This window comes from Mustela putorius, unplaced genomic scaffold (assembly GCF_011764305.1).
Source record: "Mustela putorius furo isolate JIRA1106 unplaced genomic scaffold, ASM1176430v1.1 tig00003898_pilon_pilon_pilon, whole genome shotgun sequence".
Taxonomy (NCBI): domain Eukaryota; kingdom Metazoa; phylum Chordata; class Mammalia; order Carnivora; family Mustelidae; genus Mustela; species Mustela putorius.
The window spans coordinates 25,617,244-25,689,332 of record NW_025422047.1 but is presented as its reverse complement, the minus strand read 5'-3'; positions in this window follow the sequence as shown (position 1 = coordinate 25,689,332).

Below are 72,089 nucleotides of genomic sequence, written 5' to 3'. Positions count from 1 at the left end.
TCTTCCCTGTACCCCCGCCCACCATGTCACCTAACTCTTCAACCACTACTCCCCTCCATTTCTGAAATTTTGCCGTTTTAAAATATTATACAAATAGAATCATACAGCATATAATCCCTTAGGATAACCACTTTTTAACTCACCTTAATACCCTGGAGATTCTTCACAGTTGCTGCATGAATCAGTAATTGTTGATTTTTATTGCTAAGTAATATTCCATGGCATATATGTAATAGTTTAATCATTCATATTTTGTTACTAAATTCACATGTTAAATGGTATCTAGTATTTGGCTATTCCAGTATTTGGCTATCCAGATTTTGGCTATTAGGAATTATATCATGAATAAAACTGCTATTATGAATAACAGAAATGCTACATTGGTTTATGAGTTTTGGGTAAACAAAATGCAAGTTTTGTTTCTCTGGGGAAAATGCCTAAGAGTATGATTGCTGGCTTTTATGGTGATTGCATATTTACACTTAGAAAGAAACTCTGTAACTGTTTTCCAGTGTCATCATACCATTTTGTATTTCCGCCATCAGTACAAGAATAGAATTTTCCTGAATCTGAGTATTTTCATTTTTTGACTTTTTTATGATAGGTATATAATGATATTTCCTTGTGTTTTTTATTTGCATATTCCTAATGTTGAACATATCTTCTTATTCTTATTTTCCATCAGTATATATTTCTCAGTAAGCTATATCTTCACAATTTTTGCCCATTTTATTACCATGTTCAATTTTTCCTGTTAAATTTTAAAGGTTTTAATATACTTTAGTTACTTGTCCTTTGCTGGATATATGGCATTCAAATATTTTCTACAATTCTGTAGCTTGTGTTCTAATTCTCTTCACATGGGATTTTATAGAGCAAAATTTTTAATTTTGATGAGATCCAATTTATCAATTTTTCCTTTAGTGATCATACTTTTTGTGTCATCTAAGGGCTCTGACTAGCTCTAGATCTTAAAGATTTCCCTTTATATTTTGTCTAAAAGTTTTGCAGTTTTTCATTTAGAACCATGATTACTTTGAAGTAGTTTTTTTAATAAATAAGAAGTTTAGATGAAAATTCATATTTTTGCTTATGGATTTCTAACTTTTCCATTGCCACATGTTGAAAAGCTATCTTTCTTCCATTGAATTGTTTTTACATCTTTATCAAAAATTGGTTGGGCATATTGATATGACCTAGATCAATGTTATTTTATCTAATTGATCAATGTGTCTAGATATCTACAAAAATTACACTATTTTGATTAATTTGTCTATATAGTAAGCCTTAATATCAAGTAGAATGATTTTTCCTTTATCTTCTTTGTCAATATTATTTTAGCTAGTCCTGGGACTGTAAGGTCTATGGCCTATATCTTTCCATATAAATTCTAGGATTAACTTGTTAATGCCTACAAAAAAACTTTGCTGGAATTTTGACAGTAATTTCATTAAACTTATAAATCAACTTGAGAGTAAATGACATTTTTCGTCTGTTGGGTCTTCTAATCAATGACAATGAAATATTTTTCTTTATTTTGGTCTTTGATTTCTTTCATCAACATTTTATAATTTTCAAGTTAAAGGTCCTATACATATATTTTATTAAGTGTATAGCTAAGTATTTAATTTTCTTCAGAGTGATTATAAAGAGTATTATAATTTTTAATTTCAGTTCCTACATATTCATTGTTAATATACAGAACTGAAATTGATTTTTGTGTTGACCCTATGACATTAGTAAACTCACTTACTAGGTATAGGAGGTTTTTTTCTTTTTTTAAAATTTTGGTAAATTCCTTGGGATTTTCTTACATTGACAATTATGTCATCTTTAAATAGATCAGTTTCATTTCTTCCTTTCTAATCTGTATCCATTTTCTTTTCTGGTCTTACTACACTCACTCAGAACTTTTGTTTCAGTCATTAGTATGATGTTAATGACAGGCTTATGTAGATGGTCTTTATCAAATTGAGATAATTCCCCTCTATTCCTAACTTTTTGAAAATGGGTATTGACTTTTGCCAATTTTTTAAAAAGATTTTATTTTTTTATTTATTTGAGAGAGAGAAAGAGAGAGAAAAAGAGAGAGCATGAGCAGGGGGAGGGGCAAAGCGAGAGGAAAGAATTGCAAGCAGGTTGCGTGGAGCATGGACCCCATCTTGGGGCTTGATCTCTTGACCCTGAGATCATGACCTGAGCTGAAATCAAGAGTCAAACCCTCAATGGACTGATCCACCCAGGCGCCCCTGTCAATTTCTTTTTTCTTTCTTTCTTTTTTTTTGAGTTTGTTCAGAGTGTGTGACTTTTCCTTATCATAAATCTCACCTGGTCATGATGAAATATAACTTTAATGCATGGCTTTAATACAAATATTTTCAAAAGAATTTTAGATGGCTCTGAAGGAATTTCAAAGGGCCACCAGACCTCTTATTTCATAGCAGCTTTGTGAAAAGTTCATAAAATTGATAGTACAGTTATTTTTCACTTATAGAAAAAAATCATCTTCCCTTGCTCCTTATGCAACATTTGCTTGAGAAGTAACATGATCATTGAATGTGCTCATTTTTTATTCATCTGCAAGGGATTTGGATAGTTCTGACTTTTTACAGTCAGAGTCCTTTGAAATTTCCTAATTTTAGGATGACAGGTGTTTTGTTTTGTTTTGTTTTTCATACATAGGCAGCTTTTTAGGTTATACATAAAATTTAACAAATTGGCTCTGTTGATAAGAAAAGCAGAGGCATATGTTCCAGTGCTAGGTCTGTTGAGGCTCGCTTCTTTTTAAGATGAGTCTCTGTATAAAATTAAAATTTTTCTAAGCTGTCATAAAGACAGCTAGCTCCAAGAAAAATTTTAACATAAATAAATCAATCCATTGGAAAATAAGTGCTATATAAATACAATACATCAGGTGCTTATCTTAAAAATTTAACAGAATGTTGCCATCACATTAAAGAGTTAAAGATCCAGCGGTGCTGGTGGCTCATTCAGTTTCAGCTGATGTCATGATCTCATAGTCCTGAGATCAAGCCCTGCATGGGGCTCATACTTAGTGCAGAGTCAGCTTGAGATTCCTTCCCCTTCATTCTCCCTCCCTTTCTACTCCTCCTCTTACTCATGCTCCTCCCTCTCTCTCTCAAATAAATAAACCTTAAAAAATTAAAGTTCCATATTTATCTTAAATTATAATTAGTATGAAACTTTTCAAAATGCTAAGTAGTCAGAGATATTTAATACAGGCTAACCATAAGAAAATTTACACTTTGTTGGCCAAAACATAGTTAAGTACTGGCAATTTCATATAGTTCAAACATAGTGTTTTTTTTTCACTGTGAGTGGCCTGACAATTTTCTAAATTAATTTTTAAAGAAAGTGGAAATGTAGCACATACATGTATATATTTTTTTATTTTCTTAAATTTCTTTGAAGTAATTCTATCAGTATTTTATAATCTTTATTACATCACTTACAAGATTTCTCACATTTTAAAGTCATGGACTTTACTGTTTCTATCTTTAATAAGAAAAGGTTTACAATATAGGAAAATGTATAGAGACCAAGACAATGAAATATATATTATCAACATCCAACTTAAAAAAATTTTGTTTTTGTTTCACTTATTATTTTGAAGAAACAGAGTGTTGCAGATACAGGTAATACCCAAATGATTTCTCCACTCATCACTTTTAATATGAACTGGGAGATCGAATTGTGTTTTGGTAGGGATATTTACAACAATTCTAAAATGCTTGATATTGATTTTACTTGTGCTTTTTACACCTACTAAAATAGAGCTTTTGATATATATCCTCTCTTTATTTTTCTTGTTGAAGAAGAAATACAAATATTTAAAAAATAAGCACATTCTTTCTTGAAAAGAGTACATAGAAAGTTATTTTTCTTTTAATCAAAAACAAGCTAGAATAATTTATGGATTTTTTTTGATAGCTTTGTAAATGAGTTGACAGAAGGTACACACTTAGACAAAATATATTTAGAATTTAGTTGAGCCTTAGATACAAGATAATGACATTTTAGCCATAGAATGAACTCAGATTGCTTAGATATGAGCAAAGGTTTAAGAACAGAAAACCAGCATTAGAATTACAAGGTAAAGGTAATAATTGCACCTTCCACCTAGAACACTTAACTTCATCAAAACACTTTCACTTGCATTATCTCCTTTGATTTTCAATAGTATATTCTTAAAAATAAAAATGCCATTGTATGTAACTCATTTACAATTCTTAAACTTGACACTGTACAAGCAAAACAAATTTACCTATGCATTTAATTATATCCTAATGATTCATGAAAACAATAGGCCTAATTCCGTCCATTTCTTCCTATTTCTCCAGTTCTTCCTTTAATTATGTAGGCAGTTTCCTCTGCCTGCTTCATATTTAACCTATTTTACATGCTCTTACATGCTACTGTTCTGGTCTATAATCTACAGAATTGTGTGTGTGTGTGTGTGTGTGCATGGTCTTTTCTTTAACTCCTTTATTTCTATTGCTTCCTTTTCTGCTTTTTTTTTTTTTTTTTTTTTTTTTTTTTTACTTTGGGTAAGAAATCTTGAGAATCTATAGTTAGTTCTCTACTTTTTCTTCTCCATGAATTTCCCTAGGTGTTTCCCTATTCCTTTAACAAAAGCTGTTTTTCATAGGCATGGCATGCAATTATATTTTCCGAAGCAGGCCCACACTCTAACTTAGGTTATTTTCAGCTAATGTCAGTTTGTCCATTGTTCCAGTCTCTGAATACAAATGTTATTTTCCATGGAAGTCCATTTTATGGTTCTTCCCTTTCCCTTAGTCTGCTCTTCTCCTATGACCACTTACTTCTTTTTTACTGAGCCAGTGGTAGAAGCCCATATTTTCCATTTTCAGTTTAATATCTGGGCCTTGGAGGTTGATTTGGTTCTAAGTGTCTCCTATTCTTGGACAGTCTGCATGCATGTGTCCTTGCTTGTCCTAAACCTGCTGATGGAATGGCATTATTCTCTCAGTATTTGGAACACTGTAACTATATAGGACTTTCTGTGGAGTTCTTAAACCACATTTTTAGAAGTTTTCAGCTGTTCCTTACTTCAATCAAAACTCTTCTCTACCTCTAAATCAAATAGTTTGGTAGACACTTAAACCTACCGTCTCATTTCCAGACAAGTTACTATTTCACAATATCTTTTTCACCATGTCACAGTGTACCCTGCTTTTGCAGCTTATTTCAGATTTTATTCATGAAATGTCTTAGCTTGGTGGACTTATCAAAAATATTCTTAGCAGTTCTACTTTTTTTTTTTTTTTGCCTTCTTGACACACTTTCAAATGTAAATCCGAATGGTCTCTGATAATGTGGAACTGTTAGCTAAATTCCTTGCTCCTGGGAGTTTGAACTAGGTTAAATAGGTTAAATATATCCCTTGAGCTCATCCATTATGTCTCTAACACATACTGCCTTTCTCTGTAAATGTTATAATCCTTTGTATATATAATCCCCACCATATTCTTTCATACTCACACTATAATTTTTCTCTTTAAAAGAGCTTAATTTATCTTTATATCCCACTTTCATTTTTTTTTCACTCTGCCAAGGTCAGCGGTGATTTCCTAATAATCCAATACAATGAGTTATAGTCAGTCCTGTCTTACTTGACCTCTGAGTCTTTTTGATTGCTCCCTTCTAAATAATTGCCATCCATTTTAAACTCACTTTAAGTTCACTTCTCTGATCATTATTTCCTATACGTTTTTGTTAGATGATTTTTCTCAGCAGGCCCCTGAAGTACTAATATTGGTTATGACTTTCCCTCTCACTTGATAATTGTTGGACTAACCTTAATGGTTATAGCTATTACCTATAGACTGACCCTTTCAAAAGCTTGATCTCAGCCTGTTCCAGATCCAGCCACACAATTCTCTTCTGAATACATTATAATATATATTATGATTATATTGTGTATATTCAGAAGAGAGTATAGATAGATAGATACACACACACATACACACACGTACATTTTCAAGTTCCAAAACTTCAACACACTTGGAAATGACCTCATCTCTCTCTCTTTTTTACTCTTTTTATTTTCTCTTGGTGAGTTCCAGTTTATTATATTTTTATTCCAAGTCAGATACTTTTTTTTCTGCCTATCCTTCACATTTATTTATAATAAATTATATTCAGCAGTTTCTGCTTATTATACACCAAAAATATCTCTTTAAAATGATTCTTCCTCTACAACTTCATGATTAGTTAGTTCAGATGTTTATATGCTCTCTCATGGACTATTGAGATATTCTCTTTACTGATTTCCCTGATGTCTATATGTTCCCCTAATCCATTCTTCAGTTCCCTTCTTATAGCAATTTGCTAGTTCCTCATTGCCATTCTACAAGTTCCCTGGATAATTCTTATGTAGCTAGTTGTAGCAAGGTCTACTTATATTTCTGTTTGATTGTAAAACCTTGCTACTCAAAATGAATCTGGTTCCAACAGCACTGACGACATATGGGAACTTGTTATAAAATAGAATCTTATGACTTGTTCCAGATCACCTAAGTCATATTCTGCATTTTAATAAGATCTGCAGTTGAAACACAAGCACATTAAAGTTTGAGAAGCACTGTGTAACAGTTCTGTCCTGAACTGTGGCAATCTGAGTGTGTCCTAAGTCCGGGGATATCTTATCTGTTCTGTGGAGTCCAGGGAAGACTCAATTCAATTTGTCCCATACTTCCTTCTCTTACTTCACACACATTGCTGACTCATCACATGACTCCTGAAGATTGTTTTTCCTAAATTATTGGTCTCAAATGAATTGTTTTCTTTTTGTAAACTGAAAGAAAAAAAATCTTGTAGCTTTTAAAATATATTTGATTTTTTTGCTTGTTTTTAAATTTCCTAGATTTAAAAAGGGCTCAGTTTTACCTTGAGCACGCACTCAAGATACAATGAATTTTCTTAATATTTATATTCAACAGATTGCAATAATCTTGGATAGTAAAACTTTGCCTATAAGTTCCAGTCTTGAGCTTTCCTAGTAAACCTTAGCTTGAAACTTTTGTGCATATGATACCATAATGGTCACTGAATTTGATTCTTCTGTTGCAAAAGTTACATCTTGATTCTATAAGGGGATTTTTGAACTCATGTATAGATCAGTGAGTGTATACACTAGAGCAGAAATTCTCAAAGTGTGACTCTAGGACCAATAGCATTAGTATCACCCGTGGGCTTATAAAAATAGAACTCATCTTACCCACCAAAGACATACTGATGTGAAATAGTTTGGTGGGAACTCATGATCTGTGTTTTTACAATTCCCTTTGGTGATTCTGGTGCATAGTTAAGTTCGGAAGTCACTAGTTTTTCTAAAGCAATTACTTTGATTTCATTGCCTTGTCAATGATTGATTTAGATATGGGCACAAAATATAGTATGAATCAATGAAATGTGAGAGGAATAAGCCAATGGAACATTTGGGAAAGATATAAAATAATGAGCAAGAAGGAATATTTCATGATCGGCTTATTAATATGTTGTAAATGATTCCTGGTCTACATATTTATCCATCTGGCCACCATTAGACAGAATAGCACTGATACTGAGGTTGGTTGAACTAAAAGATCATAAATACAAGGTTCTTGATTATGTCATTGAGTCAGTGAATAAACAAGCCCTGGAATTATGCCTGCTTTGCATTTCTCATTATATGAAATAATACTCTTATTATATAAGCCAATTAAGATGGGTTTTCTGTTATCTACACCTAAAAATATTTAAACTTATAAAACAAAAGTTTCTTTTATAGTCAATAATAATAGATGTTATTTAAAAATCAGTGATGCATAAAATTTTTTTATGATTTTTCCTGCCCACACAGATAATACTTGAGTCAGCAGTACATAGCAGTCTGCAGGTTTCAACAGAGTAAACACAATCAATTTAAAAAGTATATCAGAAGCTAAAAATAAAAACACTTAACATAAAAATAGATAAGATTAGCCACCTCTGAAATGCTTCTGAAACATAAAAAACTATAAAGTAATTCATATTTGTGATTGGATTGAAATTGCTTCTTCAGTCTTATGAGAGATTTGAAATAGGTCTATGCGGCGAAAAGGTGACAACTGAAGTGCAATTAATAAAAAATTAATCTATAATGAAAACATGTTAATTATATAGAAATGTTCTAATAATAGAAGATTTTGTTGAGTAATAACAAATGTTGGAAGTGGATCATAAGATCTTTTAAGTATTATTCAACTGCTGTATCTGGTCAATACTACCATAAAAATTCTTCCAGCTTTACCGCATGGGATCAAATCGTAGGTAAAACTGTTAAACTACTTTTATTCTCACTTCACGCATGCATAACTGTTTTATAATTCTAAGTTTGTTTTTTTAAATATCTTAATTTTGAGATGATAGTGTTACCGAAAACAAATTGATTCATTTTGGTAACTGGAAAAATACATTTCATATTCTTAGGTAAAAAATGTAAATATTTAGGTGTATGAATCAATGTTTTAGGAGGTGTGGTTAATGTGATTTACTTACCTGTTCAAAATCACCTCATGGTCATAAAACTTCTGTGATATAAAACTGAGAATCCAACTTGGGTTGTGTAGTACCCCGACTACCACAAATACTTAATGAAACATCTTTTTCTTTCTCTTTTGATAATTATCTTAACTGCCGGAATGTTATAATTCTTCCTTAATTTCATTTCTAATGGAGGTTCTGAAAACTTCATAAGAGCAGTTTAATAGTTATAAACAGAAACAGGAAATAATTTTCTTTTGTAAGTAGGGACATAATACCTCTTCAATGGCTATGGTGAATTAAAGCACATTGATACTTTATAGCTTCTCTTCCTGCTACTTCATATACCAAAGAATCAATTATATGAACAAAATTTTTCTTGTACTTACTAGACACTTTTTCTGATTAGCAGGGATAAAAAATGAAAAGTAGTAAGATGATGAATGGTATCATGCTTTTCAGGTCGTATGAATAGCAATATAGCGTATAGACAATCTGGTTCATTATTATTCTCCAGAAATATTTATATGTATGATACTGCTGTTAAGATGAGAAATGTATGTTGTAGAGTTTTCCTTTACAATTTCAGTAAACTAAAACTTCAGTAAACCCATGTTCAAAGAGGCTCAATGATACTTTTACCTTCTTGCATTCTTATGGACAATTCTGAGAATTGTATGTAAAATGTCAACTGCCATTTTTAGTGGCTTTCTTTGCCCAGAGTGGAAAGATAGTATAGAACACTTATTATAGTTTCTGCTATAAGAAGGGGAAAAAATCTGATCTTCATGTGGGGAGAATGGATCTCATTATTATTTCTCTCACAAAATGAATCGCAGTGCACTCTAAAAAATTTAAAATCTTAATGCCCATTACAACACGTCTTGATAGACTTTGACTATATTGTGGGGGAGGAGGAGCTCTTTTTCTTTTATTGACCTTTTTCTTGAAGTGATTTGGTTAAGCAGGAAAAAAGAATGAGGGAGTTTTGACACCTCATCCTCTATTCTATTAACCAAACTACATAATCCTCTCCTTTGCTCAGTTTGATTTTCCTTTATTGAATTTTGCTTTCTGCGATGTTCTCATTTCCCTTATTAGATTAAATCAGATTGTTCTTACCCATCCAACATTATCCCTTTGGGAGAGCAAAATTCTGTCTCCTGAGAGAAAAATGTAAAGAAAATCTACTTAGAGAAGATTACTCAGCTACTGTTATTATCCATTTCCAATTTCCTTTTTACTTTAGAGAGTAAGTTTGACTCATTCCCTCATGGCAAACTTTCCCCCCTTCTATGTAATAAGAACGAGGACAGGTCATCTATAATAGATGACTCCTAGGGTGAAGTGCAGAACCTCAGGATTGATAAGACATGTTATATATGATAGGTCAGAGAAACTCATAGCTTATTGCTTGTGCTTGCAGCTACTGCCTTTGGAATCCATGAAACTGTCCCGCTGAACCAAGAATTATTTGGGAAATTGTATTAGAGCGTTTAACTGACACACAGGTGATGCTCTTTGGGTGATTATGATGGAGCTGCTGAAGATCTGTGACAACAAGAATGTGAGAACAGAGCTTTATCTATATTGCTTTGCATCCTATTCCACTTCTGCACAGATTGAAGAGAAAGCTAATGGTACACAGCCTTAGTGGAAATTAGGTTTCTGTTCTTTACAAACTGCTGTTTAAACTTCAATGTGGATATTTTTATGGAAGTTTTTTTTTCCTAGGTTTTCAAAATGGCTGAGAAACAGTTTACTTTTTCATTGTAGTACCAAACATTTTTTTTTTTTTTTTAATGTCTGTTCTGGTCCAAAGTATAATAAGTACATGCAAAACCCAATGAACGTGGAGTGAGCGAGCGAGCGAGCGAGAGTGTGTGTGTGTGTGTGTGTGTTTGCGTGCGCATGTGCTGTGTGTTTTCTAACCCAGCATCTTAAATTCTCTTGAGGTCACCCTGTCAGCATCAGTTCTGTGGCCTGGATTTAGTTGAATCAATCCTAATTGCAATTCTGCACAGGTCTGGTCCTCTGTGGAGATTGCAGATGAATGACAGTGCGGTGGCAGAAAAGATAAATATGCTGGCAAATAAGATCCTGGCTCTCCACAGAGGATGGAATAAATTACTTTACCAGTAGAGTGGAGGTAATATGTTGAAGAGAGCAAGTGAAATCGAAACCACTTTAATACAAGGTTTTTTAAAGTTTAAAATAAAACATTTTAAGCTTACGTAAAATACTGATCGTGATTTGTTTCTATTTAGAACGCATTCCATTGCCCTCTATCATGAAAAATAATGGCATACGTTAATTTTGTTTATGCAGATGACAGCCTGGACAATTTTAATTCATGTAACATCCTCTGGTAGCTGAAGGCCTGGTGTAACTGTGGTGTAGCATATTGATTAGTAATTTGATAAATACACAAAATGGCACATTGAGCTTTAGGTGCTTCATGCAAAATGTATTTAAATGACCTTGACTAATTAGAGTGCATAGCTGGGAGGCAGTACCGTATGAACATGAGCCAGTTTGTTGGTCTGGAGATTTATGTGGGTTTATGAATAGGGAGAGACCTGCACACTAACACTAAGACTTCTTTCAAGGAAGTAGACACAATACATCACCAGGAGAAAAATCTTATTTTTCACTCTGATAATTATTACCCTCATCCCACAAAATTAATATGATGATCTTACATCTAAAATGTGTTTCACAAATTTTTAACTGGCTAATGTATAAACATAATCTTTACTAGGTTTAAATAACCAGGCAAAGATTTCAAAACAGTCTTAAAAATTATTTTGTTATACTTAAAGATGAATATTAATTCTTCCAATTATTACCTTTTTTCATTTTATACCTGCATGAAGTATGAAGTTCCAAAATAGCATGTTGTTCTTATATACCACACAACTACAGTTTACCATCACACATTATGTTAGGTGTCCTGGAATTATATCTTGAATTAAACTTTCTTTTTAGGCATCATGGATGAAGTATAGGTTTTTACTCTATTCTTTTTTTTCTATTTTTTTTTTTTTACTTTTTTATTTTAATTCCAGTTAACATACAGTGTAATATTAGTTTCAGGCATATATTATACTGATTCAACACTTCCATGCATCACTATGCATCATACATCACAACTAGTGCACCCCGTAAGCCCCATCACCTATTTAAGCCCCTCCTCTTTGGCAACCATCAGTTTGTTCTCTATAATTAAGGATCTGTTTCTCGATTTCTCTTTCTGTCTCTTTTTTCCCTTTGATTCTTTATTTTGTTAAATTACACATATCAGTGAAATCATATGGTATTTGTGTTTCTCTGATTGGCTTATTTTGCTTACCATTATATTGTCAAGCTCCATCTATGTTGTTAAAAATGGCAAGATCTCATTCTTTTTTATGGCTGAGTAATATTCGTGTGTGTGTGTGTGTGTGTGTGTTTATATATGTATCTGTTGATGGACATGGGTTGCTTTCATAATTTGACTATATTTCTATAATTCTGCAATAAACCTGGATTGTTTGAAAATCCTTTCAAATGACCATTTTAACATTATTTTTCAAAAGTTTTGATTTAAATTCCAGTTAGTTAATATACAGTTAATATTAGTTTCAGGTGTACAATATAGTGACTGAATACTTCCATATAATACCCAGTTCTCATGATGAGTGTACTCCTTAATTCCTATTACCTGATTAACCCATCCCCCGATCCACCTTTCCTCTGGTAACCATCAGTTTGTTACCTTTAGTTTTGATTTTGCCAGGAGGCCGCATAAATACAAATGTATAGCTATAGCCTTTTGAATATGTTTCTTTATCCTTGGGGTGCCTGGTGTGATGATCTGTTTCTTTTCCCTTTCCATGCACCTGCAGTATTCTTCCCTCTTGAGGACATTCCTGCTCTGACTACATCTCTGCCCTTCCCATCTTCTTTGGTGTGGCCTCTTATATACATATACCTCTGGAGAGTCTGTTGTGATCATTTTCTGGGTTATTTACACTGAGGTGGGTGTTACCAGGCTGTATCCAAGGGATGAGGTGAGCTTAGGATCTTCCTACTCCACCATCTTCCACAGAAGTCTAGTACAGCCTTTCTTTTAAAGTCTGTTTTGTCTGGTAGGACTATAGTTACAACAGCTCTCTTTTAATTTTCATAGACTTTTTCTAAGCTTTCACTTTCCGTCTGTGCAGCCCTTACTTTTGAAGTCAGTCTCTTGTAGGTAGCATATAGATGTGTCTTACCTTTTATCCATTCAGCCACTCTATGTCTCTTAACTGGGGACTTTAGTCCATTTACATTTAATTATTAATAGGTATGTACTCATTGCCATTTTGTTGATTTTTTTCTCACTATTTTTGTAGTTTTTCTCTGTTTCTTTTCTATTCTTTTTCTTCCCTTGTGATTTGATGAATTTCTTTAGTGTTATGTTGAGATTTCTCTTTCATTTTCTTTTGTGTATTTATAAGTTTTTGTTTTGTGGTTACTGTGAGGTTCACATATATCATCCTATGTATATAAATGTATTTTAAATTGATTAACAACTTAAATATGAATACATTCCAAAACTGTATTTTTACTCCCTCCACCCTACATTTCATGTTTTTGATGTCACATTTATCTTAAGTATCCCTTAGCTAATTACTGTGGCTTTTTTTAAAAAAAAGTTTGTTCATTTATTTTGAAAGGTCGGGGGAGGGGCAGAGGGAGAAGGACAGAGAGAATCTCAAGCAGACTCCCTACTGCGTGTGGAGCATGATGCAGGGCTTGATCCCACAACCCTGAGACCACGACCTGAGCTGAAATCAAAAGTCTGACATTCAAACAACTGAGACACCCAGGGCCCTCTATTTGTCTAATGTGTCTGCCTTCTTACTCTTTGAACTGATCCTCAGCTGGAGGCCTTTAATCTAGCCTAAATCTCTCCTGTCCCAATATAAGCAGAAAATCTTTGCAGAATTGATGATTAAACAAAATCACCTATTTAGGAATTTTAGTTATCTCATTGAATACAGTGTTTATTAAATCTGTGAAGATTTAATAAATCAGTGAAGATTTAATAAATCAGTAACTTTAATAGACTGGTCTATCAGATGAAACAGCCTTAACAGCCTTAATGCAGATTTTTAACCTCACTTTGTGTCTTTGGAGTGAGGACCTCTGAGGACAAAGCCCAAGATTCTCTATTGTTAAGGAGCACCTTAAGTGAGTCTGATGTATTTTAAAATTTGAGATCCATTCAGCCACTCTATGTCTCTTAACTTATTATCTGAGAGATTTTAGTTTAGAAGATAGTATATAGAACAGATTATCTCTATTGATTCTTTCTAGTGCCATCATTCTTGAGAGTTCAAGACACAGTATTATTGAAAACAATAAACTGAAGAGTGTGGCTAACTTGTTTTCTTCCAAAGAAGTTGAAGAAAGTAAGATAGTATAAAATTATGTAATTTACTCCTACAAAAATAAATAACTTATTCTGACAGAAAATCATAAGGATCCAGTTCCTTTTAAGAAAAATAGTAGTTCCTATCAAATGTTGTGTATCGTTTTAGTTTACCCTTTATAAGCTGCTATCACAGAGAACTAGACATGAAAAGATGTGTGCTAAATAAAAAATCTAGAACACAACTTGCCCATATTGAAATTACCAAGAGAAATCTATTCACATATTTTCTCTTATCCTTACTTATAAAGTACATGAATTTGGTGGTAGTTATACTTCCAGCAGTAATTAAATTCTTAAGTAAGAATTTAAAGTAGCTAATCCATTCCACATTTACTCCTTTATTTGCTCTTAAATATTTGTGACTACATAAAAACGAACAGAAAGGGAAGAGGCATAATACTTTTAGAAATGTTATCTTTGTTCCCTGATCCTTTATTCTCTCTTACAGGGACCTTACTCATTTGGATTCTTTAGCTATCACCTATATGCAGATACTCGAGTCTCATTCTCTCCTGAGAGATGATGCCACATGCCCATAGAGCATTTCTATTTGCTTATCTTTTTATTTCAAAATCAATGTGTTTAAAACAAGACTCATGTCCTTCTCTCCCAAACTGATACCCACTCTTAACTACAAAGCATACAGCCTCTAAATTTTGTTTTTTTTCCTTCTATATGATCAAATCCCTCCTATCACTAATATGATTATTCAGTTACTACTTCTTGATGATTATTTTTCTTAGTTTCTCTAATATTTGTATTTTAATTCCTCTATTCCTGACCCTGTTTCAATCTTAGTCATCTCTTACTTATACTACATACTATTATACCTCCTGTATTAGGATTATCTTTTAGCATAGAGACCTTGATAAGAATTTTTTAAATAGTCTGAATATCTGCAAATAAGAAATATGTATGTGTACATATCTCACATATATATATATATATATATATATATATATATATATGTATCTGTGTGTATGCTTATATACGGGTCAGCCTTATTTCCTCTCTTTCCTTCTTCTCCTATAGACTCACAACTTACTCTCCAACATGTAACTGTTAGCACCCATCTGTATTACCATCTCTCATTTCAACAACAGTGATACTCTCTTGATTTTTCATGCTTCCATCTTGCACTTATAATCCATGCAATACACATAATGATTGTATCCTGCATCAAACTCACTATAAATAGTGTTTTAAAATAAAACATTTTTTGTTTTTATCTATAATTTACTACATGATTTCCTTTTTCTATATTTCATTTCACCCCTGTCAAGTCTCTCTCCCTTGACCATGGTTTTTTGTTTGTTTGTTTGTTGTTGTTGTTGTTGTTTTTAAGTCAGCAGATTCATTCTTCTGTAAGTGACTGGAAGGCCTTCTCCAGAGATATTTCTATGATTTGATAACTTTTTGTTATTCCATTCTTTCTTCAACTGATGCTTCATTAAGATGTTTTTTAATGACTGATTTTTTTTTTCTAATGCGGTCAGCCCTGCACTTAGAATCATTCCGTATTCCATTTTCTAGTGTTGTGTGTTTGTAGCACTTATCATTGATGAAAATGTATCGTCATGATTCATGGTCATGATCATCATCTGTCACTATAAACTTAAATGTTTAAACTCCAAGAAACAGGGACATTAGTGCCTAGAACAAGATTTGACCTGTATTAGGTGTGTGAAAGTAGGGCTTTCATTGAGCATATAAAAAAAAAAAAAAGAAGAGTGGATATTGTAAAGCCTCATTGGAAGTGTAAGATCTCCTTCTATAAAGAGTATTCTGGATTCTTTTTTTTTTTAATTACATTTTTTTTTTCCCCCCGAAGATTTTATTTATTTATTTGACAGACAAAGATCACGGGTAGGCAGAGAGGCAAGCAGAGAGAGAGGAGGAAGCAGGCTTCCCACCGAGCAGAGAGCCCCATGCGGGGCTCGATCCCAGGACCCTGGGATCATGACCTGAGCTAAAGGCAGAGGCTTTAAGCCACTGGGCCACCCAGGCGCCCCTAATTACATTTTTTTTTAAAGATTTCATTTATTTATTTGACAGAGAGAGAGGTCACAAGTAGGCAGACAGAGATAGAGAGGGGAAGCAGGCTCCCTGCCGAGCAGAGCCTCGATCCCAGGGCCTCGAAATCATGGACCTGAGCTAAAGGCAGAGGCTTAACCCACTGAGCCACCCAGGCGCCCCCTAATTACATTTTTTAAATGAACTTATAATATGTTATTTGCTGCAGGGATACAGGTCTGTGAATCATCAATCCTACACAATTCATAGCACTCACCATCACACATACCCTTCTCAATGTCCATAATCCAGCTACCCTAAGCCTTCCGACAGCCCACCAGTAACCCTCAGTTTGTTTCCTGAGATTAAAAGTCTCTTATGGTTTGTCTCTCTCCCTAGGCCATGTTTTTCCATTTTTTTCCCTCCCTACCCTCCATGAGCCCTCACCCTGCCTCTCAAATTCCTTATATCAGAGAGGTCATATGATAATTGTCTTTCTCTGATTGACTTATTTCACTTAGCACAATACCCTCTAGTTCCATCCATGTTGTTGCAAATGGCAAGATTTTTTGATGGCTGCATAGTGTTCCACTGTAATATATATATATACCACACCTTATTTATCCATTCATCTGTTGTTGGACATCTAGATTCTTTCCATAGTTTGGCTATTGTGGACATTGCTTCTCTAAACATTGGGGTGCATGTGCCCTTTTGGATCACTACATTTATATCTTTAGAGTAAATACCCAGTAGTAAAACTGCTAGGTCATAGGGTAACCCTATTTTCAACTTTTTGAAGAACTTCCATACTGTTTTCCAGAGTGGCTGCATCAGCTTGCATTCCCCCCAACAGTGTGGGAGGCTTCCCCTTTCTCTGCATCCTCGCCAACATCTGTTTCCTGACTTGTTAATTTTAGCCATTCTGACTGGTGTAAGGTGGTATCTTACTGTGGTTTTGATTTGTAATTTCCTGATGCTGAGTAATGAGCACTTTTTCATGTGTCTGTGGGCCATTTGGATGTTTTCTTTGCAGAAATGTCTGTTCATGTCTTCTGCCCATTTCTTGATTGGATTATTTGTTCTTTGGGTGTTGAAGTTGATAAGTTCTTTACAGATTTTGCAGTATTCCTGGATTCTTAATCCAAGGTTTGATTTTATAAAAGGAGTTAGCACAGTTTCTTTTGTTTTCTAAATCTGGAATAGTTAGAACTCTCTTTATATGAAGTGAATTTCTTGGTTCATGTTCATATGAAAACATTTCCAATTAAGAAATTTTTTTTTCTAAGTACCCTATTAAAAAAGTCTTTCTCAGGAATAGTCAGTTCAGGAAACATAGGTAAATATTAAATGTTAACGATTTAACATTCAGATGTAGAGGTGTGTTTTATCTATTAGTAGTAATGCACATTTAATTAGCAGTACCATGGGTGAGGCATTCTTCTAATAACTTTACATATTATAACTCTTTTATCTCCAGCTACTTTGAAGAAATTGCCATTACTCTTCCATTTTATAGAAGAGGAATTGATGTGCAGGATTCACTAACTTGCCCTAGGATACAACTGGTAAGTGTAGATAGCTCCAGAAACCATATGCCTAACCCTTGTGCACATTGCCTTCCTATTAAACCACAATAGGATAAAATAAAAAGAAATCAAGGTTGGATAATGAGAAAGAATAATGAAACCAAGAGCTAGAATTTGTGGCAGTAAATAGCAGAGTAATGATACACAAAAATGTGGGAAACTTTTCCAGAATACATATAAAATGGAGATAAAATAATGAGTCGAGTGAAAATAGTAGACAATGGAGAACAAATCATGAAAATACAATCATTAATATTAGCTATTATATAATAAGCAGAGTGAGCACATAGAACAGGAATTATAATTAAAATAATATGAATAGAAAAAAACAGTTAAACATATTTCAAATCTCAAAAAGACCAGATGGATTTTAGACACAGTTCAATGTGTTACAACATAATTAAAGAAAAAGAGTACATACAGAGACTTTAAAAAAAATTTTGCATTAAAAAAATGTAATTTACTTGAAGGAAAATAAAGAAAGGAAGAATTTTTAAAACAATAAATGGCAAAGATAAAATACCATTTTTGTAGCTTTCAGTAAAGATGATTGTAGTCCAAACATTATTTTCATGTAACTCAGTTAACTGCCAGATGTTACATTTGAAAAAAAAAAACTCAAAAGACATTTATGTTGTGATTACTAATTGGCAAATAAAAATAACTCAAGAATAAAGATAGCAAAGATGTAATAAGTCTGATGATATGCATTGAAATCAATTAAACATATAAGTACTTGATTAAAATCATTAAGCTCTAATTAAAAATAGGGTGTTGATAAGTATAAGTAATACCTATAACCATGGATAAAATATTTAATATGAACAAATTTAAAATTACAAAAATATTTTGTTCAGATATGTTCAAGTGTCTTCCATTTTTGGCTTGGAAATATTATGATTTAGTAATCTGACCTAATACTTCTTTAGTTCTTATGAACTTTATAATAAAAACTGTCTTGCTTTATACTAGTCTGTAATTATAATTTTTACCATGTTTGTGTATAAAAGATAAATTTTTGTTCAGAGATGTACAAATATATGTTTTCATGGTACAAATAACAAGATATCATAGTAATATGGACAGTAATGATTTTTTTTTTTAATGTTACAAAAATCCTGGAGAGAGTGGTACTAGTCAGTCTTAGTCTAGGGCTTCAATGTCTTCAGGACTTGGAACAAATTATATGGTGTTTAATAGGATAGGCCTTCTTATATTCAGAACTCAGCCCAAATTCTAGCTGGACATATGGTCTCTTTAAACTTCATCTTCCTCATTTATGTAATTATAATAATAATGATATTCTCTTAAGTTTTTTGTAAATATTAATGATAAAATGGCACATAATACACAAGCAACATATACTATTGCTATTATTTTTAATATTATTGTTAGTAGTAGTAGTAGATATAGTACTGAACTAAAGATTACTAATTAGTAAGTAATATAATAATGACCAAACAAGAAAACAAATATTTTAAATAATTGATTCAAATTCTAGAACTCTTAAAAGTTATAACTTAGTTTCAAATATGTATTACTAGATATTTATAAATTGTATTTTGGGATGCCTGGGGAGCTCAGTTAGTTAAGCATCTGTCTGTTGATTTTGGCTCAGGTTATGATCTCAGGGTCATGAGATTGAGGCCCGAGTCAAGCTCCACACTCAGGGGTGTATGCTTGAGATTCTTTCCCCTTCCCTTTCCCTCTGCCTCTCCCTCTGCTCACTCTCTTTCTCTAAAATAAATAAATCTTTAAAAAAAAAACTGTATATTGTTGGTATGAAAAAATGAAAATCAGAGTGAACTTTATTGTCTAACCCTGTAATTAAATTATAAATGGAGAGAGAAACATTTTTATTAATTATCAGATAAGGTTAATTAAATGAAAGTTAATGAAGTTTTCCTGTCAATTTCATTAAGGATGCTTAAATGGTGGAGAATAATAAATCACACTAATGTAGCAAAGTCTAAACCAATGAAGTATAGTACCTGAATTGGCTGATTGGGGTGATAGCTGTCATCCATATTCTTTCTGTTAATGCTACTTGATAGAAGTTTCTCATATCACTATTTCAGGTTCTCCAGAGCTTCAACTCCCTAGTAAATAAAAATTAGTCCCTTGAGGCAGAGTCTTCTTTTTGCTTTTACAATAACAATGCTCTCTTAGTAATAGGATTCTGATTTTATTCTGGTTAGCAATGTGCCCAGTTAAAGGGCAAGATTCCAGCTGCTCTTGTACTTCAAGACAGTAAAATATGAGTAGAAATTATTTGGTGGTACCTAATGAAAGCTTATTAAAAGTGGTACTACACAGTAAGCTCGTGTCTTTTTTTGACATCCTCCTCATCTGATCCATGCTCATAATTCAGACAGGACTTCCGGAATTCAGCAATCATCTAAGACTATGATGCTGCATTGAGCAGAAACTTCCTGGGCTAAGAATGGTAGAGCACAAAGACAGCAGAAGGCCATGTCCCTGATGTCACATGGAGCTACTATACTGAGAATTACCTACTTCTTATGTTAGAAAAAAGAGAATTAAACATTTATCTTGTTCAAAACTTTGCTATTAAAGAAAAACAAAAAACCAAAACTTTGCTATTTCCTATCTTTAGTCCTAGAATTTATTGTACTCATTTAAAAGACCTAAGTGTAGAACTGAAAGACAAGATGGCAGATGTTCTATCTCTTTAGGAATGTATCATGTGTTTATATAATAACACTTTATACCCACCATCTCTTTCTTATTCTGTTCACTGGCAGTTTCTTTCTCTTCTAAAATTTTTGAATTCTGATCTATCTCTGTAGTTAAAATACATTTTTCATGATGTTGTTAGAATGTAATAAGATAATTATATATGGAAATACTCATAACTATTAAGTTTACTTGAACACTTTAAAATTGTAAGAACTGGGGATGGTGGTGGTCAAGATAAATGTGGAGAAGATAAAGTGTTTCTAGCCAAACTCTGTTTTATTCCAGTTTCACCCTAAAACAATATTTACCCATCGATCCATGATTAAAATTTGAAATAAAAGTTTAAAAGAATATGAAGTAAAGAATGAGGGGGGGAGGGAAGAAATATATTCAGATGTCTTCCACAAGATATTTAGTATGATTGATTCATTTACACATACAAGTATCACCTGCTTTCTGAAAGTTCATGTTATGCCACTTCTCTTTTATGAAAGACCTATATTAGTATGGTAACAACTTTTTTCTATATGGGTGAAATATTCTTTGGATTTCTTTTGATTAGAAAAAACAGGTACTGGGGAGGAGTCAAGATGGCAGAGAAGTAGCAGACTGAGATGACATCAGGTAGCAAGAGTTCAGCTAGATAGTTGATCAAACTATTCTGAATACCTACAAATCCAACAGGAGAGAAGAGAAGAAGAGCAGCAATTCTAAAAACAGAAAATCGAACACTTTCTGAAAGGTAGGACATGCAGAGAAGTGAATCTGAAGTGACAGGAAGATAGACTGTGAAGGGAGGGGCCAGCTCCTGGCAAGCAGTGGAGCAATGGAACAAAAATCACAACTTTTAAAAGTCTGCTCCACTGAAGGACATTGCTCCAGAGGCTAAGCACTGGGGACAGTGTGGTCTCAGGTCCCAGTGGTCACAGAAGGATCAGGTGTGTCTAAGTATCACAGAGCTCACAGGTATTAGAGCAGGGAAGCTGGCTACAGAGACAGAGCTGAGGAGTGAGCGCTCAACTCGGGGTTCCCTTAAACTGTGATCTGTGGCACAGTCAGACCACTGCTCTTTGAATAGGGACCTCACAAGTGGCAGATCTGGGGAGACCCCCCCTGGAAGATCGGCTGGGATCTCTGGGTTTGGAGACTCCAGGCAGGGCTGTGTGCCAGAGACAGAAACACTTGGTCACAGGCCAGGTGCACTCAGAACACAGCTGGAGGCCAAGGAGACAGGAGTGATTGAGTGCTTTTCTCCGAGGGCACACTGAGGAGTGGGGCCTGAGCTCTCGGCTCCTCTGGGCCAGAGATTGGGAGGTTGCCATTTTCATTCCCATCCTGCAGAGCTCTACAGAAAGGGTTCAGGAAACAAATGCTCCTGAGAGTGAACGTGAGCAGATTACTTAGCCAGGCCCTGGGCAAAGGCGGTGCAATTCCGCCTTGGGCAAAGGCACTTGAAAATCACTACAACAGGCCCCTCCCCCAGAAGATCAGCAAGAAATCCAGCCAAGACCAAGCTCACTTTTCAAGGAGAACAGCAGAATTCCAGAGAAGGAGAAAGCAAAGCATAGAATTCATGGCTTTCTCCCCATGATTCTTTAGTCTTGCAAAGTGAATTTTTTCAATTTATTTTTTATTTATTTTCAGCATAACAGTATTCATTATTTTTGCACCACACCCAGTGCTCCATGCAATCCATGCCCTCTATAATACCCACCACCTGGTACCCCAACCTCTCACCCCCCCTCTGCCACTTCAAACCCCTCAGATTGTTTTTCAGAGTCCATAGTCTCTCATGGTTCACCTCCCCTTCCAATTTCCCCCAACTCCCTTCTCCTGCCTAACTCCCCATGTCCTCCACGCTATTTGTTATGCTCCACAAATAAGTGAAACCATATGATAATTGACTCTCTCTGCTTGACTTATTTCACTCAGCATAATCTCTTCCAGTCCCGTCCATGTTGCTACAAAAGTTGGGTATTCATCCTTTCTGATGGAGGCATAATACTCCATAGTGTATATGGACCACATCTTCCTTATCCATTCATCCATTGAAGGGCATCTTGGTTCTTTCCACAGTTTGGCGACCATGGCCATTGCTGCTATAAACATTGGGGTACAGATGGCCCTTCTTTTCACTACATCTGTATCTTTGGGGTAAATACCCAGGAGTGCAAGGGCAGGGTCATAGGGAAGTTCTATTTTTAATTTCTTGAGGAATCTCCACACTGTTCTCCAAAGAGGCTGCACCAAGTTGCATTCCCACCAACAGTGGAAGAGGGTTCCCCTTTCTCCACATCCCCTCCAACACATGTTGTTTCCTGTCTTGCTAATTTTGGCCATTCTAACTGGTATAAGGTGATATCTCAATGTGGTTTTAATTTGAATCTCCCTGAGGGCTAGTGATGATGAACATTTTTTTCATGTGTCTGATAGCCATTTGTATGTCTTCATTAGAGAAGTGTCTGTTCATATCTTCTGCCCATTTTTTGACATGATTATCTGTTTTGTGTGTGTGGCATTTGAGAAGTTCTTTATAGATCCTGGATATCAGGCTTTTGTCTGTGCTGTCATTTGCAAATATCTTCTCCCATTCTGTGGGTTGCCTCTTTGTTTTGTTGACTGCTTCCTTTGCTGTGCAGAAGCTTTTGATTTTGATGAAGTCCCAAAAGTTTATTTTCACTTTTGTTTCCTTTGCCTTTGGAAACATATCTTGCAAAGTTAATTAATTTTTTTTATTTTATTTTTTTTCTTATTCTAATTTTATAACTTTTATACTTTCCTCTTCTAATGTTTTTTAACTAGTTTATCTTAACAATACCTTTCATAAAAAATATTTTTGAAACTTCATTATTATAGTCATTTTTTATCCTTCATTGTATCTAACTTTACTTTTTGTATACACATGGGTTTTTTCTTCTAAAAAATTTGGGATACAATTTCTTCTAATGGACCAAAATATACCCTAAATCTAGTACAGGGCTTTGTTCTAGTCTCCAGCCTGAGCAAATTCTCTCCACTTTTTTTTTCTTTCTTTTTTCAACCAACTTATCAACTCCTTTTTTAGAACTCTTTTATAAATTTTTCATCTTTACAGTCATATTCTGTCCCTTCATCATGTTTACCCTTATTTTTGCGTATATGTATGTATGTGTGTGTGTGTGTATAGGTATGCATATATAAATAAATATAAATATATATATATATATATATATATTTCATTCTTTAAAATTTTGGAAGGTGGTTTCTTCTAAGAGACCAAAATATTGCCAAAATTAAATGGGTCACTCTGTTCTATTCACCAGTATTATATATATATATATATATATATATATAATTCTTTAAAAAATTTTTTTGAAACTCTTTTTACCCCCTTTCTTCAGCGCACAATTTGGGGTCTTTTCTGATTTGATTAACACAAATTTTTCTGGGGTCTTTGCCACCCTTTTAGTATTTTATTCACTCCTTCATATATTCTTATTTGGGTAAAATGACAAGGCGGAAAACCCCACCACACAAAAAACAAGAGGCAGTATTGAAGGCTAGGGACCTAAACAATACAGATATTGGTAATATGTCAGATCTAGAATTCAGAATGATGATTCTCAAGGTGCCAGATGGGCTTGAAAAAGGCATGGAAGATATTAGAAAAACTCTGTCTGGAGAAATAAAAGCCCTTTCTGGAGAAATAAGAGAACTAAAATCTAACCAAGCTGAAATTAATAAAGCTATTAATGAGGTGCAATAAAAAATGCACTGCTTGCTGCAAAAATGCAATCCTTATTGCTAGGATAAATGAGGCAGAAGAGAGAGAGTTAGTGATATAGAAGACCAAATGACAGAGAATAAAGAAGCTGAACAAAAGAGAGACAAACAACTACTGGGCTGTGAGAGGAGAATTTGAGAGATAAGTGATATCATAAGATGAAACAACATTAGAATAATTGGGATTCCAGAAGAAGAAGAAAGAGAGAAGGGAGCAGAAGGTATATTGTAGCAAATTATTGTAGAGAATTTCTGTATATGACAAAAGAAACAAGCATCAAAATCTAGGAGGTGCAGAGAACACCCCTCAAAATCAGTAAGAATGGGTCCACACCCTGTCATCTAATAGTAAAATTTACAAGTCTTAGCGACAAAGAGAAAATCCTGAAAGCAGCGAAGACAAGAAGTCTGTAACATACAATGGTAAAAATATTAGATTGGCAGTGGACTTATCCACAAAGACCTGGCAGGCCAGAAACAACTGGTATGATATATTCAGAGCACTAAATGAGAAAAACATGCAGCCAAGAATACTATATCCCGCTAAGCTCTCATTGAAGATAGAAGAAGAGATAAAAAGCTTCCAGGACAAAGAAAAACTAAAAGAATTGTAAATACCAATCCAGCTCTACAGGAAATATTGAAAGGGGTCCTCTAAGCAAAGAGACAGCCTAAAAGTAGTAGACCAGAGAGGAACAGAGACAATATACAATAACAGTTACCCTACAGGCAATACAGTGGCACTAAATTCATATCTCTCAACAGTTTCCCTGAATGTAAATGGGCTAAATGCCCCAATCAAAATATACAGGGTATCAGAATGGGTAAAAAACCAAGACCCATCAATATGCTGTCTACAGGAAAATCATTTTAGACCCAAAGACACCTTCAGATTTAAAGTGAGGGGTTGGAAAAAATTTACCATGCTAATGGACATCAAAAGAAAGCTGGGGTGGCAATCTTATATCAGATCAATTAGATTTTAAGCCAAGAACTATAATAAGAGATGAGGAAAGACAATATATCATACTCACAGGATCAGTCCTACAAGAAGATATAACAATTTTAAATACCTATGCCAGAGCAGCCAACTATATAAACCAATTAATAACAAAATCAAAGAAACACATTGACAATAATACAATAACAGTAGGGGACTTTAAAACCCCCCTCACTGAAATGAACAGATCATCCAAGCAAAAATTCAACAAGGAAATAAAGGCCTTAAATGACACACTGGACCAGATGGACATCACAGATATATTTAGAACATTTCATCACAAAGCAACAGAATACATATTCCCCTCCAGTGCACATAAAACATTCTCCACAATAGATCACATCCTGGGTCACACATCAAGTCTCAACCCATACCAAAATACTGGTATCATTCCCTGCATATTTTCAGACCACAATGCTCCGAAGCAAGAACTCAATCACAAGAGGAAAGTTGGAAGAACCCAAATACACAAAGGCTAAAGAGCATCCTACTAAGGAATGAATGGGTCAACCAGGAAATTAAAGAAGAATTGAAAAAATTCATGGAAACAAATAATAATGGAAATACAACTGTTCAAAATCTGTGGGACACAGCAAAGGCAGTCTTGAGAGGAAAATGTATAGCAACACAAGCTTTCTCAAGAAACAAGAAAGGTTTCAAGTACACAACCTAACCCTATACCTAAAGGATCTGGAGAAAGAACAGTAAGGAAAGCTTAAACCCAGCAGGAGAAGAAAAATAATAAAGATCAAGCAGAAATCAATGAAATAGAAACCAAAAGAACAGTAGAACAAATCAATGAAATTAGGAGCTGGTTCTTTGAAGGAATTAATAAGATTGATAAACCCCTGGCCAGACTGATCAAAAAGAAAAGAGAAAGGACACAAATAAAATCATGAACAAAAGAGGAGAGATCACAACCAACACCAAAGAAATACAAACAATTATAAGAACATCTTATGAACAACTCCACGCCAGCAAATTTGACAATCTGGAAGAAATAAATGAATTCCTAGAGATGTATAAACTACCAAAACTGAACCAGGAAGAAATAGAAAACTTGAACAGACCCATAACCAGTAAGGAGATTGAAGCAGTCATCAAAAGTCTCCCAAGAAACAAGAGCCCAGGGCCAGACAGCTTCCCAGGGGAATTGCACCAAACATTTAGAGAAGAATAATACCTATTCTCCTGAAACTATTCCAAAAGATAGAAATGGAAGGAAAATTTCCAAACTCATCTTATGAGGCCAGCACTACCTTGATTCCAAAACCAGACAAAGACACCATCAAAAGAAGGATTACAGACCAAGATCCTTGATAAATACAGAAACAAAAATTCTCACCAACATACTAGCTAGTCAATAGGATCCAACAGTACATTAAAAGGATTATTCACCATGAACAAGTAGGAATTATTCCTGGGCTGCAAGGATGGTTCAACATCTGAAAATCAATCTATGTGATACAACTCATTAATAAAGGAAACAACAAGAACCATATGATACTCTCATAAGATGCTGAAAAAGCATTTGACAAAGTACAGCATCCCTTCCTGATCAAAACTCTTCAAAGTGTAGGGATAGAGGATACATACCTCAATATCATCAAAGCCATCTATGAAAAACCCACAGTGAATATCATTCTTAATGGAGAAAAACCAAGAGCTTTTCCACTAAGGTTGGGAACACGGCAGGAATGTCCATTATCACCACTGCCATTCAACATAATACTAGAAGTCCTAGCCTCAGCAATCGGACAACAAAAAGAAATTAAAGGCATCCAAATTGGCAAAGAAGAAGTCTAACTATCACTCTTTGCAGATGATATGATACTTTATTGTGAAAACCCAAAAGACTCCACTCCAAATCTGCTAGAACTCATACAGGAATTCAGTAAAGTGCCAGGATATAAAATCAATGCACAGAAATCAGTTGCATTTCTTTACTCCAACAGCAAGACAGAAGAAAGAGAAGTTAGGAAGTCAATCCCATTTACAATTGCACCCAAAACCATAAGATACCTAGGAATAAACCTAGCCAAAGAGGCAAAGAATTTGTACTCTGTAAACTATAAAGTACTCATGAAAGAAATTGAGGAAGACACAAAGAAATGGAAAAATGTTTCATGCTCATGACTTGGAAGAACAAATATTGTGAAAATGTCTATGCTGCCTAAAGCAATCTACATGTTTAGTGTGATCCCTATCAAAATCCCATCCATTTTTTTCAAAGAAATGGAACAAATAATCCTAAAATTTGTGTGGAACCAGAAAAGACCTTGAATAGGCAGAGGAATGTTGAAGAAGAAAGCCAAAATTGGTGGCATCACAATTCCAGACTTCAAACTCTATTACAAAGCTGTTGTCATCAAGACAATATGGTACTGGCACAAAAACAGACATATAGATCAATGGAACAGAATAGAAAGCCCAGACCTTAAACTCTGTGGTCAACTAATCTTCAACAAAGCAGGAAAGAATGTCCAATGGAAAAAAGATAGCCTCTTCAACAAATGATTTTGGGAAAATTGGACAGCCACATGCAGAAAAATGACACTAGACCATTTCCTTATACCAAACATGAAAATAGACTCAAAATGGATGAAGGACCTCAATGTGAGAAAGGAATCCATCAAAATCCTTGAGGAGAACACAGACAGCAACCTCTTTGACCTCAGCTGCAGCAACTTCTTCCTAGGAACATTGGAAAAGGCAAGGGAAGCAAGGGCAAAAATGAACTATTGGGACTTCATCAAGATCAAAAGCTTTTGCACAGCAAAGGAAACAGTTAACAAAACCAAAGGACAACTCACAGAATGGGAGAAGATATTTGCAAATATCATATCAGATAAAGGGCTAGTATCCAAAATCTCTAAAGAACTTTTCAAACTCAACACCCAAAGAACAAATAATCCAATTAAGAAATGGGCAGAGGACATGAACAGACATTTCTGCAAAGATGACATCCAGATGGCCAACAGACACATGAAAAAGTGCTCCATGTCACTAGGCATCGGGAAAAATACCAAAACCACAATGAGATACCGCCTCACACCAGTCAGAATGGCTAAAATTAACACGTCAGGAAATGACAGATGCTGGTGAGGATGAGGAGAAAGGGGAACCCTCCTACACTCTAGGTGGAGATGCAAACTGGTACAACCACTCTGGAAAACTGCATGAAGGTTCCTCAAAAAGTTGAAAATAGAGCTACCCTATGACCCAGCAATTGCACTACTGTGTATTTACCCTAAAGATACAAATGTGGTGATCCAAAGGGGCACGTGCACCCGAATGTTTATAGCAGCAATGTCCACAATAGCCAAACTATGGAAAGAACCCAAATGTCCATCAACAGTTGAATGGATAAGGAAAATGTGGTATATATATACAATGGAATAATATGCAGCAATCAAAAGAAATGAAATCTTGCCATTTGCGACGATGTGGGTCGAGCTACAGGGTATTATGCTTAGCGAAATAAGTCAATTGGAGAAAGACAATTATCATATGATTACACTGGTGAAAAAGTTGAGAGGCAATGTGGGGACCTTGGGGGCTAGGAAAGGGATAAATGAAACAAGATGGGATCGAGAGGGAGACAAACCATAAGAGACTCTTATTTCACAAAACAGAGGGTTGTTGGAGGTGGGGAGGATAGGGAGAGGGTGGTGGGGTTATGGACATTGGGGAGGGTATGTGCTATGGTGAGCGCTGTGAAGTGTGTAAACCTGGCAATTCACAGACCTGTACCCCTGGGGCTAATAATACATTATATGTTAATAAAAAAATAAAAAATTAAGAAAGAAAAGAAAAACAAACAAAAACCCCAGGAAAGAGAAAACGCATACTGATGTAGGTTTTTTGTAAAGTTAAGTAGTATAACATGAACTTTCAGAAATCAGGAAATAGTCTTCTTCATTTTATGCCACTTTGGTTTAGGGTTTTTTAAGAAAGGGTTTCATAAGAATGTTCTACCTTGAGATAGTGCTATAATCCCATTTCTTATTTAATCTCTACAATACCCCTGAAAGATAGATATCATTATGCTCATATTAAGAATATTCAGATACTGGGCACCTGGGTGGCTCAGTTGGTTGAGCGACTGCCTTCAGCTCGGGTCATGATCCCGGACTTCCAGGATCGAGTCCCGCATCAGGCTCCCAGCTCCTTGGGAATTCTGCTTCTCCCTCTGACCTTCTCCTCTCATGCTCTCTCTCACTCATTCTTTCTCAGGTGAATAAATAAAATCTTAAAAAAAAAAAAAAGAATATTCAGATACCAAGTTTCAGGTACATAACTTACTTAAGGTTGTACAGCCAGGATTGGAAGCAAAGGTCTTTCTTTCCACTACAAGGTTTTTAATATTACAACAGTTTGGATAAAATTATAAATAATTTCATGTCCTAGCAGATGGATGTTCTAGCTAATTGTATTTTATTGGATTACAGTGAATGCTTCACAGTAATTCTTTAAAAATATCTATTTTCTATTTTGATCAATATACTCTATAAAATAGCAACTAATACTTGTATTTCACAGAACACTTCTGACTAGCTAATTCTTTATGAGAATTTTACACTAGTCAGAAAATAAAAAATGATACGTCAGAGTTAAGCTATTATACAATAGCAAAGTGTGTGGCTACTATGGAATTTCTTAGTGATTTGTATTTATTATCTGATATTCTATTATGTAGTTATAAGATGGCCCTCAGAGATAGGACTCACTGAAAAAAATAAATTTTATTTAACTGCTCATTCTGAAGTCATCATGAAGCTCAAAAAATGTGTTGTTTTTTTTTTCTGTCCAAAAAGATATGTCAACATATTGGAAGTACTTCATAAAAGGAAACTAAGTAAATTCTGTGGCCCATAAAATGTACTATAGGAGGAAATGCCTTAAAAATACTGAATTTTAAGTCACGTGATATTTCATAATCTACAAGTGCTGTCTCATATATATTAACTCATTGAATCCTCATAAATACACATTCTAATTATAGAGATGAAAGCAGAATAAAAAAAGTAAGAACCTTCTGAAGATCAAACAGTAAGTAACTGATATGTGACTTGAATCCAAGTCTTTTGATCCAACTATATCTTGAACATGTAGGTAATATGGCAGAACCTCCAGAAGCAGTGATTCTTTGTCAAGCATTATTTTATTTATATAAATTTATCTTATAAAATCCTATTTATATAAATTTATCTTGAAAAAGTGCTTCTTTGTCAGCATTATTTTATTTATATTAACTTATCTTATAAAATCCTTCCAAGTGTATCCATTGTATTCATTCATTGATTCTTTCGTTGAATATATATTGAGCACCTACTACATGCATTAATACATGCACTGAGGATACAACAGTGAATAAATGAGAGAAAAATATTTCCCCTTATAGAACATATATTTTAGGGCAAAAGAGACAAAAAACCAAAGTGAATAGGGAAATAAGTATTTCCCTATTATAACATTATAATTATATTATTTTTATAATATAGGCATTCAGAAGTCAGGCTCTGTGATTACACTGTCTGGATTAAGTTTCAATGGCTCTATCTATATAAAATTTATATTGATAGATTAGGAAACATGGGCTTCATTTTCCTAATGTATAAAATGGGGACAGAGTAGTAATAACTCAGGACTCTGAAGATTAAATGAGGTAATGGAGGTAAATTCTGGGAGAATGGTTTGCTCAAAATAAGCCCATGATAAATGTTAGTTATTTTTTAATAGAAATATTGAAATTTATTTTTTTATATTCAATCATTCATTTAACAAATAAAAGAATGCCTAAAAAGTTGTCCTGCCCAGCACTGTTCCTGACTTCTGTGCATGTTCCTTCACTTCAGCCTAGTCTCCTGTTTGCCAGCACTGAGTGCTCAACTCAACCACCTCATGTGCACGGGGGCAACCTCCAATGCTTCCCAGCCCCAGGGCCCACTGTGCTTCCTGATAGCTTGTGGGGGCGGGCTCTCAGGGTAATCAGAGAGCAGCAGGCTCTACCTATGTGCCATTTGCTTTTGATTCAGTACCATGAAGACTGGGGTGAGCAGTTGTAAATAAAATTTTGTGGTTTTTGCTGTTGACTCTTAAGTGAACATGCGTAGTTCAAACCTGTATTGTTCAAGGGTCAACTGTTCAGGTTTTTGTGTGGACATAGTTTGTCAGTTCATTTGAATAAATACAGCAAGTGTGACTGCTGGCTCATGTGATAGGAGTGTGTTTAGTTTTGTAGGAAGTACCAAACTATCTTCCAATCTGGCTCTACCATTTTACATTCTCACCAGTGGTTAATGAGAGTTCCTGTTGCTCCACATCCTTACTAGCATTTGGTGTAATCACTGTTCCAGATGCTGGTCGTTCTAAAGGTGTCTAGTGGTACACCATTATTGTTTTAATTTATGTTTCTGTAATAGCATGATGTGGAGCATCTTTTCATATGCTTTTTTTCCACCTGTATATTTTTGGTGAGATGTCTTTTAATAGCTTTGTAAACATTTTTAGTTGAACTTTGTTTTCTTGTTGTTGATTTTTTAAATTTCTTTGTATGCTTTGTATGACCGTCTTTATTAGATGTGTCTTTTGCTAATATCATCTCCCAGTCTATAATTTATCTTCTCATTCTTTAAATCTTATCTTTTGCTGAACAGTTTTCAATTTTATTACAAATTTTAATTTAATTTTTTTTCCTTTTCATTGAAGTTTTTAATTTTAATACAGTCCAATTCATTAATTATTTTTTCATGGGTTCTGCCCTTGGTGCTATATCAAAAAAAATCACTATACCCAAGGTCATCCAGGTTTTTCTCTAAGTTATCTTTTGGGAGTTATATAATTCTGAATTTTACATTTCTAAATCCTTTTGAGTTAATTTTTTTGAAGACTATAAGATATGTGACTAGACTTACTGTTTTTGCATGCGGATATCCCGTTGTTTTAGCACCCTTTATGGAAAAGATCATCTTTGCTCCATTGTATTGCATTAAGTCTTTTGTCAGAAATCAGTTGCCTATATTTATGTGGGTCTATTTATGGGCTCTCTATTTTGTTCCATTGATTTATTTATCTTATTTTCTTGGTTATCACACTGTCTTGGTTACTTTACCTTTTTAGTAGATTTTAAGTTGTATATTATCAGTCTTCCAACTTTGTTCTTTTCCTTCAATACATTGGCTCTTGTGGGTATTTTGTCTTTCTGTTTAAGCTAAGAATCATTTTGTTGATATCCACAAAATAACTTACTGGAATTTTGATTCCATTGACCATTGACATTGAGAGTGATTATTGACAGAAAAGATTTTTTGTCATCATGTGAAGTCCTTGTTTCTATGGATTGTCTCTGTATATCTCTGTTCTGTATCACTCTTGAGGTCTTTCTCCTTTTATAGAACCCTCCCCCCTTAATATTTTTTGCATGAGCCAGACTAGTCCGGGTGAGCCTGGCCCTGGTGGCTGCCTTCCAGGGACCACTGACTCAAGTCCATGCCAGGTCCTCTCAGGCCTGGGTGGGCAGTGGCTGTGGCCAGTCCCGGGACCATGGGCTTAGGCCCACATGTGTAGCTGTCTGGTCCCAGCAATTGTCCCTTAAACCCCTTTGTTCTGTTTTAGTGCTGTTATCAGTCCCTTCCCATCTCTCAGTGTCTTGTCTCTAAGCATAGGACACTTTTGCATTGAGGTATTACTTTCCAATGGATCCTTTCTGGTGGCTCCCTCCCTCTTCTGTTTATCCTCTGATATCTTTCTGTACAATCCCAATTCTGTCTTTTGTTCCTCTCCACTGATTATATTCTGCCCCCGTAGAGATCCATACATGCATAATTTTACATCTCGGGTTAGTTTCATGGGTGTTCAGAGTTTTGGTAGATATCCAGCTCAATTCAGGGGACCAGTTGAAATAGGGTTACCTACTCCTCTGCCATCTTGCCACCCTTCTCCAAAACACAAGTCTTATTGTATCTTTCCCTGCTTAAAATATTTCTTATTTAGGATTTTCTAAGCTATCTTTAGATTTTCAATCTCATTTAATTCTACTTAGTCTGAGAGCAGAAATTATATGATTTCTGTTTTTTTTAATTTATTCAGGTGTGTTTTATGGCCCTGAAAGTGTTCTGTTTTGGGAAATATTTCACATGAGCTTGAGAAGAATGTATATTTTGCTGTTGTTGGATGAAGTATTCTATAGATATCTATTATATTCAGTTGATTGATGGTGGTGTTAAGTTCAACTATATCTTTATTGATTTTTTGCCTGCTAAATCTGTCCATTTCTGATTGAAGAGTTTTGAAATGTCCAACTATAATAGTGGATTCATCTATGTCTCCCCGCAGTTCTATCAGTTTTTGTCTCCAGTGTTTTCGTGCTTTCTGCTTACTTGCATAGGTGTTAAGTATCATTATGTCTTCTTGGGTAATTGACCCCTTCATCATTATAAAATCTGCTTCTTTATCCCTGAAAACTTTCTTTGGCCTAAAGTCTGCTCAGTCTAAAATTAATATAACCACTTCACTTTCTTTGGATTAGTGTTAGTATTATGTCTTTTCCCTTTATTCTTTCTTAATCTATATATGCCTTTATATTTAAAGTCAGTTTCTTATGGACAACATATAGTTGGATTTTATCTTTATCATTACAATATAATGATTCAACAATTCTATACATTTTTCAGTGCTCCTCAAGATAAGTGTCCTCTTAATCCCCTTTATCTAATTCACACACACCCCCACCACCGTTCTTCTGGCAACGACCAGTTTGCTCTCTACATTTGTTATCTGGGGGTTTTATCTTTTTTGTTGTTGTTGTTCATTTGTTTTGTTTCTTAAATTCCACATATGAGTGAAATCATATGGTATTTGTCTTTTTCTGACTGACTTATTTTATTGAGTTTTATACCCGTTAGATTCATTCATGTTATTGCAAATGGAAAGATTTCATTTTTTTTGGCTGAGTAATATTCCACAGTGTGTGTTATATAACACACACACAAACACACACACACACACACACACACACACATCTTCTTTATCCTTTCATCTATCAATGGACACTTGGGTTGCTTCCATATCTTGATTATTGTAAGTAATGCTGGAAAAAACAAAAGGATGCATGTATCTTTTGGATTAGTCTTTTCATTTTTCTTTGGGTAAATATCCAGTAGTGGAAACACTGAGTTATATGGTAATTTTTGTTTTATTGTTTTTGAGGAATCACCATACTGTTTCCCACAGTGACTGCACAAATTTACATTCCCACCAACAGTGCTGGAGTGTTCCTTTTCTTCACCTTGCCAATATCTGTTATTTCTTTGTTTGATTTTTTTATTTTAGCCATTCTGACATGTGTAAAGTGATATTTCATTGTGCTTTTAATTTGAGTTTCCCTGATGATGAGTGATGTTAAATATCTTTTCATGTATCTGAAAGACATGTTTTCTATGAAAAAATGTCTGTTCAGGTTTTCTGACCATTTTAATTGAGTTATTTGTTCTGTCTGAGTTGAGTTATACTTCTTCACATATTTTGGATATTAACCACTTAGTGAATGTATCATTTGCAAACATCTTCTCCTATTTAGTAGGTTGTTTTTTTAAATTTCATGGTTTCTTTTGCTGTGCAGAAACATTTTATTTTTGTGTAGTCCCAATAGTTTAAAGAAGAGTTAATACCTATTCTCCTCTAACTATATCTTTTTAATTTTAATTGAGTATTTTATGATTATATTTTTACTCATTAGCATATCAGCTGTAGTTCTGTTTAGTTTACTTTTTTTTTTGAGTGGTTACTGTAGAGTTTGCAACATATATTTACAAATAATATTAATACTTTCAAATAACACTATAACACTTTATGGGTATTATGAGTACCTTATAATAACAAAACAATCCTAATTCTTCTTTCCTTTTTCTTGTATCATATCTGCTATTCATTTCACTTATATATGGCTGCCATTTATTTCACTTATACATTATACATGTATTCAAATGTATTATTGCTATTATTTTGAACAAACTATTAAATCAATTAAAAATAAGAAAAATAAGTTTTTATTTTACCTTCATTTATTCCTTCTCTGATGCTCTTCCTTTCTTTATATAGATTGATTTTCTGATTTATATCATTTTCTTTCTCTCTAAAAACTTTCCCCCCCATTTTTTTGCAAGGTAGGCCTAATGGCAACAAATACCCTCAGTTTTACTTTTACTTTTGAAGCTTTACTTTTGAAGATCAATTCTTGAGTGCTAAATAATATTTTATTGGCTGGATGTACCACAGTATATTCATCTGTTCACCTATGGAAAGACATCTTGGTTGGTTCCAAGTTTTAGCAATTATGAACAAAGCTGTTATAAATATCTCTGCAGAGTTTGTGTTAGAACTAAAATTTAAATTTATGAACATTTCCAAATTGTCTTCCAAAGTGTCTATAACATTTTGTATTTGCATCAGCAGTAACTGAGAGTTCCTGTTACTCCACAGCCTCATCAGCATTTGGTGTTAGTAGTATTCTGGTTTTTAGCCATTTTCATAGTATATAGCAACATCTCATTTATGTTTTAATTGGCAGTTCTAATGATGTGATGTTAAACATCTTTTCATATATTATTTGCTATCTTTGTATCCTTTATGGTAAGGTATCTGTTCAAAGTCTTTTGAGCACTTTTTAAAATCGTATTTTTCATTTCTTTATTGTTGAGTTTTTAAATTTTTCTAAAGTAAGTTTTCAGACTTTTATGTATATTTTGGATAACAGTCCATTACCAGATGTGTCTTTTGCAAATATTTTCGCCTAGTCTGTGGTTTGTCTTTTTATTCTCTTGACATTTGTTTATTTTTCTTACAATGCATACAGTAAAAATTTTCCCAAAATTACGTAGCAAATTTAATTTAATTTAATCTTTGAAGAAAGAATCATTATAACCTATAAAGTTATCTGGCAAATTATATTTTATCTATGTAATCATATTTATGTATATAAGTATCAATTGTAATAGAATAAATATAATTTACACATTATGTTTAAAATTTAATCTTTTCTTTAGTTGAGAACTATTAAATATTTCAGGTTTGAGGGTCAGAAGTGCTAAGTATCTAAGCTACAGGAGCTATTAAAACCATAATTAAATATTTTTAAATTTAAAATTTCTAATTTACAATGATGAAAATCAATTATCAGTAGAAGTGAGAAATAAAAAGGGCTTATATAGTAAATAGAAGTATATTTGATAACTTTCAAATATCCTTTTCTTAGATAATTCTTTCCATACTCGCAAAACTTATCAGAATTTCCAATGCATTACATTAGATAAGCAGCAGTTTCAACTTTTATCTTTCTCACCTTCTGAGGACACCAAATTACAGAGAACCAACAAAAGAGATACTAGATGAAGAAAAGGAAGAATCCTTGTTAAATCATCATAACTCGATGAAGCTTGACTATATGGTTGAAACTGTATAACCCAATTATTATTAATCCAATTTATATATCTACAAGAACATTGTGAAATAAAAAAGAAATATTTTAATCAAAGGTTACATGCAGAATGGCAATTAGAAATACAGTGTAATCTTGGTGAAAGCTCTGGAATAATAAAACAAAAGTTATTCCCATTACTATTGTTGACATCTCATAAAATGTACATCTTCATATCCCTTGGAAAAGGTGAAAATCTCCTGACAATACCTTGGCAATGGAAAAGTGCATTCAGCCCCTAAGGAATTAAGATAAGATGAGAAAAGGTTATAAGAATAGATCTCTTGAGCCTAACTGAGAAAATAAATTCATTTACTGAGATGCAATAATCAAAGCGATGTGAAAAGATGAATAAAGAATCTGAAGACATAAAAGTCAAGATGACACAGAAATTCTCTTAGCTATGAAACAAGTTTCCTATACATACTTTCACTGATGGGTACAGGAGATTCCATTTGAAAAAATACTCTAGTTTGTTTACATTCATATCATCAAAGTCATACTTCTATAAGGAAACTTATCACAAATGATAGGGCAAACAGTGAACCTGCTTATTTAAAAAATACACTGAGATTATACAAAGATATTCTCCCATGCTTTGTGATTATTTAACCACCACATGAAATTTATACAATTTATACAAATTGTATAATTGTAAATAAATCTATATAAATAAATTTATTAATCCAATTTATATATCTACAAGAACATTGTGAAATAAAAAAATATTTTAATCAACACCACATGAGTAGATATAACTTATGCAGACATACAAACAAAAATACATTATGTACATATACACATTACTAGTATTATAAACCTAAAAGCTGGAGTTTCCATTTTCTTTAAGAATCTGTCCATTATGAAGGCAGTACAGTGTTGGAATCCAGGACTGAAACTATAGTGTCAAATAGCTTAGGAATCTGATGGAAACCTAGTCTAAGAATGTGCAAAAAGACTAACCAATGGATCATTCTCCATCACAAAAGGAAAGAGAAGTAATTAAAGAGATTTGTGTCTGAGGAAGTTTATAAGATTGATCCTACTAGAATCAATCCTACCCTATCCTCAGCAATAACTCAGTGATATTAAAAATAGTAGTATTCTGAATTTATCTATCAGACAGTGTTTGGAAAAGCAGTTACTGTCCAATAGTAACAGAATAGTACCTCCATTTGGAATACCTTTCAACTGTGAAAATTAAAAAGTTGTGTCGACCCTGGAATAAAGTTGATCATTAGTGATGGGTACTAGAGGTGAATTTTCCATGAGGAGCTTCTTTGTACCTAAGAAATACAGCAGCACAATTACTAAAGAAGTGAGCGAATGGGACGGACAGCAAATCCAAGGAACTGCTAAAGTATAAGTGTGCAAATATCCTTTGTAGCTTTCTATATCAGCATATCACTCACCAAATAATTTGCTAGCTGATGGAAAGAAAAGAATTGCTGTGGGTATATACAGCCTCAACACCAAAAGAAAACTGAGAATCACTATCATTGAGTATAGTTGTGAGAGGATTTTTTAAAAGATTTATTTACTTATTTGAGAGAGAGTGTCCATGTGTGGTGAGGGGAGGGGCAGAGAGAGATAGAGAGAGAGAGAGAGCAAGTCTTATGAGAAGACCCTGTACTGAGTGTAGAGACTGGTGAGGGCTCAATCTCAATACACTGAGATTATGACCCTCATATCATGACCCTGAGATCATGACCCAAGCCAAAACCAAGAGTAGGTCACTGAACCAACTGCACCACCCAGGCTCCCAAGCTGTGAGAAGATTTTATAACATTATATAGTAACCCAAAGACATAAAGACTGAACTTATTTGAAGTTACTAATTACACAAAGAAACCACTTCTAAAAGATACGATTTTTAAAATTTCTTAAATATTTAAAATAATGAGACAGGTAAGTAGGTTGAGCTTTCTGTCAGGAAGACAAAAGGCTAGAGATCTGATTGGAACCTACACACAGAGAGGCTTATGGGTTTCCAGTGTCATTTATTTAGCCAGTATACATAACTATAGTATTATAACTATAACTCTACGTAACTACAGTATTTGGAGTTTGGCACAATTAAGTGGATATAGGTGGGAAATCTTGATTAATTTGGTAGATTTGGTGAACTTGTTGTCCCTAAAGCCAATGGATAATCTGGACATATTTAAGAAACACTCTAGGAGATATGTGCACTGAGTTATTTATTAGTTACATCTGGTTTTTAATGTGCTTCCTTCCAATAGTAATAGTTTTGAACACAGAAAGGATTCAGTCATCATATTAATAAAAGTAGAATATCTTATTAATAAAGCCCTTTAAACAAATATTAAGTTATATTTGGTGTTATCTTCAGAAAGTTTTAGGAAAAAATGTTTTAAATAAGACTAATCACCTTCATCTCAATATACAGCTATAAATGATTTTTGTTTGGTAATCTAGAAAGCCATTCAAAGGCTTTTTAAATGGTTGTTATAAGCTTCCAACTGGTGAAATAGCAGCCCCAAATAGATAGATGTTTTTAATTGCTCATCGGGAAAAAAATGATCTTAATATACACCTCATAGCTGCTGGGCATGGAGCAAGTGCATCCTGGGTTGATGCTTTTCAATGTCCATCTGCTAGGCTGGCTGGTTGACTGCTCAGGATTTGGTCAAATCTTTGCCATGTGGCATAGATTCCAAGTTCAGGAGAATTTACATGGTTAGACTGAATTTAAATAACAATGAACATCATGCACGTATTGGGCCATTTTTGTCCAGTGGTATCATATAATTTCCTCACCCTCTATTCTAATTTAGATTCTATGGATAAGTTTTTCTCTATGCACTCTTTTCTTCCCATTCAAAAACATGATCAAACAATTTTTTTTAATTTAGTATTTCTAACAAAGTAACATATTGTCCATAAATAAATTATAAGATCATCTTACATATTTGGACATTATTGCTTTCAGTTAGGAAGCCATTCATAGAAACTATGTCTATGAAATTGACCAGCCTACCAATAAGCATTGCATACAGTGAAAACTTTCTATTCTAGATGTTGTTAATTTAGCATTCCCAAGTCTTTAAATGTTAAATGCATAAGAAATAATACCTCTGCGTAGTCAATAAAATCATTGTTTCAAAACTTATGAATTTGCCTCTTGGTTTATAAGTTTTATAAATATAAAATAGTTTCATCATGAATCCAATTATTTAAGACATAGTATGAAGAGGCTTGGTTATCTGGCTTTCACTCCAGAATGGATGACAACCAACAAATCAAAACTCAGAATAGATACTGGGCAGAAGAACAGCTGTTGGTTCTTGTGTTTTTAGCACAGAGGCCATGCTAAGGATATCAAGAGAGACTGGAGGCAAGTGAGTGAGAGTCTTTCTACACCCACCAAGTATCACTCTTCTTGCTGCTAGCCTAAATAACTGAATTCTCTTGACAATCTAATGAACATATTTGATAGCTTTTCTTCTCAGGTTTTTATGGGGGTAAGTAAAATTTTGAAGTTAATTACAAAGTGTAAATAAGAAGGAAAAAAGATTGATACTTAGGAACCAAGGCTTTATTCTAACAATGGAAGTATATTTTGTAGTTGTGGTATTTTAAAACTAATATCTGATTGTAGCATAAGTTATAATCAGAATTCTTAGTAGATGAAATATTCTTCAACTTTATTTTCTGTTGAGTTGAGGGCTTTCACTCAGAAACTCTCATGTTTTAAATGTTCCAGAATTTTGGGTGCACCTTGTGACTCAGTCAGTTAAGCGTCTGACTTCTGTTTAGGTCATGGTCCCCAGGACCTAGGATTGAGTCCCACATTGGGCTCCCTACTCAGAGGGGAGTCTGCTTCTTCTTCTCCCTTTGTCCCTCCCCACCATTTGTGCATTCTTTCTCAAATAATGAAATCTTTAAAGAAATAAATAAATGTCCCCAAATTTTTATTAGTCTACTTTGAACCTTGATAAGAGTGGTCAGGTAAAGATAATAAAAACATTGTTTAATTTTTGAGATTACAATGCCATAAAATTCTCAATTTAATGTCAATTCTGATTACAGTGTTCTGTAGATGGATAATGAATATGGGATTCATTTTAATCTGGACTAAACCTTATGTAGTTCATATTATTGCTAGATTTTAAAAGTATTTTATACCAATCTTCCCCTTTTTTGAAAATTTTATAGATATGATTTGTTCTATTTAGTTGGATTCTCATTAGCTGAGGTTTCAACTGAATTTTTCTTAAAAATTTTTGAAAGTCTTACATTTAAATAGCAAAAGAAATTTTTAACCTGTAAAAAGATATTTAAAATATCAGAATAATTCTACTTTGCTTCCTTGATTTTCAATATTAATGTCCCAAATAGAAAATTATAAAATGGATAGGCTTTGAAGGGCTATATAAAAGTCAGTCGAGTCAAAAAAGCAAATTTTATTATAGTCATAATTGAGATTGAAGTAGTAAGGAAAACTTTTTCATTAAAATTGTAAGAAAAATCCTTTTTCTAAAACTTTAAGGCAAGACCATTAGTCATTTTAATAATGATGGTATATTATGTTTAACAAGATATTTGGGAATTTCTTTTGACATTTGCTGAGAAAATTATAAATTGATAAAATAGAATATTATATACATTTAAAAATTTTCCTGCAAATAGCGTAGACACTTTTCTGTAGCGAAAAGTAATTTAATATTAAAATAAATGTACATGTTGTAATATATATATATAGAATGAATTTATTAGTTCTGGATAGGCAATTAGATCTCCTTAAAATATAGTGGAAAGGGGCAGAGGAGTAGGGAAACCCTAAGTTTGTCTCATCCCTCAAATAGCAGATAGATAGTTTCAAATCATTCTGAACACTTGAGAAATCAATTGAAGATCTGAGAAAAGAAATGCTGCAAGTCTACAGGTAGAAAAACCACCACTGTTTGGAAGGTAGTTGGTGCAGAGACTCAAATTCATGGTGATATAGGCGAGGTATAGTGGAGGGGAGGGAGCCTGGTTAAGGAGGCTACTGCAATGTATTATGAGCAAAGGAATGGTAAATGAGGACTTTTAGGAATCTGCTACAGTGTGGGACATTCATGGCTTAAAGTAGCTCAGGTGGTGAAGCGGGGCAAAATCCTAGGCGTTACAGCATGATCTCATGAGCCCCAGGGTCACCAGAAGAACACACAGGGTAGAGTTCCCAGGAATAAGAGGGGGGGACGTCAGCTGCAAACAGCGAGTCTAGGTGCAGGGTTTCTGTTCTATGTCGTCATAAACTGTGAACTGCTGCATGATCATGCCACAGCTTTCCAGGGGAGGGTCCAGCAAGAGACAGTGAGAGGAACAACACAGGTCTGTGCTGCAGGAGCTCATAAAATTTGGAGTTTTAGAACCCAGTTGTGGGCCTGAGATAAAAACACTTGGTCACAGTCCTCGTGAACACAGAGTTCCGACTGAAACCAAGGAGACAGTGATTGCCTTTCTGTGTGGGCTCACTGAAGAGTTGGGGAACACAAATTTTCAACTCTGGGGCTAGAGAATGGGGGCAGCCATATTCATCCTGTCCATCAGTGCTAAAAGACTTCAGGGAACAAAACAGCACGGCATAGGAATCCGAGATGTTTACCCTGAACCCTGCCTCTGCATGCCAGAGGAATATTTGTAATAGGGAAGTCCACCTGAGAATCAGTGGCCTTTCCCCCAGAATACAAGCACAAACAACTCACTAGCATCAAGCTTACTGATCTTAGAGGGCTGCAAAGATTCATCTTTAGGGGAAAACAGCATTTAATATATTTAATATATTCTTTTTATTTTTACTCTTTAGTCTTTTAGTAAAATTTTTCCAATTATTTTCTCAAATATTTTTAATTTGTTTATATATATTTCATATATATTTTGTTTCCTTTCATTATGTGTATGTGTGCATATATATATATATATATATATATATATCTTTTTTTAAAGAAGATTTTATTTATTTATTTGTCAGTGAGTAAGACAGAGATTTAGCACAACCAGGGGAGAGGTAGGCAGAAGGAGAAACAGGCTTCCCACTGAGCAAAGAGCTTGATGGGCAAATCAGTCCCAGGACCCTGGGATCGTGACCTGAGCCAAGAGAGATTCTTAACTGACTGGTCCACCCAGGCATGCCTTTTCTTTCTTTCTTTCTTTCTTATTTTGGGATTTAGTTTCTTTTAATAAGCAGACCAAAACATAGCCAGGATCTTGTGTTTTTGTTTTTATTTTTATTTTTCTGTTATTGTGGTTGTTATTATTCTTTTTTCTTTCTTTCTTTTCTGAACAAAGTGGAGAGAGAGAGATATTCACCACAAAAGAAAGAACAGGAGGCAGTACTCACTGCCAAGGATTTAATCAATATGGATGCAAGATGTCTGAAGTAGAATTTAAAACAACTATAAAGATATTAGCTAGCCTTCAAAAAAGCATAGAAGACACTAGAAAATACCTTACTGTAGAAATAAAAAAAACTAAAATCTAGTCAGGCCAAAAATAAAAATACATTTACTGAGAGTCAGTCCCACATGGAGGCCATAAAAATGAGGATGAATGAAGTAAAAGAGTGAATCAGTGATATAGAAGATAAAATGAGTCAGGGGCACCTGGGTGGCTCAGTGGGTTAAAGCCTCTGCCTTTGGCTCAGGTCATGATCCCAGGGTCCTGGGATTGAGCCCCACATTGGGCTCTCTGCTCAGTGGGATCCTGCTTCCTCCTCTCTCTCTGCCTGCTTCTCTGCCTACTTGTGATCTCCATCTGTCAAATAAATAAATAAAATCTTAAAAAAAAGAAAGTGAAAGAGTGGAGAACAATTTCTTATGCTAAGGGACATAAAAAGAAAGCTATACTAGACATCCTTATATCAGACAAACTAGATTTTAAACCAAAGAATGTAATAATAGAGGAAGAAGGACACTATATCATTATAAAGGTTCTATCCAGTAAAAAGATCTAATAATTGTAAATATTTATGCCCCTAACTTGGGAACAGCCAAATGCATAATTCAATAACAAAATTAAAGAAACTCATTGATAATGATAGAATAATAGTAGGGAACTTTAATACCCCACTCACAGCAATGGATCGTCTAAGCAGAAGATCAACAAGGAAACAATGATTTTGAATGACACACTGGACCAGATGGACTTCACGGATATATTCAGAGCATTTCATCCTAAAGCAACAGAATATACATTCTTTTTGAGTGCACATGGACATTCTCCAGAATAGCTGACATACTGGTTCACAAATCAAGTCTCAACCAGTACAAAAAGATTGGGATCATACCAAGCATATTTTTAGATCACAGTGTGTTGGAACCTGTACTCAATCATAAGAGGAAATTTGGAAAGAACTCAAATATATGGAAGTTAAAGAGCATGCTACTAAAGAGTGAAAGGGGTCAACCAGGAAATTAAAGAAGAATTTAAAAGTGGATGGAAGCAAATGGAAATGAAAACACGATAGTCCAAAACTCTTGGGATGCAGCAAAAGTGGTCCTAAGAGGGAAATATATAGCAATATAGGACTTCCTCAAGAAGCAAGAAGTCTCAAATACACAACTCAACCTTACACTGAAAGGAGGTGGCAAAAGAACAGAAAATAAAGCCCAAATCCAGCAGAAAAAGAGGAATAATAAGGATTAGGGCAGAAATACATCATATAGACATAAAAAGAAAACCAATAGAACAGGTCAATGAAACTAGGAGCTGGTTTTTTAAAGAATTCATATGGTTACACACAGTTAACCTGGCTAGACTCACAAAAAAAAAAAAAAAAAAAAAAAGGACCCAAATAAAAATTCATGAGTAAAAAAGGAGAGATCACAACCAACACCAAAGAAATACAATTATAAGAGAATGTTATGAACAATGATATACCAACAAATTAGGTAATCTGGAAGAAATGGATAAATTCCTAGAAACATATAAACTACCAAACTAGAACAGGAAGATATAGAAAACATGAACAGACCCATAGCCAGCAAAAAAAATTGGATCAATAATCAAAAATTTCCCCAACAAAAAAGAGACCAGGTCTGGGTGAATTCTACCAAAAATTTAAAGAAGAATTAATACCTATTCTTCTGAAACTGTTCCAAGAGAGGAATGAAAGAAAACTTCTAAACTCACTCTATGAGGTCACCATTACCTTAATCCTAAAACCATACAAAGACCCCACCAGAAAGGGGAATTACAGATTAATGCCCCTGATGAATATGAATGCAAAAATTCTCATGAAGAGACTAGTTTAAAAAACCCAACAGTAAATTAAGAAGATTATTCGCTACAACCAAGTGGGATTGATTCCTGAGCTCCAGGGATGGTTCAACATCCACAAATCAATCAATGTGATACACTACATAAATAAAAGAAAGGACAAGAACCATATAATCCTCTTATTAGATGCAGAAAAAACATTTGACAAAATACAGCATACATTTGTAATGTAAAGGAAATTGATTTTAATTTCCTCTGCCCGAGGTAACTGTCTAAAGCTAACTTTTGCTTTTATGGGATCTTTATGGATTTTTCAATGAACCTGTAACTAAGGATGTCTACTGAATCTTTCTTGATGCACGCAAAATGTATTTTGTCAACATGATCCTCACACTCCTTCCAGCATCTTTCTTTCATGATCTCACTGCTCTTCTTTCTTACTCTTTTATAGAGTAATTATAATAACCCCAGGCTGTCTTGTGTGCTTGCTTGGCCCATATTTACTCAGCACAAACACATGTGTCTGATCTGTTGATCATATGAGTGCAATAACTTTCCAAATGCAGCCTCTGCTTTTTCTGCCACAGATCACTTTAGTGAGCTACTCACCTATAGACATTTCGTTCAACACATGTTGTTGACTAATCTGTCTGGTGTTTCCCATATTACAGAAGCTACATTAGCTATCCAAATAGTCCCACTAATGTCCATCTCTTGATTTGAGCTGAGTAGGAAGCATCTGTCACTGCTCTACAACATCATGTGGAGGTGGAATATGGGCTATCAACAGCACAAATTCCTCCAAAACAAGTCCCAGTTTTCCAGCTCTCAGTCTCTTTTTGTGGTAAGTAAACACTGAGCTAAAGGTGATAGGTTTGGGAGGTCTGTTATGCCTGCTTACATGATCTAGCCCTAAATAGGAATCAAGACAACTTACCTCTATTTTGAGGAAGGACATAGTAATAAACAGAGGTAAAACTGCTGCCAAACAGATTCTTATATAATCAAATTTATATTTCTAAACATGGTAAATTAAGGGAAAACATTATATGAATAATAATTTTGAAGATTTTCATATATACTATGGAATTTATTCTATATTTATCTTCTATTTTTCTGCACATCAGGCAAATAGTCTTCTCTTATGGGGCAGAATTATAGTGAAATAGTTAACACTTACTGAAATGTTCTATACCATATGATGTAGGGGACTACACTTTTTCTAAAGAACGTTGTAACTCTGAACTTCCATTGGCAAGGTATTCCTATGCTGCTAATCTGGACCTAATACTGTTTCAGGGCTATCAGTAGTAACAGCTCTTTCAGTGGTAATAATAACACCTTTGCATTTGGTATGAACAAAATGTGACAGAAAAGCTCATTTGAGAGTAAACATAAGGATACAAGTATTACTTATTCCTCATGTCCCTTGTATTGGTGATGAGCATTCACTTGTCTGGTGTAGTGGAAAACAAGAGATCTGAGACTCATACAACTGCTCGAAATAAAAAAAAGGATGGCTATGGTTTTCACTGCCTTTTGGTATAGTAGGCTTTGCAGGCCTGACGTATTTCAATATTATTAAACAGTGTAACTGGAGAAAAAGAACTACAAGTCCAAACTCATGATTTAAATATTATTGTGTCAATGAATGTTAGTAGTTACTTCAGTGAACACAAAATATTAAATTTTAGACAGTAGTGTTATGTGTATAAATTGTTAGTGCTTCGTTATTCTGGTTAATGAAACTTATAGGATTATAAAGAATACTAAGAATACTTATTCATTTACCAAACTCAAACTATGCTGAACTAAACTAAACGAACAATTCAAACAAAAGAAATTCTATTTCATCATAATGTATTATTGCTGGCATGACTTAAGCAAATAAAGTTAATCTTCTATTTTTACATTGTAATTTAAATTCCATTAGTAACATACAGTGTAATATTAGTTTCAGGTGTACAATATGTGATTCGACAGTTCCATACAACACCAAATGCTTATCATAAGTGTGCTCCTTAGTCCCTATCACTTATTTAACCCATCTTCCAGTCACCTCCCCTCTGGTAACCATTAGTTTGTTCTGCATAGTTTAAAGTTTATTTCTCTCATTTTGCTTTCTCTTTGTTCATTTGATTTGTTTCTTCAATTCCACATATGAGTGAGATCATATGGTATTTGGCTTTCTCTGACTGACTTCTTTAGCTTTAATACCCTCTAATGCCATCCATGCATTGCAAATGGCATTTTGATGGCTGAGTAATCTTCCATTATATATATATAACACATATATTTTTAATATAATAATATAAATATATATTAAATAATTTGTATATATAAATATATATTATATATTAAATAATTTATATATAAATATATATTATATTAAATAATATATATATATAAAACAATTATAACACATCTTCTTTATCCAGTCATCTGTCATTGGACATCTGGGCTCTTCTCATAGTTTGGCTATTCCAAGTGTGGCTGCTATAAACATTGGAGTATATATGCCCCTTCAAATCACTATTTTTGTATTCTTTAGGTTAAGGATTAGTAATGCAATTGTTGGGTCATAAGATAGCTCTATTTTTAACTTTCTGAGGAAACTCCATACCGTTTTCCAGAGGGGCTGCACCAATTTGCATTCCCACCAACAGTGTAAGAGGATTCCTCTTTCTCTGCAGCCTTGACACCTGTTGTTTCCTGAGTTGTTAATTTTAGCCCTTCTTACCTGTGTGAGGTTGTAGCTCATTGTGGTTTTAATTTGTATTTCCCTGATGCCAAGTGATATGGAGCATTTTTTTTTTCCCCATATGTCTATTGGCCATCTGTATGTCTTCTTTGGAGAAATGTCTGTTCATGTCTTCTGCCCATTCCTTGACTGGATTTTTTGTTTTTTTGGGTGTTGAGTTTGATTAGTTCTTTATAGGTTTTGGATACTAGCCCTTTATCTGATAAGACATTTGCAAATTTCTTCTCCCATTCTGTAGGTTTCCTTTTAGTTTTGTTGAGAAGTTTTAACTTAATGAAAAAAATCAGATTTTGATTATTATGTGGAGTTAAAATCTTAACTATCTTTGTGAGGCTGTTTTCATCACTAAAAGTCACAGATGGACTTTTCGTTAGCCAAGAGTGACCACATTTGTTAATGGCACCTGTCTACAATTTCACCCAAAAGCAGACAAGAGCTCACCTTACAAAATGGTTTTGAATAGAAGTAAGGGTAAGGATTTAGATTGCTTTCTAATTTAGACTGCACATTATACTCCCACTTATTCAATGTGCCTATTATAGTATGAATGAGGATTTCTGTTTATAAGTTGCTATATGTCAAAATTTGGATAGATATTAACCAGTAAATCATGATAATACAGTTAAGGGATGACTCTAGAGACAATAGATAAAAGATGTTAAAAGAGAAAATAGAAATAATAATCATTAGATTGAACAACAAAAAAATGCTCAATAGTATTCAAATAAATGCATTCATCATTTTACCCACCATGTTAGAGGAGTAAATAAAGTTAATATTGAATATTATGCAGAATGTTGAGAGATAGCATATAGCAAACATTACTGTTGGGGCTATAAATTAGAATATCTTTTTGATAACAAATTTGACTATATATATATCAAGAACCTAAAAAAATTCATACACTTTGACAATATTCTATCCTAAGAAAATAATTCTTAAAAGAAAGTTATTGAGTTATCATCTCAGTATTATGTGTAATACTGAATAATTAGAAGCAATCTATCACTAAATGTCCAGCAATAGGAAGTTGATTATTATAACAGTACAAATTCATTATATAGACTATAATGCAGTCACCAAAAATTATTTAAATACTATGCCTGGAGCATCTGGGTGGTTCAGTCAGTTAAGCATCTGACTCTCGATTTCATCTCAGATCTTGATTTCAGGGTCATGAGTTCAAGCCCCATGTTGGGCTCCATGTTGGGTACAGAGCCTGCTAAAACAAACAAAAAATGAAACAAAACTAAAGGATCTTATGCCTATGTGTAGCATACTTAGAATATTAGTATATTATGTGAAAAAAGAAAACACTGGGAATTGGGATATACAATTTTATGTAGCATGTAATTATAACTACATTAGTATCCTATGCATAAAAACCTGAAAAATGCAACAGAACTTTGATGATGATTTTTTTGGGGGGGAGGTGTTAAAATTCGTGGTACTAAAATCTGTTTCCTTCAATTCACCTCACTGAAAGTGTAATAGTTGCTAAAATCTGAAAGCTACTTGTAGTTATGCTTTTAGCCTATATGTTACAAAAAAATGCTATAAAACACTGTATATCATAAACATGATGATTTAAAGAACATGCTATGAAAAATATCAAAAAACACAGAAATGATGAATTATATTCTATATATTATGTGAGATATTTTATTGGAAATCCATGAGAGGAAACATATTTCATGTCTCACTGTTATTAATAGTTCTACCCAGCACATTATATATAAGTATATATAACACATAATAAAAGTTAATATATCATAAATGTGTATATATATATATATATACACATACATATATTTTCATATTAAAAATACTTTCCATCTTTAGTTAAGTTTCTTTTGTTTGAATCTCAGGAGGCTCAAAGACTACATTTTAGCCTACCTCTAGAAAAACATTTATGAAGTTAATAGTATATATGTTAATTTTGTCTTTTCTACCTTAATTTTTACACCCACCCTCTATTTTCTTTACCCTTCTCATTTATTAGTTATAACAAAAATAATTTGTAAATGTAGCAAATGAAATAGAAAATTAATAAATGAAGTTTTATCTGTAACATAAATATTTTATATATTCATACCTGCTGGTATGAAGCAGGATTCTATAATAGTGAAAATAATCTTAATCTGAGGGCCAAGAGTCTTGAATTTTTATTCCTATTTTGCCATGCATATGTTTCTTGATGTCTTCAGGGCTTTGCCTTCATTTTTAAATTAGGCAGATAGCCAAGAGACCCCCAAGTTATATTTTATCCTTATAAATTTTCTGAAATTACATGGTACATGGTTGGAAAGGTGGAGAAAAGTTCGATAACATAATTTCTTTAATTTCTATTCCAAAATATTCTTGAAAGAATGAGAAAATGGTGGTAATAATATAATCAGGATGTCAAGCTTTTTTGGGTGTCATAGTAAAATACATATAACATAAAGTTGACCATTTTAACCATTTAAAAATGTACAATTCAGTATTGCTAAGTACATTTATTATGATGTGTAACCATAATCATTATCTAGTTCCAGAAAATTTTATTATCTCAAAAGTAAACTCTCACACATTAAGGAGTCACCCCTTTCCTCCATTCTCCCAACTTTTCCTTTTCCAACGTGTGGGAAACAACCTGCTTTCTATCTCTATGGGTTTTCATATTCTGGATATATCCTATAAATTAAATCATATAGTATGTGGGCTTTTTGGACTTATTTTAATTAGCATAATGTTTTTAGTGTTCATCAATGTTATAGAATACAGTACTGCATTCCTTCTTATGACTAAACAATATTACAGCCTATGGGCATACCACATTTTGTTTATCCATTCGTTAGTTGATGAACATTTCACTTGTTTCAACTTCTGGCTATTTTGAATGTTGCTATTATGAACATCTGTGTACAAGTGTTTGCTTGAATACTCATTTTCAGTTTTCAAGGTGATATATGTAGGGGCAGAATTGTTAGATCATATGGTAATTATGTGTACTATTTTCACACACACATGGAATACCAGAAGTTGTGAATATGTGAGTAAGCATAAATACTTTTTCTTAAATATTAACATTTTGAAAGTTAATCCTTCAAGCAAAAAAATGTAATGTTTAATTTTTAATGTAAGCAGAAATAAACTGTGTGACAAAAATAGCATGTAATCCGGATTGGAGAAATGGGAGTACACTATTATATGGTTCTTATGCACATGGGGTGAACAATATTACTTGCCATGTAGACTGAGATGATTTAAAAATTGAATACTATCAAACCTAAAATATGCACTAAAAAAACACAAACAAAAATAAAATGTAAGAGATTGTTCTTACAAAAAAGGAGACAATATACTGCTGATATATAAAGACAGAAATAAGTTGAAATAATAGAAAAAAAGATATTCTATCCTAATATTAATAAAAAGAAAATTGGAATCGCTTTATTATTATCAAATGATTTAGATTTATGAGCAAAAGTGTTTCCTGGGGTAATAGTAAAGTGGCAAGATTTCTTTAAGAAGACATGAGAATCCGAATGGATTTGTACTTAATAACAAAGCATCAGATAAATAAAGCAAACATTTATAAAACTGCAGATACAAATAGACAAAATTACAATTGTTGTCATGTAATTCACCATATAAATGTACTGAATAAACAAACCAAAAAAAATATAATCATTCCAATAGATCCTAAAAACTACCTGGTGGTGGGGGGGGGACCCATATCTATTCCTGGTATGCTCTCTCAGGAAACTCAAAATAAAATGAATTTTCCTCAATCTGTGCAAAAGCATCTCTAAAAATATTCTACAGCTAATATACTGACTACCAAAATACTAAATATTTTTCATCAAAAATAAGCAGTAAGATGATAATTGCTCTATTCATTGCTATTCAAGATTGAACTGAAGGTTCAAGCTAGTGTAATCAGGTAAGAAAAATAAATTTCATTCAGATTTGAAAGGGAGAAATGTCTCCACTTGCAAAATACATGATCTATGTATAAATGAGTCTATGGAATCTACAAAAAGCTACCAGAATAATAACATTAACAATATTTTAAGATAATCAAGATAGAAAAATGTATTTTATCTCTATATACTAAGAACAAATATTCAAGAATAGAAAAGAAACTATTTACAACAGCATGAGAAATATGAAATAATTTGGGATAAGTTCAATGAAAGATATTCAAGATCCGCACAGTATAAACTACAAAATACATAAGAGAATTTGAAGTCCTACATAAATGTAAGAGATGCAAAGGACCTAGAATAGCTAAAAATAGTTTTGAAAAATAAGGATAAAGTTGAAGGACTTATGCCATCTGATTTTAAGACTTATTTATAAAACTTTAATAATCAAGTCAGTGTGGCATTGACATAGATAGAGAAATTTTATCAATAGAATGATACAGGTGGTCCAAAAATAAATCCATACATATATATTAATAGATTTTTGACATGTGCCAAGGCAATTCAAAGGAGAGAAGTTAATCTTTTTCAGCAAATGATACTAGAACAATTGGGCATCCATATACAAAATGATAAACCTTGGCCTGTAATCCAGGCTAAGGTTTATTGGCCTAATTTATACTAAATTTAGCATAATAATTTATACTAAATTTTATAGTATAAATTTATACAAATTTATACTAAATTTATACTAATTTATACTAAAAATTAATTTGTAGTATAAATTTATACTAAATTTATTTATACTAACTTTATGCTAAATTTAGTATAAATTTATACTAAAAATATTTTTATAATTGTACTAATTTATATTAAATTTATACTATATATAGTATAATTATTTACACTATACTATAATTTATATTAAAAAATTAATCAAAACACACCACAGAACTAAATATAAAACTGTAAAACTCCAAAGAGACAACATACAGGAACAAATTTGTAATCTTAAGGCAATTGAATATTTTTTAGGCTTCATTAAAACCAAAATATTCACTCTATGTAAAATAATTTTAAGAGAATATGTTAACAAATCACAAACTGGGGAAACTATTTACAAATAATATATCAGACAAAGGACTTATATCCAGAAAATATAGGGGAAAAAAACCCTCAAAATGTAGGAAAAAGAAAGCAAACAACTCAAGAAAATAATAGAGCAGATTTGAATAGATTGTTTACAAAGAAGATATACACTGGTGGTAGGAATGTAAAATGGTAAAACCACTTTGGAAATAATTTAACAGTTTCTGGGAGGTTCAGCATATTTCAATCATACAATCCAGACATTTTCTCATATAGGTATTTACTCAAAAAAATTAAAGCATACATTCATACAAATACTTGTACAAAGATATCAAACCAGTATTTTTTCTAAGAGCCAAAAACTGGAAACAATTCAAATATTCATCAAATGTTGAATAGATAGACACATTGTAGTATAAAAATACAACAAAATATAATGTATTAAAATTTTAAAAACAATTGATACATGCAAAAATATATATGAATCTAAAATAATTATCATAAGTAAAAAGAGCCAGACACCTTCCCCCAAATTACATTCCCAATGACTGCTTTTATATAAAATTCTAGAAAGTTCAAAGCTATCTATAGGAACAGAAGAAAAAATCAATGGTTGCTTAAAGATGTTGTGGAAACTGGGTGGGCTGGGAAGACAAGAAGATTACAAAGAGATATGAAGAAACTCTTATGGAAAAGGGACATGCTAATTATTGTCCTGGAGATGATTTAGTTGATGTTTATATATTTTAAACTTATTAAATTGTACAGTTTAAATATGTGCAATTTAATGTATATCAATTATACCTTAAGGCAGCAGTTAAAAAACAGGAAAGTCCAATATTATTAAATGTTAAAACTCTTTTCTAAAACTTTTATGAGCCAGCAAAATAAAATGAAACACTGAGACAAAATCAAATTTTACCATATTATAATGGTTATACTGTAAATCATAGATGAGAGAATTGTCTGATTGATAATTATCTACCCTTAAAAAATAAATTAGAAGCTTATCACATTTTATTCAAAAGCAATTTCAAATAGATTTAAAGGTTAAATATAAATAATGATGTTGAGAAAACATTTTTAAAAAATTGAGATTAATATTTATCTCTCTAGAAAAAATAGATGAATATTTATATAAACTCAGTGATAAAAAAATTTATATATGACACCAAAGGCATAAATTGTGAAGAATATTATTAATAGCTATAGATATATAAAAAATAGAAATACATAAAGAGTATGATGAACAAAAACAGCATTATTAAAACTCCAAAAGTAAAAAAAGTAAATTATCTGCAACTATATATCAGGCATCTATTTAACATCCTCAGACTATAAAGAGATCTAATGCATCAATTAGCAATTAAAAGCCAAATCTTTCATTAGAAAGTGGGCAAAGAATAGATAGATGCAATTTAGAGAAGATAGAAGTAGACTAACAAATGTGAAAAGAACATTTTCCAAAATTCCAACAACCCCTATATCCTTGAATTCTAGGAGAGTATTTATCATTTTTTAAAAAATTTAATTATATTTTTTCAGTGTTCCAAGATTCATTATTTATGCACCACACCATGCAATACCTGCCCTCCTTAATACCTACCACCAGCCCTCCCAAACCCTCAGTTTTTTCCTCAGAGTCCACAGTCTTTCATGGTTCATCTCCCCCTCCAATTTCCCACCAACTCACTTCTCCTCTTCATCTCTCAATGTCCTCCATGTTATTCCTTATGCTCCATAAGTATGTGAAACCATATGATAATTGACTGTCTGTGTGACTTATTTCACTTAGCATAATCTCTTCCAGTCCCATCCATGCTGATACAAAATTTGTGTATTCATCCTTTCTGATGGAGGCATAATACTCCATTTTATATATGGACCATATATTCTTTGGAAAACAGTGTGGAGATTCCTTAAAAAATTAAATAGAGCTACCCTATGACCCTACAATTGCACTACTGGGTATTTACTCCAAAGATACAGATGTAGTGAACAGAAGCACCATGTGTACCCCAATGTTCACAGCAGCAATGGCCATGGTCGCCAAAATGTGGAAAGAGCCAAGATGCCCTTCAACAGATGAATGGATAAAGAGTATTTATCTTTGATCTTATGGCTGACTTCCGAAGGCTAGAGGAGTAATTCTTGAGTCGAAGGTAGATGGTTCAGAGAGATATCCAGAGTCCTATACAATATCAATAGAGTGGGCTCTTGCTTTCTTCCCTTAGCTGGAAAAGTTTTTATACCACTTGTCAAATTTAATGTGACTAGTCTTCCTTTTTGATGTGAATATATCTTTGCCATCTCAGGAAGATTTCTAATACCTACTTCCACCAGTGGTATCTATCAGTCCAATTAAGTCAGTTCCCTGCAACGGATTTTCTTCCTTCAACATTTAAAGAACAGAATATAATATAATATGCTTACCAGTGACTAAAGTAAACTGTATACTTCTGTGGTTTCCCCCCAAATATATTTGTTCAAGATTGAACATATAGTTTCACCTTTCTTTAAAAGAAGAGCCATTGTAGAATGGTGTTCATTATTCCCTACTTATCATTCCCCTAGAAAATTTTTCTCTTTGCTTTTAAAACTGAAAATGCATAAATCCTCCTGTTGTTTGTAGATTAGTTGTAATTTATTCAGTGCCCAAAGGGTAACATAAGAGGATTAGCCAGAGTAGGGCAGAAACAGGGATAGTCTTTCCAGCTTTGTTTTGTTACAGTCATGCAGATGAAACCAAAATTAGGCCAAAGTGTCATCTCTTTTTGAGATTAACAGCATAACAAGTTTCAGCTTATTCCTCCTCACTCTTATTTAATGTGATTTCCTAAAATTCAAATCACTGTTAAACATAACTACCAGCTTAATTGAAAGCTATTTTCTATTAACACTTTTTTCCCCCTAAATGTTTTATCTAAACATATTTCTTGACATGGTAAGTATTCTAGTAAAATGTTGAACAGAATTGTACCTTGTAAATCTAACAACAGTAATGTCAATACAGTACTTTTTTTTTTTTTTAAAGAACCAATATTCAGAAACTGTTTGGAAAGAGCTACTATTTCCTATATCCCCACTGGCTATGTTTCTCCTAGTCCAGAACAGGCATTCTATTAAAAGGTGTTTAATAATTAAATGATTAAATGAATGATAGGCTGATTTTCACAGACTATACCATGAAAAATACGGCATTTAACAGGTTCTTTTCACAATTTAACTTATCTAACATCAGAGTTCTTTTTAATTACTTTTGTTTAGACAGCAATCATGATAATACTTTGTCCATACGCAAATTTGGTTAGAGCTGTTTATTCGCTTATCACTTAAACTGAATTGGTACAATTGCATATGTTATATGAATTGAAGATAGGTGAAATTACCAAATCTTTCCAAGTAAATGAAGGAAAGTTCAAAGCCACTAGGAGTTGTGTCTAATTCATGCATGGTATTAGTCAGTCATTAATATGTCACTCATCGATTTATAAAACTTTATGCACATTTTGAATGGAAACTGTTTAATATCCAAAGACTTAAATTTCAACAGGGAAAAAAAATCTCACATATTATTAAACTGAGAAAGTGTCAGATGGAAACTTATAGGATGAGTATCAACATCTTGAAAGAAAAAAACACAGAAACAGGAGTGGAACACTCCTAAGAAATACTGACTGCATCATTAATGTTTTTCCTACTACAAAAATAGAAAAACAGAAAGACAAAAAAACCCCAATATTTTTGTGTGGAAACACAATATCAACTTATTTGTATTTAAATGTAATGTACAATTTTCACTTGCATCAAAGAAATATTAGGAAATGTGATCAAATATTCTCTCTTTTTTTTAATAAACATATATTTTTATCCCCAGGGGTACAGGTCTGTGAATCACCAGGTTTACACACTTCACAGCACTCACCAAAGCACATACCCTCCCCAATGTCCATAATCCCACCCCCTTCTCCCAACCTCCCTCCCCCCAGCAACCCTCAGTTTGTTTTGTGAGATTAAGAGTCACTTATGGTTTGTCTCCCTCCCAATCCCATCTTGTTTCATTTATTCTTCTCCTACCCACTTAAGCCCCCATGTTGCATCACCACTTCCTCATATCAGGGAGATCATATGATAGTTGTCTTTCTCTGCTTGACTTATTTCGCTAAGCATGATACGCTCCAGTTCCATCCATGTTATCGCAAATGGCAAGATTTCATTTCTTTTGATGGCTGCATAGTATTCCATTGTGTATATATACCACATCTTCTTGATCCATTCATCTGTTGATGGACATCTAGGTTCTTTCCATAGTTTGGCTATTGTGGACATTGCTGCTATAAACATTCAGGTGCATATGCCCCTTTGGATCACTACGTTTGTATCTTTAGGGTAAATACCCAGTAGTGCTATTGCTGGGTCATAGGGCAGTTCTATTTTCAACATTTTGAGGAACCTCCATGCTGTTTTCCAGATTGGCTTCTTGATAATGATAACTAAAAATAGACTATAGCTTAATGACATCTGGATGCTTACAATCCAAAAAATTTCAAAAGAAAAAGGGAATCCAAGTAATCAGTCTGCCTTTTGTGGTAATTTCTCCTTTGGAAGAATCTTCCAGATTCCCAAATATGTGACTAAGAGCTAGAAAGTGGAGTAAAGCTACCCTGAACTTCAAAGGATCAATGGGATAGGAAGAAAAAAAAATGGAGTCCTCGTTAGAAGGCATAGTTTAGTTAAACCAACATACTTTCAGTGAGGATTCTAAAAGGCAAAATCCTAGGAGTGATGGCAAATAAGCAATCACTTGCTCTAAGAGAGAGAGAAGCCCTATTTCAGAACATCTTAATCTGTATAACTGTAAGAAAGTACACTCCATGACTATTGTCTGGTTGCCTTTAAAGGCAAATGTAATTTCTGTCTCTGGAGGAAAACAATATATTTTCAGGCCTTGATTTCCACAGTTTTTCAAGTGCAGTGTCTATTACTTAATGAAAACTCACTGGTTTAACTAACTAAGGAAGTGACAATCAGTGCAGGGAATCCCAGGAAGAACAATAGATAATAGAAATAGACTTAGAGAGGACTCAGAAAAACAGATTTTAAAAAACTGTGCTTAATATGTTCAATTTAATAGAAGATAAGATTGAGAATATCGTCAGAGAATTAGAAAATGCAAAAAAGTATAAAATGAAATATAAGAATTGAAAAGTACTATTATTAAAATAGAATAGACAGTGAATCCATTTACTCATAAATTAGGCATAGCTAAAAGGAAAAATAATAAACATCAATGTAAATTAGAAGAAATTTTCCAGAATAAAGTATGGAGAGAATAAAGGATAGAAAATAAAGAAAGATTAAAAGATGCAAAGGATCTTGTGAGAAGATCTAGCAAGCATGTAACTGTTGTTCAAGAAAAAAGTAGAGAGAAAATAAAGCAGAAACAAGATATTCGTCAAAAATCTTTCAAAACCAGTGAGGAAGATCAAGTCAAAGAACCCAAATCACCTTAAAAAATACCCTCCCCCACCCAAACCAAAAGAAAACAAATAAACAGAGAAAACTGCCAAAGATAAAGGCATGTATTTATTTAAAGATTTGAATTAATTTATTTTAGAAAGAGAGAGTGCACATGAGGAAGGGGAGTGGCAGAGAAAGAGGAAGAGGCAGAGAATCTGAAGCAGGTTCAGTGCTGAGCTGAAGAGGAGCCCCAGGTGGGGTTTGATCCCATGTTGCTGAGGCAAAACCAAGAGCCTACAGTTAACCAACTGAGCCACCCAGCTGCCCCACAGCATGTATTTAAGATGGGCAGAGGAAAGAAAGGCAAATTATTTTCAAAGGAGCAAACAATGTATTAGCTGATTTTGCATCTGAAACAATGGGACCTATAAGACAATGCCATGGTATTTTCAAGTCATTAATGGAAATGAGTGGAAAGCTAAAAATCTATATCCAAGAAAAGTATTCTTCAAAGACTATTATTTCAAGGTAAAATAAACATATTTTAAGACATTAAAATTAGAAAGATTTAATAACCATTAATTTACATCAATAGAAATATTAGGAGATACTACTTTCATGGAGAAGAAAAATGATTCCTTATGAAAAGACATTTATAGATGCAGAAAACAATGACTTTTTAAAAAAGATTTATTTATATATTCTAGAGAGAGAGAGAACGGCCTCAGTAGAGAGGAGCCAAAGGGGAAAGAGAGAGAGTCCCAAGCAGACTCAGAGTTGAGCTCAGGGCCTACTGGGCGCTTTGATTCCATGACCCCAAGCTACTACTCAGTGGAAACCAAGAATAGGAGGCTCAACTGACTGCACCAGCCAGACACTCCAGAAACAAATGATTTTTAATCAAAAGGTAAATATGTTCTAAAATCAAAGCCATATGTACTGAATAAAGATAGTGTTGTCCAGTGCTGTATAAAATGTATAGGAAATTAAAATATAATGTAACAGCACACAAGTTGAGAGGGATAGGTGAGTTAAAGTGTTACTGTTAAAGTTTTATACCCAAACATCAGCTAGGATAAATAGAAAGTAAAGACTAAGATGCATATTTGTTTAATGGTAAGTTGATCAAATACTTCAAGTAGAGATGAAGTTTATCAAACCATTACAACAAAAAAAACTACATGCTAGTTACCAAAGACACAATTAAAAATAAAGATATGGAACTTGTGAAAGTAAAAGTAATGAAAAAACATTATGTAAATACTGACCAAAAGAAAGCTGAAGCAATTATAATAATGACAAAGTAGATACCAAAGCAAAAAAAAAAAAATTACCAGCAACGAAGAAACTTCCTGAAAAAAATCATTTCAGTAGAAATATGTAACAAATTTAAATTTGTGTGGATATATATGGAAAAGTATGCCAATTATAAAGAGATGTGAGACTCCTCTCTTTCATAACCATGTAACACAAAAATCATTAATAATAAAAATGTTTGAACAAAGTAGCAAAATTAATTTGTTGTATATATGGAATAAATAGTCCAACAATGTCAGATAATGTAGCATTTTTAAGTAAATGTGAAACATTTATACAATGGACCATAGCATGTATTATGAAGTATGTCCCAAAATTTCCAATTGAAAAAACATATATTTTTTTGAGTATAGCAGGAACATTTACGAGAACAGTTTAATAATACAAGTCTCAACATTTCAAAGAATTGACATTTGAGAGCAACTATTTTCATTATGGTGGAAGTGTTGGAAATTAGTAACTAATAAAAACTAAAGTTTTTATGAGACTATGCTTATATGGTTGGTAATTTACCTAGCATCTTTCTATCTTAGGCAACTAGTGTTGCAATAAATAAATTAAAAAAAAGTAGCAAATATTTTGAAGAAAATTGTTATTAAAGTACTACATATAAAATTTGCATATAGGTCAAATAGTAGTCATATATATATATATATATATATATATATATATATATATGGGATATATATATCCCACATCTTCTTTATCCATTCATCAGTTGATGGACCCTTGGGCTATTTCCAGTTTGGCTATTATATATAATGCTGCTATAAACTTTGAGGTCCACATGTTGCTTTGAACTAATATTTTTGTATTTCTTGAATAAATACCCAGCAGTGCAATTGCTGGATTGTAGGGTAGTTCTAGTTTTATCTTTTTGAGGAAAATATATACTATTTTTCAGAGTGGCTGCATCATTTTGCATTCCTACCTAAAATGGAATATTAGTCATCCATAAAAAAAAAAAAGAAAGAAGAAGCCTTGCCATTTGTAATGACATGGATGGAGCTAAAGAGTATTATGCTAAGTGAAATAAGTCAGAGAAAGGGAATGCCATGATTTCACTCATATGTGGAATTTAAGAAACAAAACAAATGAGCATAGGAAAGAAAAAGAGAGAGGCAAACTAAGAAACACCCTTTAACTACAGTGAACAAACTGATGGTTATCAGAGGGAAGGTGGGTAGGGGGATGCACTTGTGAAGAGCAACAGATGTGGTATGGAATTGTTGAATCACTATATTGCACATCTGAAACTCATATTACATTATATGTTAGCTAAATGGAATTTAAGTAAAAACTTAAAAAATTTGCCTGTAGGTAAAAATTCTTAGATAAAAACCCATAATTTAAATTCATACATTAGGAAAGAAGATTGTCTGATAATCAGTAATCTATCAATTTCTAGAAGTTAGAAGATGAACAGCAGGGGCACCTGGGTGGCTCAGTCATTGAGCATCTGCCTTCAGTGTGGGTCATGATCCTGGGGTCCTGGGATCGAGCCCCACATCGAGTTCCCTGCTTGGCAGGAAGCCTGCTTCTCCCTCTCCCACTCTCCCTGCTTGTGTTCCTGCTCTTGCTATCTCTTTTTCTGTCAAATAAATAAATAAAATCTTAAAAAAAAAGAAAAGAAAATGAACAGCAAATTAAATCTCCATCACACCCAAAAGAATGAAATTAAAGATAAAATATAAATGTTTATAAAATTGATACATCCCTGAAAGACTTCATCAATAAAATAATTGAGGAAAAGCATAAAAACCAATGTCAGTATTGAAAAGAGTGATATAAAATCTGATTTTTGATATTAAAAATGTTAACAGGTTAAAGTTGATTTAACATTTCAAGATTCACCAGTGTAACTTATCAAATTAATAAAAATAGAGAAACTATAGCATCATTTCAATGGATTCAGGAAAAATATTTGATATACTGTTCATTAAGAGTTCATAATAGCAAAAAACCCTATAGAACTTAATATGAAAAGACTTTTTATAAAAATTCTTTAGTAAACTTATAATCAGGAATGAAGTAATGAAAATGTTCTTCCTGAGATCAGAAAGATAAAGGAGGCTAGCTGTCCACACAATTATTGAACATTGCTAAAGGTCATGACAAGAATAATATAAGCATCTATGTATAAATAATACCTCCAAAACATAACATATAACAAAAACAAAATTCTTAAGAGAAATAAATGGGTCATAATTTAATGGTCTAATTTTTCTTATCCTGTTGTATATGAAGTATATTAATAACCTTGTGGCATATGGTAATCTCATGTTTGAAGACATCATAGATTCAGTGAAATATAGCAAACCTCTCTTCCACGTGACCTGTTCTGTATAATTTTCTCTAGGAATATGGTTTCTTGAGTTAATATAACATTTGGGAGTTTGCAAAATTATTTCACATACATTGGCTCAGTTAATCTCCAAAACAACCTTAAAAAATAGATCTAAGAGAGTGGATGATAGTATTAATAATAATTGCTATATTTGCTTACACACATGCACCCAATTATTATAAAATAGAAACTATCATTATTTTTTTTTTCTAACCTCAGTCAGCAGATGAAGAAACTGATATTTACCAAGAGCACAAACAGGGTAAATGGATAAAGACAGGATCCTAATCTAGTTTTGTCAGATTTCAGGGGCCAAGTTTTTAATTGGTATGTCGTCTTGCTTCTTTGGGGTAGGGCTTTGTACTCTAGAATTGCTAATCAGCTTTTGATTATTGTGACTCTCCCTGCAGGATGAACAAAAGATTATGGTAGCAGCTAATTTTGACAAATTCCTATCATATGTAGGCATTGCTCTAATGATTTTTCCAATGATTTAATTATTTGATCTTTACAAGAGTTTTATGAAGTAGGTATTATTACCACCCAATTTGGAAATCGGTTTCATCACCCAATGAGGAAACTAAGGTAGAGGGTATTAGTTAACTTGCCCAAGGTTACATATGATGTCAAATCCAGATTTCAAACCTAGACAGTTTGACACTAAAACTAGTGACTTTAGTCCATTGTTGTTATCCTCATGTAAAGGTTATAAAAGAAATTATGAGACTATAAGAGATTGGAAACTGACAGACATTTTAAAAGTCATCTTTTTGTTGGACATTTATTGGGATGAAAATTGAATAAAAAGAATAATTACATGTGTTGTTCTCAACTGAGGGTCAGTGGATCACAGAAAGCTAAGCCTCTAAAATCAGAGCTATGCAGAAAGAAGAGAAAGCCAAAGAAACTGTTATGTAAGGCTCAGCAGCAGATAATGATCAATAAACAGATCAAACACCACCTTCAATAATGGAGGCAGGTAAAATGAGGAAAAGTCAACAAAAAGAAGACACCATTTATTTTATTTATTTATTTATTTATTTATTTATTTATTTTATTATGTTCAATTAGCCAACATATAGTACATCATTAGTTTTTGATGTAGTGTTCTGTGTGGTGATGGACACAATTTATTTTTATTTTATTTTTTTTTAAAGATTTTATTTATTTATTTGACAGAGAGAGATTACAAGTAGGCAGAGAGGCTGACAGAGAGAGAGGAGGAAGCAGGCTCCCTGCTGAGCAGAGAGCCCGATGCAGGACTCGATCCCAGGACCCTGAGATCATGACCTGAGCCGAAGGCAGCGGTTTAACCCACTGAGCCACCCAGGCGCCCCCACAATTTATTTTTAAACATACAAGAAAACTCTTTTTTCCCCCAAATTTCTTTTTGATTTAATGTTAGGCCAGACCAGTGAAAGTCTTTGATTAAGATGAATCAAGCATTTCTATTTTGAATCTTTGGCTACTCAGACTGGCTAAATGTGGCAAAGACAGCATCAAATAGTATTCCCTTAGTTTAAACAACACAACAAAACCTATGGGACACTACAAGATTCTTAGAAGGAAATTTATAGTGATAAATGTACATATTAAGAAAAAAGAAACAAATATCCTAACTTTATACTGCAGGGAATGAGAAAAAGAACAAACTAAGTCTAAAGGTAGCAGAAGAAGGGATGTACCAATGATTAGAGTTCAAGTAAATGAAATTGAGACCAGAAAAACAGTGGGAAAAGATCAATAAAGCAAAGTGTTGAAAATGAACAAATCTATAACTAGACGAAAAAGACTGAAAACCAGGTATGAAAAAAAAACATTTCAACTGATACCACATAAATACATAGGATTATAAAACACTATCATGAAAAGAAGCTCAATATCACTAATCAGAGAAATGCAAATCAAAACTGCAATGACATATCATCCCACACCTGTTAGAAGAGCAATCATTAAGAAGACAAGAGATAACAAGGATTGGCGAGGATGCAGAGAAAAGTGAATCCTTGTGTACTGTCGGTGGGAATTAAATTGGTTCGGTCAGTATTGAAAACAGTTTAGGACTTCCTCAAAAAATTAAAAATTGAAGTACCATATGTTACAGCCATCCCATTTCTGGATACATAATCAAAGAAAATAAAAACAGCATATGAAAATATGCTTTCACTCTCTTGTTTATTGCAACATTATTCAAAATAGTCATGATTTGGAAACAGGATGTGGTACCCTGTCAGTCAATGGATTAATGAATAAAGTTGTGATACACACACACACACACACACATACATGCAATACACAAATACACAATGGAATATTATTCAGCCATGAGAAAGAAGGAAACTGTGTTGTTGCTGCAACACAGACAGACCTTGAAGACATTATGCAAAGAGAGGCAAGTCAGAGACAGACAAATGCAGTATGACAACATTTTATAAGTAGAATATATAAAAGCCAAATTTATAGAAGCAAAAAGTAGTAAGGTGGTTATCAGGGCCTGGGGATGAAGAAATTGGGGAAATATTCAAAGGGTACAAATTTGCAGTTGAAAGATTAAAAAAACTATTTAGAAAAGGCAAATTCATAGAGACAGAAAGTTGATTAATGTTTTCCCTGTTAGGTAGGGGTGATGGTGAGGAGATAATGAGGTTTAGCAGGAAATGAACAGGAAGGATCTTATTGGGGTAACAAAATGTTCTAAAACTGACTTGTGATAGTTGTATGACAGGAAATTTTTAATAACTGCTGAGCCATAAAATATAAAGGAAAAAAATGGTCTATAATTGAATAAATTTGGGAAAAATTGGTTGATAAAAGTAAAGCAAGTTTTACTCTTAAAGATTTTTCCTTAGTATTGTCCATTCATTAATGTGAGTTATGAATCCTTAAGAAAAGATGAAGTATACATTTTTTAAATCTCTTTGGTGTGAGGCTGGGGTAGGGTATATGGAAAAACATATCAAGGAATGTATCTTGGGAGACAAGGGCATAGAACGTCTTTTAATACCAATGATTCATTAATAAATATTTTTGTCTTTAATAGCAAGGCACTGTTCTAAGATACAACAGTGAAGGAAGGAGAGTCGAATATTCTTGCTTCATTGAGTTTACATTCTCATGTGGGAACTCAGACGTATTCAAAATAAATAAGCAACACATATATTATGTCAGACGTTGGTAAGTGGTAAGAAGAAAAATAGAGAAGGGGGACCATAAATATTGGGGTAAGGTGAGATTTTAGATTGCCTAAAAAGTCCTTTTGGAGAATGTTGTTTTGTTTTTGTTTGCTTTGTTTTGTTTTTAGAAAGTCTTATTAGACAAAACTTCTAAAGGTCATAAGAGAGTGAGCTCTATAGATATCCATGAGATACATTACAGGTGGGGAACAGGACCTTCCCTGAGATGGAAGAATGACTGACATGGTTAGGAAGTAAGGAGTTCAGTATGAGTAGAGTGAACAAAGGGAAAGTTAGTAGAAGAGGTCAGTGGGGAAGAGGACTCTGTTCATGCAGGCCATTGTAAAGATGCTAGCTAGATTTGACTCTGAGATAAAGAACTTTTGTTGGCTTTTGAGAGAGGAATAACATAATCTGTCTTATACTCCAAGAATATCTTATTTGCTGTTGGGCTGAGAATAGACTAAAGAAGGGCAAGTCTGGAAGCAAGAAGAAAAGTTTTGGGCAAGAGATAATGGTGACTAGAACCCGGGTGGTGGCAATTGAAATAATAAGACATGATTAGATTCTTGGGTATATTTTGAAGGTAGTGCCTGCAGAATGTCTTGTAAGATAGGCTGAAGCCTCTACATGCATACTGATTCTGTAAGAAAGCTATTGATATGATCTCCTTAGATGTTAATATCATTGTAAACCCTTCTGATTTGAAGCACAAAGTAGTTGGCTCAAAATGGAAGGGCATACCACATTAGTTGTGCACTCATGTGTCATGATAAAGAGAAATTGCTCTCCAGATTATCCCATCATTTACTGGAAAAATATTATTAGCTGCCAAGTGATGTATTGTATAAAAATATCCTATGTGCATAGAAATTGCTTTTTCCCTGCTCAGATTCCATCTCCTTGACATCTGTAATGACTTCTTCTATATGTACTAAAACTTTGTACATACCTCTATTTTCAGTTATACCATTGTATTGTAGCTATTTCTTGAATGTATTTCTCAATGTGACTGAATATTATCTCATTCATTTTCATGATTTCTTGACTCTAATCCACTGCCTTGCACTAAGTATTGTTCAGTAAATTTTCAACTGACGGAACCAGTTTTTGATACATTTAACATTTTGTAATTCAGGCTATATACTATTTTGAAACCTATAATAGAACTTAGGGAAAATCTAGTCCAATCATTTTCCATGTCCTAGTGCTTTTGCTGTTAAATTTTACTTGGCATCTTTGGAGAGTTTTCTTTTTTCTTTTTCTTTTTTAAAGATTTTTATTTATTTGAAAGAGAGGTAGCTCAATTCGGGGGTGGGTAAAGGAAGAGGGAGAAGCAGACTCCCCACTGAGCAGGCAGCCTGACACAGGGTTCCATAGCAGGACCCCAGGATCATGATTTAAGCTAAAAAGCAGGCACTTAACTGACTGAGCCACCCCGATGCCCCTTTGGAGAGTTTTCTAAAGACTTATATTTGGACCCCATTCACAGAATTTAATATTTAATTGATTGGGTGGGTATGGAATTGGTCTTAAGAATTTTCACTTTTAATACATTTCTAAGTAATGCTGATGTGACTGAAAAACCATGCTTTTTTTTTTTTAAGATTTTATTTATTTATTTGGCAGAAAGAGAGAGATTACAAGTAGGCAAAGAGGCAGGCAGAGAGAGAGAGAGGGAAGCAGGTTGCCTGCTGAGCAGAGAGCCCAATGCAGGGCTGGATCCCGGCCCTGAGATCATGACCTGAACCGAAGGCAGAGACTTTAACCCACTGAGTCACCCAGGTGCCCCGAGAAACCATGCTTTGAGGACCACTGCCTCACAGGCTTCCAGAAGACTGTGGAAATAGAATCAAAGTAATGAGTGAACAGAACTATGCTAAAAAACTATCATTATTTTCAATTTCCTGACTTACAGGCACCACTAACAGGTTTTCTGTGTTACATGATCATTGATCATGAAAGAAAAGAGAATTATATAGGCTATGCTATGAAAAAACAGAGTTTATTGTAACTGTTACTACTTGCATGGAACAGGAAAGAGATAGATGGCCTTTCTAGGAAATGCTCTTTCCTTCTCTCTCTTGATCTCTCTCAACATTTTGATTGCCTTTTCACAAACCATTCTGTCCTTTACTTTATTCTTGATTTATTCTCCCACTACCGATTGTCCACTTCTCTTTGTATTCTCTAGTCAAAATCTAAAAGAGATATTGTCTAATTAGCTCAACTCATTGTCATCAGTGGACTGAAGGCAACCTTTTCATAGGCCACATCGCAATGGGCAATTAGAGTCCTGGTGATCCATTCAGTGGTTACCCATGCATAGAGGATGACCTAGCACTGTTTCCTAGAGCAGGGGTCCGTGGCAGGGTCATACCTGGTAGAAGAGAATGTTGAGCATTTTGGAACCTGTGAAGGGCATGTCCAGCCTGTCTTCTTAAAATTTTAGGGAGAAAGAAAAGAAAGGAAAAATCTTCTTGACTAGTTAAAGAGAGACATGAATCTGAAAAGAGGGGTCACAGTTCTTGGAAAAGAAATGGGTAAATAAAAAGTATTCAATTTTACAATATTTTCTAGTTTTGATAATCACAAATCTCTCTGACTCTATTTATAACATAAATGATTTTGGAGTACAGAGATAGCATGTGGATCTGCCTTTATTTCTTTTTACTTTTGAACTTACTTGAAAGTCACATGAGGAAGCACTAGTAATGTGAAGAAAAAAGAAACTTATGTGGAGCCAGATGCTGTTGGAAGATGTATTTGCCCAGTGAGACTCCAGAATGTGGACCCCTAGCAAATTTGGCTCTAGAATGTTAGTGTCTTTTTCTTTCCAAGTGTAAATCATTTCTATGATTCCTGCTGAGAAAAACTGACTGTGATTAGTTGATTTCTCTTGAAAGAAAAAAAAAAAATAAGCCACAGAAAATAAGTTTATGCTGCCCAGGTAGGTGGCCTAGTGCAGATTCTATTGTATGTTAGGATGCTGGGAAATAGGACTGATTATACTCATTATGGATTTTTTCATAGGAGCCAGCTGCAAAAGGACAGGTGGCAGTCTGCTTAGGGATCTCTGTGTTAGAAAGATAGCCATTGGTTCTTTTAAAACATTCTATGTGCTGTGCTCTTTCGAGAGTCTGTGATCAGATTTGAACTTGGTGTCCACTACTTGAATAAAACAGGACTTTGATTTTCTTTCATCTATCTGAATAGCTTTGATTTAATGTTAAGAATAAAAGAGAAATTGAATGACTCTTGCTCTTTCTCTCTTTTGGAATCAATTACCTCTGCTCAAATAACTTACTTCAGGAAGCTTTAGGGCATCCAGCAAATTCATTTACATAGGCAAGAAATGATTAGCATCCTGGTGAAGGAATAGAGCACAAAGGACGGATTTACCTCGCTGTTTCTTTCCTTGAGGCTATCTGACCAATTGTGAGTCCATATATGTTGAACTAGGTACATTGCCTTGCACAATATGTGGAAAGAAAACTTGCTGAGTTAATGAACTGTGGCTGATCAGCAAAGAAAATGAGGGTAGCATAATGAATGAAGCTAAGGATCTCTGTTCCTCTCTTTAAGTCACCTCTTTACCCTGAGACCACTCAGACTCATCTAGGCCAAGACCCTGAGAGAGCATACTGCTTCTGTTTAATTAGTATAGGTCAAGCTCATAGTATTTTCTTTTGAACCTGAGGCTCCTCATGAAAAGATAAGCTGACCACAGCATAACCCTCTGGATATGAAATAGAGCATAATTATTTCAGATATTCCAAACATGTGCAACTTCTGCTTTGATTTTACACTTACTTTGTCCTTTTTTTCCACTTAATTTTCTAGTACACTGCACAGCTATGCTAATTTGGCACGGATGCTAAATATAAGGTCAGAGCATCTCACTTTGGTCTTTACTTGATTGCTTATCACCTTTCCTGAATGCCATTTCTATTTACTCTATGCATCTGATCTCATGTCGGCACTGCATCCCCTTGGCAGGCTGTTGCTCTTGTTTTCTCTCTTTCCAAGCAGCTGTTCAATAATTTCACATGACATAATGTAAATGTATTTTCTATTCATGAGGGAGGAAAGCGAGTCCCCGTAATCTCAGACCATCTTCCATCACAGATTTCTTTTATCCAACATTCAGAACAGGTTCTGTAGTTCTCACTTTATAATCTTTGTTATGTAAAAGTATTTTGATAAGAATTATACAAATATTTATGTTTTCCTCTTTTTCCATCGTGTGGATCACTCACAATATATTTTACAAGTCATTTCAATATTTATTATAAACCAATGGACCCATTCCCTGGCTTCTCATTCATTGACACCTGCAAATAATCAGTGAAGATAATTAGGCACATGAACAGACATAGTGCTACATAAATTAGTTGGAAGCATTCTTGTATGGGGTAGATTTGGAAAAATTATGTTTCTCTATGTAACTTTTATGGGAGGAAAAAAACCCTCCAGGCTCTTAATGTAATTCTTGGTTTGTGCAGTCGATTAAAAAAATAGAGTAAAAGTCAAATATTAAGATGCTTTGGCTTCAGTTTTTGGCACACAAAGTAATCTCCATGGTCCCTGAATGGAGAACAACATTAACCAGCATGCTCTGATTCTGTCTACACAATTTCTAACACTACTTTGACTTGAGGTTTTAAATACCATATGGTGAATTCATAAACACTCTGAGTGAGCAGTTTTGTTTTGTTTTTGTTGTTGTTTTCTGGGAGTTAGTATGAGATTACCACCTACCCAAGACTTAGGAAAATCAAAAAAGACACACATTTTCTGGATGTCTGGCTTGTGTTAGTGATTTTTAGAAATTCTGCCAGGAGCTATTTAAGAATTCTCATCTTGAAGCCTGGCAAACAAGAACCATAGAGAACACAGGCAATATATGTTTTTAAAGAAGTGATATATACGGGTGGATTTGATAATTTAACTTTTTACTAAGTTAAGAAAAATATTATGTAATTCCATTAGATAATAATTGATCGAACTATCTTCACAATATATTTCTATACACAAATATGATCTTTTAACATCCTAATAAAACCCAATTCTGTACATGAAAAAAAAAAATCCAATCTCTTTGTCTAGGCATCCAGTTCTTAATATCCTGGCCCAAAACCATTTTTGAGTTTTGTTTTCTGTGTTTTGTCTTTTTCTTTATCATGTACCTTATATTACAAATTATTATCTAGTCCCTAAGGTAACCATTTTCATCATGGTTTCTTTTCTCTTTTTTTCAGTCTGCACCTCATATGTGTAATTAAAGCCTGGTTAAGAAAGAAAACAACAATTGACACATGTGTTTTAGGCAGGCATCTCCTCAACTATGAGTTGTACCATCAAAGATAATTAATGTATTATATCTTTAAATCCATCTAACATTGTTCTCCAAAGATTCAGGCACATAGCAGAACTTAATAGATGATCACTTAAGGAAAAAAAATTAATGGACAAGCCATCAAAAAAAAACCCTTGTACATATTCTCCATTTAAGAAGGAAGGAAATAAATACATTATAAAACTGTATCATAATAATGGGTAAAGTAAGCAAAGACTGCCTGCTTGAATTGTAAATTTTAAATCCATTTCTAGACAATATGTGTGAAATATCTCATTGTTCTAAAATGCCAGAGATGCTGGAAAAATACAAACTAGGAATTGCAGAAATGACTAAGCAGATATTGCTGGAATGTCCCAAAGCGCAGATGCGTGTATATGCTTACTGGATTCAGGAAGTCACAGGAACTCTGAACTTTTAATGAATCTAGGAAGCAGAATTAAGGCAGATTTATGAAAGTTTTCAGTTCAGACCTGGTTTTAACTAACTACTGTATGAGCTAATAAGACTCAATATGAAAAAACCTGAGCTCTGTCCATGATATGCCAGGAGACAAAAACAAGTGAATGCAAATGGCTCCATAATAGGACTACAGTACAAAGCCTTGTAAGAGTAAGGTGTCAGAAGTATCTTTAAGAATAATTAAATAAATAACTTGAAACATGCATTTTTGTGTTCTCCAAGTGGATCAGAAATGTGTTGTGGGGCAAGATTGTTTTTTAATGGGAGCAAGACCCCCCCTTATTGTATGACTTATTCAGCGTGATATATACCTAATGCAAACCACAGGACCTTGCACATGGTAGACTCTAAATAAATATCTGCTGAGAAAATAAATGAATTACTTACAAAATAGATTAAAGTTAGGCATTATTTTTACCCTAACTTTTTTTTTTATCACTGATGATATTGTGAACACAAAACATGTTGTTCAAAGATGAGTATGTTCATTCCTTTAGACTAATGAGGGATAAGTATAAAAATGAGAAGAGATATCAGTTTGTGAGGTTAATTGGAGCTAACATCCATTTAAGTTATTTCCATGAGTAACCTTTTTCTTTTTTTCTTAATAAGGTGACTTTAAAAAAAGAGAAATAGTCGTTTACCTCTTTTTTCAATTTGTACAATAAAACAAATAGTAAAAGGCACATTTAGAGATGTTTATAGGGTTATAGAAGCCAAAATGGCGAAGGCTGGGGATAGTAATTTACTCGATTACTGGAGCAGTGATTTACTCCTGGGTTAAAAGAGAACTGTTACAGAGGTTTTGCTACATTAGCACCATATTTTCTAAATAAAGGCTCTTCTACAGAAGCTGAAATTTTAAAGCATTGTGAGGCAAATCCAATTACTTTACTCAAAAGAGAATCTCACTATACACTTAAAGAATCAGTCATCCATAATGCTCAGAGAGAATTTGGATTGTGGTGTGGGGGGCAGATGAAAAAACATTAATACAAATCTGTTATTTAAATATTAATATTACCATATTGTGGTATATTTCCTTTCTTACCTTTATCTTTTCTATCCATATGTAATATGTTTTCTGATTTTTCTACTTTGTAGTATAGTAAACGATTCTTCTTGCTTGTATATAATCTATTAATTAAAGAGTTGCCTAATGACTAATGACTCTGCTTCTGGCTAAGATGCAATAACAAGAACTAGATATACCAGAATAATAAAAAAAGAAAAAAGGACAAAATATGGACACCGGGGTGGCTCAGTCGGTTAAAAGTCTGCCTTTGGCTCAGATCATGATGCCAAGGTCCTGGGAGAGAGTCCAGCCTTAGGCTCCCTGCTCCCAGTGGGGAGTCTGCTTTTCCCTCAGCCTCTACCCCTCCTCCTTGCTTGCATACTCTCTCCCTCTCTCCTCCTCATGCTCTCTCTCTCAAATG